Source organism: Zea mays, chromosome 2 (assembly GCF_902167145.1).
Source record: "Zea mays cultivar B73 chromosome 2, Zm-B73-REFERENCE-NAM-5.0, whole genome shotgun sequence".
In the NCBI taxonomy this organism is placed as follows: Eukaryota; Viridiplantae; Streptophyta; class Magnoliopsida; order Poales; family Poaceae; genus Zea; species Zea mays.
The window spans coordinates 7969658-8040564 of NC_050097.1; the positions used below are offsets into that span (position 1 = coordinate 7969658).

Here is a 70907-nt window from a genome sequence, read left to right on the forward strand (position 1 = left end):
TTAAATCGCCTCCAGAATTTCCTGTGTTTGAGTGGGAAATTGTGCTAATTTCCATCTCAGTCCTCAGAAATATATATAGAAAGGTTTTGTGACTTTTTTCTACCGATATTTTCCCACTCGATCGCCTCTAGAATTGTGGCTTTTTCTATGAAGCACCGTGTTTTTTGTATCCACCGATGTTTTCCTTAACTATTAGTGGCGCCATAAACACGTAAACATATATTTTACCCGTTAGGGTTTAGTTTGGAATCTTAAATTATCTCCTAGAAAAGTTTTTTACCATTTCGATCTATGTTGATGATCTAAATATCATAGTATATATGTCGGATACTGAGGAGGCATAGGCACATCTACCTTAACACAGGGAGTTTAAAATGAAAGACATAGAGAAAAACATGCTTTGCTTGGGGTCTGTAGATCGAGCATTTTCTTGAGGAAATATTTGTACATCAATCAACCTATAATAAAAAGGTCCTTAGAAGATTTATTTTAGCTAAACCTCATCCTTTAAGGCTGCTGATGGTCGTAAAATCGCTTGACAAAAAAGTCATCGACTCATTTAGACAAAAGGATGATGACGCGAAACCACTCGGGCAATGGGACCTAAAAGAAAAGAGATACTTTAGCGTCAATCTATGATGTGAGTTGTACTAAATCTAATACTCTCTCCGTTTCGTTTTAGTTGTCGCTGGATAGTAGGTATGTTTAAGAGTAGGTATGTTTGATTGGTTTGGTAACTATAATTGTGGTAAGATTTTTTTTCTTTCTCCTAATGTGGTCTCACTCAGTCACTTGTCAATAACCTATAAAAGTGTTGTCGGCGTTTCGAGACCGGGGGTCCCTAAGCCGACGAGTGAGTGTGCTGCGTGCCCCAGCCCAGATGGGTCGAGCGCGTGGGCGAGCGCGAAGGGGGGAGAGGCGAGGTGGCCGGAGACGGGCGTGAGAGAGGTGGAAGTCCCGCGGCCTTCGTGTTCGTCCCGCGCCCAGGTCGGGTGCGCTTGCAGTAGGGGGGTTACAAGCGTCCACGCGGGTGAGGGAAGCGAGCGGCCCCAAGAGAGCGCCTGTCCCGTCCTCGGTCCCGCGCGGCCAACCTTCTCTAAGAAGGCCCTGGTCCTTCCTTTTATAGTCGTAAGGAGAGGATCCAGGTGTACAATGAGGGATGTAGCAGAGTGCTACGTGTCTAGCGGAGGGAGAGCTAGCGCCCTAAGTACATGCCAATGTGGCAGCCGGAGAGATCTTGGCACCCTGCTGGCGTGATGTCGTGGCTGTTGGAGGAGCAACGGAGCTTGGCGGAAGGACAGCTGTCGGAGCGGTCGAGTCCTTGCTGACGTCCACCGGCTTCCGTAAGAGAGCTGAGAGCCGTCGTCGTCATAGAGCTTGGGAGGCGCCATCATTGTCTATCTGGCGGAGCTGGCCAGATGGGACACCGGTCTTGTTCTCTGCGGCCCGAGTCGGCTCGGGGTAGAGTGGTGATGGCGCTCCCTGTTGACGTGGCGGGCCTGCGCCCGAGGCCGGGCGACGTGGGGGCTCCTCCGAAGCTGGGGTCGAATCTGTCTTCCGTTGCCGAGGCTAAGTCCGAGCCCCTGGGTCGGGCGAGGCGGAAGTCGTTCGGCAGAGGCCAGGGCGGAGTCCGAGCCCTGGGGTCGGGCGAGGCGGAGTTCGTTGTCTTCCGGGGCCGAGCCCGAGTCCGAGCCCTGGGGTCGGGCGGAGCGGAGTTCGCCGTCTTCCGGGCCTTAGCCCGAGTCCGAGCCCTGGGGTCGGGCGGAGCGGAGTTCGCCGTCTTCCGGGTCTTAGCCCGAGTCCGAGCCCTGGGGTCGGGCGGAGCGGAGTTCGCCGTCTTCCGGGTCTTAGCCCGAGTCCGAGCCCTGGGGTCGGGCGGAGCGGAGTTCGCCGTCTTCCGGGTCTTTGCCCGAGTCCGAGCCCTGGGGTCGGGCGGAGCGGAGTTCCCTATGGCGCCCCTGGCGAGGCCTGACTGCCTGTCAGACTCACTCTGTCGAGTGGCACTGCAGTCGGAGTGGCGCAGGTGGCGCTGTCCTTCTGTCTGACCGGTCAGTGGAGCGGCGGAGTGACGGCGGTCACTTCGGCTCTGCCGGGGGGCGCGCGTCAGGATAGAGGTGTCAGGCCACCTTTGCGTTAAATGCTCCTGCAACTCGGTCAGTCGGTGCGGCGATTTAGTCAGGGTTGCTTCTTAGCGAAGCCAAGGCCTCGGGCGAGCCGGAGATGTGTCCGCCGTAAAAAGGGGGGCCTCGGGCGAGACGGAAGTCCCTCGAGGTCGGCTGCCCGAGTCCGAGGCTAGGCTTGGGTGAAGCGTGATCGAGTCACTCGTATGGACTGATCCCTGACTTAATCGCACCCATCATGCCTCTGCAGCTTTATGCTGATGGGGGTTACGAGCTGAGAATTAGGCGTCTTGAGGGTACCCCTAATTATGGTCCCCGACAGTAGCCCCCGAGCCTCAAAGGGAGTGTTAGCACTCGCTTGGAGGCTTTCGTCGCACTTTTTTGCAAGGGGACCAGCCTTCCTCGGTTGCATTTTATTCCGGTGGGTGCGCGCGAGCGCACCCGCCGGGTGTAGCCCCCGAGGCCTCGGAGGAGTGGTTTCACTCCTTCGAGGTCTTAATGCCTTGCGTAACGCTTCGGCTGGTCTGGTCGTTCCCTCATGCGAACTGGCCGTAGCCCGAGTGCACGGTCGGGGCCCAAGTTCTCGGGCTGGTATGTTGACGCTGTCAACGGTTCGGCCGGAGCCGGGTTTGCGAGAGCAGCCCCCGAGCCCCTGCACAGGGCGAGAGGACGATCAGGGACAGACTCGACTTTTTGCATACGCCCCTACGTCGCCTTTCCGCAAGGAGGAGGGGGGAGTGCGCCATGTTACCCTTGATGGGCACCGAACATGGTGTCTCCGGTGAGCTGCAAGCGGGTAATCCGAGTGGACGTCCGTGCCCCATTCGTTGGGGGTCGGCTAGGGGCCCAGAGGCACGCCCAAAAGTACCTGCGGGTGATCTGCCGGACCCGGTCCCCTGGCGACGGGGTCCGAGGGCTCGATGCCTCCCTCCGATGGGATTCCGTTACAAGATCGCTCCCGCTGGTCTCGGAAATGTCCTAGGGTACCTCGGGAGCGCAGCCCGAGCCTCGGTTATGTATCGAACGTACCCCTGGTCATCCCTCGCTCGGCGTCTGAGGCGACTGTGAACCCTTCGGGGGCCAGCCTTCGAACCTCTGATCAGTAATGGGCGCGGAGCCCGAGTAGCCTGAGGCGGCCATGGAACCCTTCGGGGGGCCGGCCTTCGAACCCCTGACCAGTAGTGGGTGTCGGGCCCACGCGATCTGAGGCGACTGTTGAACCCTTCGGAGGGCCAGCCTTCGAACCTCTGATCAGTACGGGGGCTTGGAGCCCGGTTCCTTCACAGGGAAGGATCCTTTTCGGGGTATCCCCCTTTCCCGGTCCCTGTTGCAAGAGATAGAGAAAGAGGAAAAAGGGGAAAAGGATACGAAATCGAACGACGTGGCGTACCTTTTTTGGCGCGGTTATTACGGCGAAGGCGAAGCTTCGTCCGCTTCTCCTGCCAGAAGCGCCGCCTATCCCGCCGCGGAGTTAATGCGACGGGGCGAGTGGTTGGCGGGGCGGCCGTTGCGCGTGCGCGAGCCGTTCGAGGGACGGCTATTTTGCATCGCGCCTTTTGAATCTCGCGTCCGGTCCGGGCGGAGCGCTGGAAACGGTTTCGCCCTGGTCTTTATATACTCGGGAGAGAACCCGGCGACGGTTCTTCGCTCCGCTTCCTGCCTCTTTCTTTAGGTTTTCGCAACCCGAGAGGCTTTGACCAGAGGAGAGGAAAACGCCCTTCCTGTCCCTTGCGCCGCCATCCCTCCCGCCTTGCTGATGGCTGACCGAGTGACCATCATCTCCCCGCGCGATCCGTGGCCATTTTCCACGGTGACGGCGAGCGATCTGAAAGAGCTGGTTGGCGAAGGTTTGCTTCGCCCCCTCACCGACGGGCAGCGACCTGAGTGGATTCCTCCCACGGGCGGAGTCGCTCCATCCCCACCGCCGGGGTACGTCGTGAGCTTCATCTCCTTCCACGAGCGGGGATTCGGCGTGCCGACTGGCCGCTTCATGCGGGCAATCCTGTTCCACTATGGGGTGGAGTTGCACAACCTCTCCCCCAATTCTATCTCGCATGCCGCTATCTTCGTGGCGGTGTGCGAAGGGTATTTGGGGATCGCTCCCCATTGGGATTTGTGGACCCACCTCTTCCTCGCCGAGCCATTCGCCTTGCCGACGGGGGAGAGAAGGGTTCGTGCAGCGGTGCGGGCCGGCGGCTGCACTCTCTTGCTGAGGCAGTCGCGGGCGTCGCAGTACATTCCTGCCATCCTTGCGTCCTCGAACAAGGGGTGGCAGCGCCGGTGGTTCTACCTCCGGAATGACGGTGAGTTGCTCCCACCATTCTCCCAGCGGGTAGTCACCGCCGCCACCGACGCCTGGCGCCACGGGACCCCGCACGAGAGACAGAAGAATCTTGAACCTCTTCTCCAGGCCCTGAAGGAGTTGCGGGAGGGGGGACTCACCGCTGCGGGAGTGGTCGCCGCCATCCATCGTCGGAGGGTGCTTCCTTTGTCGGAGCGGCGGCTGCCGCTCTGGGAGATGACTCCGGAGGCTGACTGGGAGGGCTCGCAAATGTCCCCTGATCCTCTTCCCTTCGACGCCCTCCAATGGCGAGTGTCGGCTGCGATGGGGAAGCCGGACCCTCATGCCTACTCCCAGCTTCGGATGCGCCCCGACCAGGGGTGCGTAACTCTGGTGAGTACTCACCCGCTCCTTCTTCATACATCGGGTTGCTCCGGGCTCTTACGATCGGGTCCCCTTCTTTTAGGAGGTGGGATGGCACAAGCCCTCCCTGCCACGGGTCCCGGAGGACGCGGTGGATCGAGCAGCGCGGCGGGTCGCCGCAGAGGAGAAAAAGAAGAAGAAGGACGCGGAGAAGGCCCGGGCCCGCGAGCGGAGGCGGGCTTGGGACGCCTTGGAGAAGCGTCGCCGCCAGCAGGAGAGGGAAGGGCTCCCGAGGGAGCCATCGCCAGAGACGCCCGACGACGACGATGACGACGATGATGAAGAGGAGGATGACATGGCCGCCCGTCTCGGCCTCAGCCCCGGCTTGGGGTGTGGCCAGGAGTCGTCGGGCCAGCCCCCGAGCGGGCAGACGCCGTCAGCCCCCGGAGTTGGGGTGTCGGGGTCCCAGCCCGAGGCGCGGGGGCGACCCGAGAAGTCACCTGACCCCTCAGCCGGAGGAGCTGAGGTGGCTCCGGAGGGCCAGATCAGGGCGTCTGCTCCCCAGGGGCCGCCGCTCGTGCCGGTGGCGCATGGGGGTGACCCTCAAGTCATCGCGGCTGTGCCCGGGCAATCTGCTCCCCGGGCGTCCAAAACGAGGGTGGCGCCAAAGGTGCCGGTGAAGCGGACCTCGGCGGCTGTTCCGGGAGCCGGGATCCAAGAAGGCTCCCCCCAGGCGCGGTGGATCATGGCCCGAAGTGGGTGAGTATCTCGGAACGTCTTCATCTTGGCTTCCCATTCGTGTGTCTCGGCTGTGATCTTCCCTTTCTTTCTCTCTCTCTTCTTTTTTTTATCCAGCAAGCGAAGCCATGGCCAGACCGACCTGGCACCCCGGAAGGTCCTCAAGACGGCACCGGACTGCGCGGTCAGCGCCGCCTCGGGTCTTGTCGTTCAGCCGACCCTTTCGCAGGGTGTTCCGCCACAGGGGGCTCGGGTGTCACCCGTCTCTGGGGAGCGGGCTCCCAAGACTGGCTCTTCTGCTGAGGTGGCCATTGTGATAGGGGAGGCGGCCGACGCTGACGTGGCCCCAAGCCTGCCCGTCGTGCCGGCCACGCCGGCGCCGGTTGCTGCCGAAATCGCCGCCGTCCCAGTCGGGGAGCGACCGGTTGCTGCCAGCGTCAGGATGGCCGACACGTCGGCGCCCAGTGCCTCAGAAGAGGTGGGTGTGGGCGCGCGATCCGTCCAGCCGAGTGGCAGCCTTATCGCTGTGCAGCGGAGCCCCGAGGCCCGGCGCCCATCGCTCCGATTCCGGACCCGCGAGGCCTCGGACCCTGTCTTCGTCCTCGACGATGAACGGGAGGACCAGTCCTGGGATGAGCTTCGTGGGTGTGCTGAAGCAACGGTGGGGTCGCTCCGGTCGTCGCTGGAGGTTCTCTGCAGGGATGTCCCCAAAATCCTCCAGGTAACGGTTTCAGGCATACCTTTTCCTTTCTGCGAGCGAGGCGTTCGTCGTGACGCCCTGTCTCCTTCCTCCAGGACCTGACGGATCGGAGCGCCGCCAAGTCATCATTCATCCGCCACGAGGCCGATGTCTGGGGCTCGCTGCGATCCCTGAGGACCTCGCTTGCCGGGGCTACTGCGCACCTTTCTCAGCAGGACGCCAAGGTTGCGGACCTCCAGTTGCTTTGCGCTGACCTGAGGGCCGAGGCGGCAGCAGCGCGCGCGAAGGCGCAACGGCAGCGGTCGGAGTTCGCCCAGGTCGTCGAGGAGCGGGACCAATCTCGGGGCCGAGCTGCCGAGGCCGAAGGCCGGGCTGAGACCCTTGCGGCCGACCTAGCCGCAGCCCAGGTCGCGGCCTCGGAGCAGCGTGCCCGAGCCGGAGGTACGCCATGGCCGTCCCTGATTCTTGTTTTTGTCGGTTTCCTCTGCTTGTGCTTGAGGTCTCTCTTCTGGTTGTTCGCAGAGCTTGAGTCCGCCCTTGACGAGTCCGCCAAGGCGCTCGCCGAGGCGCTTGCCGGAGCTGCCGAGCAGAGGGAGGCTGACCTCGCGGCCATGTCCGAGGCCGTCTCGGACGTTTATCGTAACCTCGGCTCCGGCGACGTCCCGTCAGGAAGCTCTCCTCGAAGCCGCCTTCAAGCCTTGGGTGATCACGCGCGCGGCAGAGTCCGCGAGGCGCTACACCACGGCGTCAGGCGGGCCTTCGCCGTGCTCGCTTCCCACTACGTTGTGGACCTGGAGCGGGTTAGTGAGGGGTACTGTCTTCCTGACGAAGACGAAGCTGCCCTGGCAGAAGTCCAGCGGCTCGACGCGGTCGCCGCGGGTCCGAGCGCGGCGCTGGCGACCACCTTTGAGGCGGAGATCCTTCCCCCTGTGCCGTCACCAGAGGCCAAGATGGACCTTACCGACGGCGGGGACGGTGCTGAGGGCGCGGCTCCTTCCCCAGGCGGCGCCTAATTCTTGTTGGAACAATTTCTGGTTGGATGTGCGTCTCACCGCGGCCGCTGAGGCCTGAACACTTTTTTCTTTCTTGCATGAAGTCGTACTCTCCTTTCTTCCCATTTGCGTGTCCGTCCTAGCTCGTCAATAATAGGGTGGCTTCCCGAGTTGGGTCATTCTTCGTGGCAGGTGATGAGTGAGGTATCCTTAACCCGGAGGCGCAGGAGTTTCTCGGCTCAGTCGGCCTCGCCATTTACATGTACCCACGATCGCTCCCCGAGACCCTGCTTCTGGCATAGCCGGGAGAACGCGAGAGGCCCCTTTTTTGATTGAAAATTTTTGACGCAGAGAAGTACGCCCAATCTTGACGCAGAGGGGTTCCCCCTTTTTAGCCCCCGAGGGAGGGTCGGGCTCTGCCGAGGCAAGGCCGACTCTCCCTTGATGACCGAGTGAAAGGGAATTAGGCTTACACCTAGTGCCTATATAATTTTGGTGGTTGAAGTGCCCAACACAAATCTTTGAACTAACTAGTTTGCCCAAGTGTATAGATTATACAGGTGTAAAAGGTTCACACTCAGCCAATAAAAAGACCAAGTTTTGGATTCAACAAAGGAGCAAAGGGGCAACCGAAGGCACCCCTGGTCTGGCGCACCGGACTGTCCGGTGTGCCACCGGACATGTCCGGTGCACCAGGGGGACTCAGACTCAAACTCGCTACCTTCGGGAATTTCCAGAGGCGACTCGGCTATAATTCACCGGACTGTCCGGTGTACACCGGACAGTGTCCGGTGCGCCAAGGGAGGTCGGCCTCAGGAACTCGCCAGCTTCGGGAAACTCCAACGGCTAGTCCACTATAATTCACCGGACCGTCCGGTGTACACCGGACTGTCCGGTGTGACTCCGGAGCAACGGCTATCTCGGCACCAACGGCTACCTGCTGCGCAATAAATGCGCGCACAGCGCGCGCAGATGGCAGGCGCGCCCATACTGGCACACCGGACAACAAACAGTACCTGTCCGGTGTGCACCGGACACCCAGGCGGGCCCACAAGACAGAAGCTCCAACGGTCAGAATCCAACGGCAGTGATGACGTGGCAGGGGGCACCGGACTGTCCGGTGCGCCATCGAGCAGACAGCCTCCCAACGGCCACTTTTGGTGGTTGGGGCTATAAATACTCCAACCACCCCACCATTCATTGCATCCAAGTTTCCCAGCTTCCAACCACTATACAAGAGCTAGCATTCATTGCAAAGCACACCAAAAGGAGATCAAATCCTCTCCCAACTCCACACAAAGCCCTAGTGACTAGAGAGAGTGATTTGTAGTGTTTATTTGAGCTCTTGCGCTTGGATCGCTTCTTTTCTTTCGCATTCTTTCTTGTGATCAAACATTCACTTGTAATTGAGGCAAGAGGCACCAATCGTGTGGTGGCCCTTGCGGGAAGTTTGATTCCCAAGTGAGTTGAGAAGAGAAGCTCACTCGGTCCAAGGGACTGTTTGAGAAAGAGGGAAGGGTTGAAAGAGACCCGGCCTTTGTGGCCTCCTCAACGGGGAGTAGGTTTGCAAGAACCGAACCTCGGTAAAACAAATCCGCGTGTCACACTCTTATTTGCTTGCGATTTGTTTTGCACCCTCTCTCTCGCGGACTCGTTTATATTTCTAACGCTAACCCGGCTTGTAGTTGTGTTTATATTTGTAAATTTCAGTTTTGCCCTATTCACCCTCCCTCTAGGCGACTATCAATTGGTATCAGAGCCCGGTGCTTCATTAGAGCCTAACCGCTCGAAGTGATGTCGGGAGATCACGCCAAGAAGGAGATGGAGACCGGCGAAAAACCCACTACAAGCCACGGGAGCACTTCATCGGAAGAGTCCCGCACCAAGAGGAAGAAGAAGAAGAAGAGCTCCTCCAACAAAGGGAAGGAGAAGAAATCTTCTTCGCACCACAAAGAGAAGAAGGAGAGATCTTCCTCCCACAAGCCGCATCGGAGGGGGGATAAGCACAAAAGGATGAGGAAAGTGGTCTACTACGAGACCGACACTTCATCAACATCGACCTCCGACTCTGATGCGCCCTCCGTAACTTCTAAACGCCAAGAGCGTAAGAAGTTTAGTAAGATCCCCCTACATTACCCTCGCATTTCTAAAAATGCACCTTTACTTTCCGTCCCATTAGGCAAACCACCAACTTTTGATGGTGAAGATTATGCTAGGTGGAGTGATTTAATGCGATTTCATCTAACCTCACTCCACAAAAGTATATGGGATGTCGTTGAGTTTGGTGCACAGGTACCATCCGTAGGGGATAAGGATTATGATGAGGATGAGGTGGCCCAAATCGAGCACTTCAACTCTCAAGCGACAACAATACTCCTCGCCTCTTTAAGTAGAGAGGAGTATAACAAAGTTCAAGGGTTGAAGAGCGCCAAGGAGGTTTGGGATGTGCTCAAAACCGCGCACGAAGGAGATGAGCTCACAAAGATCACCAAGCGGGAGACGATCGAGGGGGAGCTCGGTCGGTTCCGGCTTCGCAAAGGGGAAGAGCCACAACACATGTACAACCGGCTCAAGACCTTGGTGAACCGAGTGCGCAACCTCGGGAGCGTAAAGTGGGACGACCACGAAATGGTTAAGGTTATTCTAAGATCTCTCATTTTCCTTAACCCCACTCAAGTTCAATTAATTCGTGGTAATCCTAGATATACTAAAATGACCCCCGAGGAAGTTATCGGGAATTTTGTAAGTTTTGAGTGCATGATCGAAGGCTCGAGGAAGATCAACGAGCTTGATGATCCATCCACATCCGAAGCTCAACCCGTCGCATTCAAGGCGACGGAGGAGAAGAAGGAGGAGGCTACACCAAGTCGACAACCAATAGACGCCTCCAAGCTCGACAATGAGGAAATGGCGCTCGTCATCAAGAGCTTCCGCCAAATCCTCAAGCAAAGGAGAGGGAAAGACTACAAGTCCCGCTCCAAGAAGGTTTGCTACAAATGTGGTAAGCCCGGTCACTTTATTGCTACATGTCCATTATCAAGTGATAGTGACAGGGGCGACGACAAGAAGGGGAGAAGAAAGGAGAAGAAGAGGTACTACAAGAAGAAGGGCGGCGATGCCCATGTTTGTCGGGAGTGGGACTCCGACGAAAGCTCTAGCGACTCCTCCGACGACGAGGACGCCGCCAACATCGCCGTCACCAAGGGACTCCTCTTCCCCAACGTCGGCCACAAGTGCCTCATGGCAAAGGACGGCAAAAAGAAGGTAAAATCAAGATCCTCCACTAAATATGAATCCTCTAGTGATGATAATGTTAGTGATGAGGAAGATAACTTGCGTTCTCTTTTTGCCAATCTTAACATAGAACAAAAAGAAAAATTAAATGAGCTAATTAGTGCCATCCATGAAAAGGATGATCTCTTGGACTCCCAAGAGGACTTCCTAATCAAGGAAAATAAGAAACATGTTAAGGTTAAAATGCTTATGCTCTAGAGGTAGAAAAATGTGAAAAATTGTCTAGTGAGCTAAGCACTTGCCATGAGACCATTAACAACCTTAGAAATGAAAATGCTAGATTAATTGCTAAGGTTGATTCTCATGTTTGTATTGATTCAATTCCCGATCTTAGAAATGATAATGATGATTTGCTTGCTAAGATTAAGAAATTGAATGATTCTCTTGCTAGCCTTAGAGTAGAAAATGATAATTTGATTGCTAAGGCTAAAGATTTTGATGTTTGCAATGTCACTATTTCCGATCTTAGAGATAAAAATGATATATTACATGCTAAGATCGTTGAACTTAGTTCTTGCAAACCCTCTACATCTACCATTGAGCATGTTACTATTTGTACTAGATGTAGAGATATTGATGTTGATGCTATTCATGATCACATGATTTTAATTAAACAACAAAATGATCATATAGCAAAATTAGATGCTAAAATTGCCGAGCATAACTTAGAAAATGAAAAGTTTAAATTTGCTAGAAGTATGCTCTATAATGGGAGACGCCCTGGCATTAAGGATGGCATTGGCTACCAAAGGGGAGACAATGTCAAAATTAGTGCCCCTCCTAAAAGATTGTCTAATTTTGTTAAGGGCAAGGCTCCCATGCCTCAAGATAACGAGGGTTACATTTTATACCCTGCCGGTTATCCTGAGAACAAGATTAGGAAAATTCACTCTAGGAAGTCTCACTCTGGTTCTAACCATGCTTTTATGTATAAGAGTGAGACATCTAGCTCTAGGCAACCAACCCGTGCTAAGTTGCCTAAGAAGAAAATTCCTAGTGCATCAAATGATCATAATATTTCATTTAAAACTTTTGATGCATCTTATGTTTTGACTAACAAATCCGGCAAGGTAGTTGCCAAGTTTGTTGGGGGCAAACACAAGGGCTCCAAGACTTGTGTTTGGGTACCCAAAGTTCTTGTTTCTAATGCCAAAGGACCCAAAACAGTTTGGGTACCTAAAGTCAAGAACTAAATTTGTTTTGTAGGTTTATGCATCCGGGGGCTCAAGTTGGATACTCGACAGTGGGTGCACAAATCACATGACCGGGGAGAAAAGGATGTTCTCCTCATATGAGAAAAACAAAGATCCCCAACGAGCTATCACATTCGGGGATGGAAATCAAGGTTTGGTCAAAGGACTTGGTAAAATTGCTATATCTCCTGACCATTCTATTTCCAATGTTTTTCTTGTTGATTCTTTAGACTACAACTTGCTTTCTGTTTCCCAATTATGTCAAATGGGCTACAACTGTCTCTTTACTGATGTAGGTGTCACTGTCTTTAGAAGAAGTGATGATTCAATAGCATTTAAGGGTGTGTTAGAGGGTCAGCTATACTTAGTAGATTTTGATAGAGCTGAACTCGACACATGCTTAATTGCTAAGACTAACATGGGTTGGCTCTGGCACCGCCGACTAGCCCATGTTGGGATGAAGAATCTTCACAAGCTTCTAAAGGGAGAGCACATTTTAGGATTAACAAATGTTTATTTTGAGAAAGACAGGATTTGTAGTGCATGCCAGGCGGGGAAGCAAGTTGGAGCCCATCATCCACACAAGAACATCATGACGACCGTCAGGCCGCTTGAGCTACTCCACATGGATCTATTCGGCCCGATTGCTTACATAAGCATCGACGGGAGTAAGTATTGTCTTGTAATAGTGGATGATTATTCTCGCTTCACTTGGGTATTCTTTTTACAGGAAAAATCTCAAACCCAAGAGACCTTAAAAGGATTCTTGAGACGGGCTCAAAATGAGTTCGGCTTAAGGATCAAGAAAATTAGAAGCGACAATGGGACGGAGTTCAAGAACTCTCAAATAGGAGGCTTCCTTGAGGAGGAGGGCATCAAGCATGAGTTCTCTTCTCCCTACACCCCACAACAAAATGGTGTAGTGGAGAGGAAGAATCGAACTCTATTGGACATGGCAAGAACCATGCTTGATGAATACAAGACTTCGGACCGGTTTTGGGCCGAGGCGGTGAACACCGCTTGCTACGCCATCAACCGGTTGTATCTACATCGAATCCTCAAGAAGACATCCTATGAACTCCTAATCGGTAAAAAGCCCAACATTTCATATTTTAGAGTCTTTGGTAGCAAATGCTTTATTCTTATTAAAAGAGGTAGAAAATCTAAATTTGCTCCTAAAACTGTAGAAGGCTTTTTACTTGGTTATGACTCAAACACAAGGGCATATAGAGTCTTTAACAAGTCCACTGGACTAGTTGAAGTCTCTTGTGACGTTGTGTTTGATGAAACTAACGGCTCTCAAGTAGAGCAAGTTGATCTTGATGAGATAGTTGAAGAACAGGCTCCATGCATAGCGCTAAGGAACATGTCCATTGGGGATGTGTGTCCTAAGGAATCCGAAGAGCCTCCACATGCACAAGATCAACCATCCTCCTCCACGCAAGCATCTCCACCAACTCAAAATAAGGATGAGACTCAAGTTGATGAAGGGCAAGATCAAGAAGATGAACCACCTCATGATGATGGCAATGATCAAGGGGGAGATGCAAATAATCAAGAAAAGGAGGATGAGCAAGAACCAAGGCAGCCACACCCAAGAGTCCACCAAGCAATCCAACGAGATCACCCCGTCGACACCATCCTCGGCGACATTCATAAGGGGGTAACTACTCGATCTCGGGTTGCACATTTTTGTGAACATTACTCGTTTGTTTCCTCTATTGAGCCACACAGGGTAGAGGAAGCACTACACGATTCGGATTGGGTGGTGGTGATGCAAGAGGAGCTCAACAACTTCACTAGAAATGAGGTATGGCATTTAGTTCCACGTCCTAACCAAAATGTTGTAGGAACCAAATGGGTCTTCCGCAACAAGCAAGACGAGCATGGTGTGGTGACAAGGAACAAAGCTCGACTTGTGGCCAAGGGATACTCCCAAGTCGAAGGTTTGGATTTCGGTGAAACCTATGCACCCGTAGCTAGGCTTGAATCAATTCGCATATTATTGGCCTATGCTACTTACCATGGCTTTAAGCTTTATCAAATGGACGTGAAAAGTGCTTTCCTCAATGGGCCAATCAAGGAAGAGGTCTATGTTGAGCAACCTCCCGGCTTTGAAGATAGTGAGTACCCTAACCATGTCTATAGGCTCTCTAAGGCGCTTTATGGGCTCAAGCAAGCCCCAAGAGCATGGTATGAATGCCTTAGAGATTTCCTTATTGCAAATGTCTTCAAAGTCGGAAAAGCCGATCCTACACTCTTTACTAAAACTCTTGAAAATGACTTGTTTGTATGCCAAATTTATGTTGATGATATTATATTTGGGTCTACTAACGAGTCTACATGTGAAGAGTTTAGTAGGATTATGACACAGAAATTTGAGATGTCGATGATGGGGGAGTTGAAGTACTTCTTAGGATTTCAAGTGAAGCAACTCCAAGAGGGCACCTTCCTTAGCCAAACGAAGTATACTCAAGATATTCTAAGCAAGTTTGGGATGAAGGATGCCAAGCCCATCAAGACACCCATGGGAACCAATGGGCATCTCGACCTCGACACGGGAGGTAAGTCCGTGGATCAAAAGGTATACCGGTCGATGATTGGTTCATTGCTTTATTTATGTGCATCTCGACCGGACATTATGCTTTCCGTTTGCATGTGTGCAAGATTCCAAGCCGACCTTAAGGAATCACACCTTACGGCCGTAAAACGAATCTTGAGATATTTGGCTTATACACCTAAGTTTGGGCTTTGGTATCCTAGGGGATCCACATTTGATTTGATTGGTTATTCGGATGCCGATTGGGCGGGGTGCAAAATCAATAGAAAGAGCACATCGGGGACTTGCCAGTTCTTGGGAAGATCCTTGGTGTCTTGGGCTTCAAAGAAGCAAAATTCGGTCGCTCTTTCCACCGCCGAAGCCGAGTACATTGCCGCAGGGCATTGTTGCGCGCAACTACTTTGGATGAGGCAAACCCTGCGGGACTACGGTTACAAATTAACCAAAGTCCCTTTGCTATGTGATAATGAGAGTGCAATTAAAATGGCCGACAATCCTGTCGAGCATAGCCGCACTAAGCACATAGCCATTCGGTATCATTTTCTTAGGGATCACCAACAAAAGGGAGATATCGAGATTTCTTACATTAATACTAAAGATCAATTAGCCGATATCTTTACCAAGCCACTTGATGAACAATCTTTTACCAGACTTAGGCATGAGCTCAATATTCTTGATTCTAGAAATTTCTTTTGCTAGCTTGCACACATAGCTCATAAATGTACCTTCGATCATGTCTCTTTCGTATGCTATGACTAATGTGTTTTCAAGTCTATTTCAAACCAAGTCATAGGTGTATTGAAAGGGAATTGGAGTCTTCGGCGAAGACAAAAGGCTTCCACTCCGTAACTCATCCTTCGCCGTCGCTCCAAGCCACTCTCCATCTTTGGGGGAGAAAGCAAAAGAACTTCATCTTTGGTATAATCTTCACTCATTTATTTATGACCAAAGGGGAAGATAGCACTTCTAGGGCTCTAATAATTCTGTTTCTGGCGATTCATGCCAAAGGGGGAGAAAGTATGAGCCCAAAGCAAAAGGACCGCACCACCACCAATTTCAAAAATTAATGTTTTCCAAGAGTATTTTTTAATTGGTATCTTATTGTGTTCAAAAAGGGGGAGAAAGTAGTATTTCAAAATGATATATCAAAACCCTCTTGAACACTAAGAGGTGGATTTCCTCTAGGGGGAGTTTTGTTTAGTCAAAGGAAAAGCATTTGAAACAGGGGGAGAAAATTTCAAATCTTGAAATGCTTTGCAAATTCCATTCATTCACCTTTGACCATTTGCAAAAGAACTTTGAAAAGGATTTACAAAAGAGTTTTGCAAAAACAAAACATGTGGTGCAAGCGTGGTCCAAAATGTTAAATAAGAAAGAAACAATCCATGCATATCTCGTAAGTAGTTATATTGGCTCAATTCCAAGCAACCTTTACACTCATATTATGCAAACTAGTTCAATTATGCACTTCTATATTTGCTTTGGTTTGTGTTGGCATCAATCACCAAAAAGGGGGAGATTGAAAGGGAATTAGGCTTACACCTAGTTCCAATATAATTTTGGTGGTTGAAGTGCCCAACACAAATCTTTGAACTAACTAGTTTGCCCAAGTGTATAGATTATACAGGTGTAAAAGGTTCACACTCAGCCAATAAAAAGACCAAGTTTTGGATTCAACAAAGGAGCAAAGGGGCAACCGAAGGCACCCCTGGTCTGGCGCACCGGACTGTCCGGTGTGCCACCGGACATGTCCGGTGCACCAGGGGGACTCAGACTCAAACTCGCTACCTTCGGGAATTTCCAGAGGCGACTCGGCTATAATTCACCGGACTGTCCGGTGTACACCGGACAGTGTCCGGTGCGCCAAGGGAGGTCGGCCTCAGGAACTCGCCAGCTTCGGGAAACTTCAACGGCTAGTCCACTATAATTCACCGGACTGTCCGGTGTACACCGGACTGTCCGGTGTGACTCCGGAGCAACGGCTATCTCGGCACCAACGGCTACCTGCTGCGCAATAAATGCGCGCACAGCGCGCGCAGATGGCAGGCGCGCCCATACTGGCACACCGGACAGCAAACAGCCTGCCAGCCTGACTGATTGAGCAGCAGAGAAACGGCACTCCATGATTTGAATTTGAAAAAATGCCACCGATCGACGATTCACAGGCGAGCCGAACTCGCTGCCCTCCTCTCACGTTTTGGGTCTACTCTCCGGATGGGATGACTGGCAGCGAAAGAACGAGTGAGTCCAAACTCCAATACCTCTTCTTTTCCGTTTCGCCCAGGACTCGGGACTGGGCCATCGTTTCGGCTGACGTCACCGTTACGGCTCCGGAGGACGTGGGTCCCGCGCGTCAGCCAGAGGAACCGGGGAGCCCCCAAAAGTGCGCTGCGCTGGGCTGCGCCGGGCTTGCCCGCCAGATAGATACATGCCAGGTATCCGTTGGCTGGCTGTGGGCTGTGGCAGCTGGCTATTTTCTCGAGCTCTGCGCGCGCACGCAACAGAGCAGAGCAGAGGACGGAGAGGGAGAGGACTGTTGCCGTGCGCCCGCCATCCTTTCGCTTTGACGCCTCCTGCGTGATTCCCGGCTGGTCGCTATCAGTGTTTCAGGAGCACTGCACCACAAAATAAAAAAAAAACGACAGAAAAGAACGCACAATGCATGACCCATGATGTGTTTCTCACTCTCACGGTCTCACCGTGTCACATGTGGATGTGGGATTGCATTGCGTGGCGTGGCGTGGCGTGGCGTGGCGAGTTTCTGAGGGCGTGTTTGCCGCCAAGGCCCAGCAGCCTGGCTGCGCTCTCGTGCTGCAACTCCTGTGTTTGCGTCGCCTGGCTGGCTCGGGAGCCAGGCTATGCGCGTGTAAATTGAGCCTCTCAGCTGGCTCCACAGAAACGAGCTCAAGGTCCGTTTCCTGGGAGCCTGGCTGCTCGTGGCGCAAGGATTCCGCGTTTATGTAGTTTTGGTCTTCTAGCCTGGCTGCATATTGGGTGACAAACACCAGCTCGTCTGTGCCAGTCTCATATGATACAAGTGCGCAAACAAAGTGAGTTGCAGTAGCCGGGACAGGCTAGCCTCAGCCTGGACCAATTGAACGGGTCGGGCTGGCCAGGGACAGGGTCACAAACACGCCCTCAGGTCAGTAACCAGAACTGCCAGATTATAATCAGTCCTTAGATGATAATCAGTCTTTGCGTATGTTAACAGTCTTTGCTTATGCTGTACGTAGGTCAGTAACCAGAACTGCCAGATTATAATCAGTCCTTAGATGATACACCAGGCTAATTGAAAATTAATCAATGGGTTTTCGGCTTCCGAAGGTCCTCAAAAACATGATTTAACAGTGTTTCTAGAGTGTAATGTGTGAACAGGTACCTTCGGACTTATATCAAAGAGGGAGAACCTCAAAAGATACGAAGGTTGGCAGCGCCGAAGCTGTGAAGCAGGAAAGCTTCGGCATGTTCGCAGAAAAGGGAACCGACTTAAAGATGAAAAGGCCATTTAGACCTCGATAGATTGCTATGGAATTATCACCAAATGTAAAGGGCATGTATGTAATTTTGTATGGGTTGTATCCCGTGCCTATAAATAGGTGAACAGTACCCCCGTACTGTTCACGCGGACTTGGCATTCGCTTTTTGCGTCATACTTGTACTTTCATCTCCTTCCAAGCCGAAGGTACATTTATAATACAATATTGTTTCTATTTCTCTATGATAATATAACAAAGTTAAATGAATAATATTATATAAATATTCATGTTATTTTTTATGTTTTATATGCTTCGTCTTTTGTATACTGTGATGATGAAGGTTCGTCCTTCATGACCTTCGTCCGGAGATCGTTATATCCTAAGGGAAATAATGCTTCAAAGGACGAAGGACTTTATCGTTTAACATTTTCTGTGTTGCCTTGTTCTTAACTCATAGCATTTGAGAACAAGTCCCCAACATTGGCGCCCACCTCCGGTGAACTCACTTCCATTTCCTGAGCTTTTCGACACCTTCGGCAAGCATCAGCTTCGTCATGCCGCCGAAGAAGGCTTCAGCACCAGGGGCTGGCACGCTGCAGCCGCTGGACCCCAATCAAGACGTCCTTTCTCTCAGAGAGGCACGAAGCCAGAAGAGGAAGGCTACCAGTCCAACACATCCGGAGGATGATCTAGATCAGGAGATTCAGAATCTGGAAATCCTTCAGCAGCAGGTTCAACGCAGGAAGGAGAAGATGGCCAGGCTAGCTGAACTGCAGAGGCAGATAGATGAAGCCTCTGAAGAAGTTCGTCATCTTGCTCAGGATGAGCAACACCGAAGGCCTCAGCATCAAGACCTTCATCAGGAGGGCTTTCACAACGAAGACGACTGGTATGACAATTTCCATCGTGGGAATTTTGTTTTTGATGATGCTTCTCCCCTGTCCGCTGAGTTACAGGCTACACCTTGGCCTCCGTCCTACAAGCCGCCTCAGCTCCCCGTATTTGATGGCCATTCAGACCCGAAGCAGTTCTTGATGAGCTACGAAGCAACAGTGTCTTCGTACGGTGGCAATGCTTCAGTCATGGCCAAATCTTTTGTTATGGCTGTCAGAAGTGTTGCTCAAACCTGGTATTCCTCCCTTCGACCAGGAACGATCACTTCATGGCAGAAGCTGAAGGATTTGTTGTTAACCAGCTTTCAAGGATTTCAGACGAAGCCGGTCACTGCTCAGGCTCTGTTCCAGTGTACTCAGGACCACGAAGAATACCTTCAGGCATATGTCCGAAGGTTCTTGCGTTTGAGGGCACAGGCACCAACGGTGCCCAATGAAATTGTCATTGAGGCCATGATCAAGGGGCTTCGGCCAGGTCCGTCAGCTCAGTACTTCGCCAGAAAGCCTCCTCAAACTTTGGAGAAGCTTCTCCAGAAAATGGATGAATACATTCGGGCCGACAATGACTTTCGCCAAAGAAGGGAGGAGGCTTTCAGATTTTCTGAAATGACCAGGGGCTTCGGAGGGAGGTTTTACCCGAGGCATGTGAGATCAATTCACAATTCTACGCAAAATGATGACAGAGGAAGCCAACAGCAAAGGCCACAATGCTCCTCGCAGGCTTCTGGACAACAGCAAAGCTCCTTCCGGCCACCAGCTCCAAGAGGCAGAGGTGCCAGGGGCTTCGGAGGAAGATTTGGCGATCAACCAAGAAGAATCTTTTGCTTATTCTGCGGTGAGAACAAAGGCCATACTACCAGGATGTGCCATGTTACTATACAGAAGCAAAAGGAAATAGCTGAAGCAGCAGCACAACAAGCCCAGCCGAAGCAGGTCATGCATACAGCTTCGTATCATTCGCCCTACATCCCAGAATATGTGGGCAACCATCCTGCAGTCTCTGCTGCTTCGGCAAGTCAGCCTTCAGCTTCCTGGCAACAGCCTCCGCCTCCACCTCCGTTGCAACAAGGTCAGCAGCCAGAAGGGAGCCAATATGCTCCACATCAAAGGGACTTCAGAGAACAGTCCGAAGCTCGCACGGTCAACAGCACCGTGCCAGAATCAAAGCACATCTATTGACAAATATCCTACCTTAATAGCAATCTTTTTCATTCAGTTTTATTTTCTGCAATAAAGGACATTGTTCAGGTTTTCATGTAATTAGTTTCATTGATTCCTACAAGAAAAATATGTTTTCTTCACAGGTTTGTGATAATAAAAAGGACTTTCGGACTACCGAAAAACCTTCGAAGCAACAAAAAGTCGTTCTAAGGAACGCAGAGTAAGCCTGACGAAGTCACAAAAAGTCGTTCCGAAGGGAGCGCAGTGTAAGTTTTCTGCTCCAAAGTCGTTCCAAAAGGAATGCAGAGCATACCGCGAAAAGTCAACGCTGATACCGCCTAAGTAAAAGGCGAAGAAGCTCCAAAGACGTTCCTAAGGGAATGCAGAGCTTATACCGCCTAAGTAAAAGGCGAAGAAGCTCCAAAGACGTTCCTAAGGGAATGCAGAGCTTATACCGCCTAAGTAAAAGGCGAAGAAGCTCCAAAGACGTTCCTAAGGGAATGCAGAGCTTACAGCGAAGAATCAGTGCTGATACAAAAATATTGTGTGGGGATATGTGTGTATCTTTCGGAACAAATGTCATCTACGTAGCATAACATCATCACATCATTTTGCATAGCATAAGCATCATACATCATGTTGCATATGGCACAAGAAGGGGACACAATATTGATCTTCGGAAGTATGATTTGAAAGAGTGAAAATCGTGGTCACAAGAAGGGGACACAATATTGATCTTCGGAAGTATGATCTGAAAGAGTGAAAATCGTGGTCACAAGGAGACACAATCTTCATCTTCGAAGTATAGCTTCGGAGAATTTTTTTTACGAAGCTTGGATATTCTTCACGAAGCATGAAAAGAAGGGAAGGTGTTTTTTCGCCAGACTCAAAAATGGTACGTGTGTAAAGTTTCATGCATCGTAAAGAATTGAGTAGCAAAAATAGATATATTACATTCGGGGTTACAAAGTGTTACATTATATTACATTTCCGAGGTTTTTTACAAAAATGTTTAATCCTCTCTCAAAACGACTTCTGCAGCTTCATTCAGAAGCCGATTGACGACTTCGTCCATAATATCTTCGGCCATCTTTTTAATTTCGTCGTCCCCCTTCGGCTGAGGGCCCGAAGGCGCTTTAGTAGGATCTGAAGCAGGACACGACTACATTACTATTACAAATCGCAAACAGATCTTAAAAGCCTAAAGATTACAACACGGTAAAAACTATTATTTAGTACCTAATTGACCTTCGGGCTCTGTGCTCTTTTCAGCAGCCTTAGCCACTTCTCTAGCATCATGGATGCCCTTTTCACTTCTCTGAATAATTTCTCTTGCCATTTCTCGGCCACCGTTATCCCAGATATCAGTAAAAAACTTTCCACCAATTATGCTAGCTTCGGCCGTAGGATCTTTTGTATCTTCAAAGGACAAAGCAGCTTCGGACTGTGCTAAAATTTTCACATGCTCACAGCCCTTCTTCTCTAAAATGGTGGCAATCCCTCTGGCGCCAGAGAAGGCACATATATATCTCCTCGGCTATTTAAAATTTCTTCGAAGACTTCAGCTTCGTGGTCAATCCATTCAATGACACTTTCGGGATTGCCCCTCAAAAAATTTTCTTCACTTGAGAATGCGCCGACCTTGGCGAAGCTAGCCTTTAATTTTTTAACACAATCTACAGATTTATTGTAGCATTTCTTTTTGGACGAACGAAGCTCTTCAACAGTCACTTCTAGATGATCTGCCCATTGATCGCTGAGTTCACGCTTTGTTTCTTCAAGTATACGTTCTTCTTTGGCTCTGGCCAGTTGTTTCCGAAGGTCTTCAATTTCGCGTTTCTGAGCTTCAGCTTGACTTTTGAAAGCAGCTTCGTCCTCCTTTATTTTATCTATCAATGAGTATAATATTTTGTCTTTTTCGAGACCTTCGTTCCTCAGTTCAATTACTTCGGAACGAAGGTTGCTCAGGGCTATAGTACATCCTTCGTCCTCAGCATCTTTCTGTGCTCTGAGGGCATTGCTGAGTATCAGGCCCTGCAGACAGGAATATGTCTGTGTCAATAGTTTTAAACAAACGAAAAATTTTGAATTCAGCAAAAATATAAGAATTCCATTTGTCGCACCTTTAAACTGTTGTAAGCTAGGCTGTCAGCCAGATCGTTCTTTGACAGCACCGAAAGTCCGTCTTCTAAAGTTGGAAATCCGAAGCTTCTGCTCATCTCCCGACAGACAGAAATTTCCTTGCTGTCGGGGAGGCAATACAAGAAATCTTCTTCTCCACTGCCATTAAATATCAACGCCCCCTTTGGATATTTCAATTTTTGGGCATAGTGTTGGGCCTCTTGTTCTTCTTTTTCTGTTAATTTTTTCCCCGAAGCATGACGAAAAATATAATCACGAATTTTGGATGCTTCGGGGGTAACAACACCAGTTCCTTCAGCAAAAGTTGGCTTTGTTATTTTTTCTGCCTCACTTTCCAAGGTTTTTGCCTTTGAGGGCTCTGAGGGCCCAGCTTCGGCTTCAGTATCTTGCTCTGGAGCTTTAGAACCCGAAGCTTCGACTGTTGTTTCAGGAATGACGGCAGCCTTCTTCGGAGGGGTGCTTGAAGATTTGATCGTTTCCAGCACATCTAGCACATTAGCCATTCTCCTTCTTTTCGGAGTCACTGCTGGCACTTTTTGATTTCTTACTGTTTCAATGTTTGCCACAGGACTCAAAACTTCTGATGTTTTGGAGTCCTCGCTTGCTTCCTTTACCTCTTCCATTTTTTCTGTGAATGGCGCTTCGGCCTTCTCTTTCGTTTCTGGTAACAAAATTTTTGATTGCTCCAATTTTGTCTTCGTTGGTATTTCGGCTGTTTCTGTGACTTCTGGCAGCAAAGTTGGCTCGGCTGGTTTTTCAGCTTCGGTGGCCGAAGAAGTCTCTCCGGTAAACTCAGGCACCGAAGCTGGTTCAATATAACGCGGTCGATAAGAAAGAACCTTTATCTTCTTCCTTTTCGGTTCTGGCTCGCTAGGAGCAGCTGCAGTTTCTTCTTTTGCAGAGGTTGTATTTTTTCTCTTCTGCCTTCGAATGGGGTAGCAATAGTCAGGGTAGACAAACCCGATGGCATCAAATACCCGATTCAGCCTTTTCTTTTTTCGGCCTCCGAAGGCTGCTGACATTGCAGTATCTTCGGCCTTCGAGTATGTCCCAAGCAGCTCATCACTTAAATTGTCAATGCTTTTCAACCACTCATCATCTGGCTCAATAAATTTATCTCCAAATTTAAAAGTGTACTTAAACCTGACAAGTCCACCTTCGTCGGCCTCTTTAATGGTTTCTTGTGGCATTTCCCATTTCTCCGCAAGCGGCCACATCCTGAAGGCAATATGCTCTTGTACTAAGTCCCTTGTTCCTATAAAAGAGCAGACAACGCCGAAGGCTCTTTGGCACTCTTCGGCGGCTTCGTTCATTTCAACCTTCGGCCTCCGAAGGCCGAAGCTTTGCCAGATAGGACGCATAATTATACCTTTGATGTCTTCTCGTGCTGATAAGTCATTCTTCACATAAAACCATTCTGTCATCCAATCCCCGGGCCATCTCTTCCGAAAGGTTGGTACGGGACAGCTTGCCCCGGACCGAGAGACGAAGCTGTAGCAGCCAAAGTTGTTATGGTACTGTTCTTTGCCCCAAGGCTTTGTTTCATATAATAATTCATGAACATTACAGAAGCTTCTTGCGTCAGGCTTCAGACCTTGGCTTCTCACGGCCCACACGAAGATATTTAGCCTTATAATTGCCTCGGGAGTAAGTTGATGAAGATAGACTTCGAAGATTTTCAACACCTCCACGACGAAGCTGCTCAAGGGGAATCGCAATCCAGCTTTCAAAAAGCTTCGATACACCACAACTTCATTTTCTTCAGGGTGTGGACAAGTTTTTTCCCCTTCGTCCGCCCTCACAATGGACAGGTCCCGGAAATACCTTCCTCTCATATTAACAAGATGATTCTCTTTGATAGTTGATTTACCATAAACTGAATGGCTTGGTCGCCAGGGGCGATCTTCGGAGTCTTCGCCACCGCTGTCCACATCATAACTTTCACTGTCACCAGTATCTTCAGACAGCCCTTCCAGAATTTCCCTGGTGATCTTTTCTGTGTTGGTCTTCGACATTGCTATAAGAAACCCTAAGTTTTTCTCTTCATCAAGACTCAGCTTCATCTCAGCAGCAGCCTTCTTAGCAGCTTCAGACATCTTCGGAAACACTAAAAAACTGTTTTTAAAAGCCGAAGCTTCAAAGCTAAAAACTTAGCAGATCACAGTGCACAAGAGCTAAAAAATGAGTGAGCAGGAGTGGTTGGCCAGAAAGCGTGCAAAATAAGTTTGCGGTATGGCCGTATTTATACGCTTGATGCGTTGAAAGTTGAAAGACCCCACTTGTCATTGAATGTTGCTATTCTAGCAAAGGGAAGGTGTTTTTTCGGACCTTCGGCATAAAGCCTTCGTTCATATCGCAATCTGAATTTATTATTTCAAACAAATTAATATTGCGAGGGGCTACTGTTGGGGGCCTTCGGCTTCCGAAGGTCCTCAAAAACATGATTTAACAGTGTTTCTAGAGTGTAATGTGTGAACAGGTACCTTCGGACTTATATCAAAGAGGGAGAACCTCAAAAGATACGAAGGTTGGCAGCGCCGAAGCTGTGAAGCAGGAAAGCTTCGGCATGTTCGCAGAAAAGGGAACCGACTTAAAGATGAAAAGGCCATTTAGACCTCGATAGATTGCTATGGAATTATCACCAAATGTAAAGGGCATGTATGTAATTTTGTATGGGTTGTATCCCGTGCCTATAAATAGGTGAACAGTACCCCCGTACTGTTCACGCGGACTTGGCATTCGCTTTTTGCGTCATACTTGTACTTTCATCTCCTTCCAAGCCGAAGGTACATTTATAATACAATATTGTTTCTATTTCTCTATGATAATATAACAAAGTTAAATGAATAATATTATATAAATATTCATGTTATTTTTTATGTTTTATATGCTTCGTCTTTTGTATACTGTGATGATGAAGGTTCGTCCTTCATGACCTTCGTCCGGAGATCGTTATATCCTAAGGGAAATAATGCTTCAAAGGACGAAGGACTTTATCGTTTAACATTTTCTGTGTTGCCTTGTTCTTAACTCATAGTATTTGAGAACAAGTCCCCAACAGGGTTAAACGAGACGTAATTTTTTCGTTGCGGGAACTAGAAAAAAAGGTGGACGAAAAACAAACATCATTCACCTTGGTGTTAGCGCCCTGCACCCAAAGCGAAAAGACGAGAGGATGGATGACGGTCTCGGAAATGAGCTCGAGGCTGGGAGCTAGGAGCTTTTTGCAGCTCGTGCAGGATGCGTGCATGCCATTATACTCTGCACGGTTGTCGAAACCGAATTGCGGCACCAGCGCTGGACGTCACTACTCCATCCTCGGCTAGGAATTAGAAATAATCTCGTGAGATGTTTAGTGTTATTTTCGCTTATTTTTATGCGTAAACGGGATTATAAGCGGAACCCAGCATGCTAGATGTTGCATGGAAGTCAATAATGTTGCACCAGATTGGGTGGCGCGGCAAAGACTTACCACGTAAGACGAGACGACGCGTTGACACGTTTAATAAAAAAGAGTTAGATTTGTACTGTAAATAAAATTACTCTGAAACTCTTTCTTGAAAATATATTTGTTAAAATAGATAAAAATAAAATAAAAAACCGGAGTGTCCTCGTCGTCGAGAGGAGCGATACAACTTGACCGGAAGTGATCACGAACGGCAAGCTAATGTTTGTTTGTTACGATTTAGACCAACTCCAGCAGCACTCCGCATACGGCTCTGTATCCCTTTTTTGCACAGCGGAGCACACTATTCATCAGTCCAGCAGTCTCTGCATCCGTCTCCATAAAACGCACGCCCTGTACATGCACTTCCCTTTTCCACGGTTTCTCTCTCCTCTCCGCAGCTGACTTCATGCGCTCGCGGCTGCTCGCGGGCCCCAGCTGTCATAGACTGCATGCGGAGTGCAAATACGGAGTCTGCTGGAAACGGGGACGGATACGGAGAGGAGAGAGAAACTGTTGGCCGTGCTAAATACGGATACGGAGAGGGAGTCTGCTGGAGTTGGTCTTACGACTTACGGCGAGTATTAAAGTCTAGTAGTCAGAGCGTAGTAATTTTGTTGGCCCGTGCATTATATTTGAGCTCCGTGTAGTACGCGTACGCCATAGCTCGTCCCGTATGTTTTCAGCGTTTCAGCCGTGCAGTGACTGCTATACCTAGTGCAATACGTACGAGGAAGCAGTACATCTACAAGCCATTGTTGGAGCTCTCTCCCTCTCTTTCTCCGGCAGTCCTGCTGGTGGCTGTCTTCTCCTTCATGAAGCCGCGCGCCGTACCGTGCCAGCCGCACAGTATACTCTACTACGTACTTATTACTCGCGCGCCTTTACTCCATACAATTAAAGACGGTTAAGTATTGTACTACTACTGGCAGTAGATCTGTCGGTACAAGTACCGGCTCCGGTAATAAAATCCCAGCTGCTGCCTTTGTTTTGTGTACACTCTCTTTTTCACACGACCCACGCTCGCTTTGCCTGCCTGCCTGCCTTTTACCGTGTCGCGTACGCCCCCGTCCTGCCATGCCCTGGGCAGAGCTGGGCTGCAGCGCCAGCTGTATCCAGCCAGGACCGCGCCGCACTCATGCGACTGGTACACTACCCGTAGCTTGTTGTCGCAGTGGACGAGCAGCAAGCTCCGGCCGGGTCGCTGTACCGAGAAAAGTGGCCCGTGCCATGCCCGGCCCTACCAGGTACCCGCTTTACCCAACGGCTACCTGGCATCCGACGTGGCGCCACCCTTCCTTGGCAAGCCAAAGCCCTCCCCTCCCCTCCCCTCCCCCCTGCTTATTATATAAAGCCCCGTCTTGGCCTCGCCATTGGCTCACCAGCTCGATCGCACGGGAGAAGAGGATAAGAGGAAGCGAGTGGGACTGTGAGTGAGTTGGAAGGAGGGGGGTGGCAATGGCGTTGCGGAATGGTGGTGGTGGTGGTGGAGCCTGTCCCGCGGCGGTTGTGCTGGTGGCTGCGGCCGTCGCGGCGCTGCTGGGCGCCGGGGTGGCGGCGGCGACCAAGTTCGACGACGTGGTGCAGCCCAGCTGGGCCAACGACCACGTGGTGTACGACGGCGACCTCCTCAAGCTCCGCCTCGACTCCAGCTCCGGCGGAGGGTTCGTGTCAAGGACCAAGTTCCTGTACGGCAAGGCCAGCGCCGACCTCAAGCTCGTGCCGGGGGACTCCGCCGGCGTCGTCACGGCTTTCTATGTGAGTGAGTGCAGGCATTGCTTGTCGCTTCCATTTCCAGATTTGGCTTCTATTTCTATTTTACTTGTTTGTAAAAGACCCAAAACGACACGCATTTATAAAAAGACTGAAAAGTCTAAAACAGGGAGGGTAAAAAAAATGTCTTGCTCTGAGTCTGGCTGGCCCCATCATTAGATAAATCTACTATCTGTCGAGCGCCCATGCATGCATGCCCTGTCTGGCAGAGAGGATGCTGCCAAGAACCAATTTACAAAGAACACGAGCACGTGAACAAGTGCAGAGGATGCTGGCAAGAGGGAGAGGAGTACATATAATTGCACCAGTACCCTTTCTTTACTAGCTTTCTTAAAGCAAAGATGCCACTTTTTTTATTTTTTACATATCAACCAGACCAATGCAGTAGTCCATGTTAAAAGTGTAGTACCGAGTACTGTCTGCAGTAGTACATTTGCACGTTCAACCCATGCGGTGTGGAAGTGAAGCTACTAACAACACTTGCAACGTCTTGGCTGCAGCTGTCGTCGGCCGGGGACAAGCACAACGAGTTCGACTTCGAGTTCCTGGGCAACGTGACCGGCGAGCCGTACCTGGTGCAGACCAACCTGTACATCGACGGCGTGGGCAACCGGGAGCAGCGCATCGACCTGTGGTTCGACCCCACGGCCGACTTCCACACGTACGCCGTGCTGTGGAACCCCAGCCAGGTGGTGTTCATGGTGGACGACACGCCCATCCGGGTGTACGAGAACGCCACGCTGCACCAAGGCCACGGCCACGGCCACCACCGGCACGGCGGCGCGGCGGCGGAGGCCAACGGCACCAACACCACCACCACCACGCTGGCTGCTGCCCCGGCGCCGTTCCCCGGGCCGCAGCCGATGGCCGTGTACAGCTCCATCTGGAACGCGGACGACTGGGCGACGCAGGGCGGGCGCGTGAAGACGGACTGGTCGCACGCGCCGTTCGAGGCCACGTTCCGGGAGGTGCGCGTGGACGGGTGCGCCTGGGCGGGCAACGCCACGGACGGCGACGCCGCGGAGGCGCGCCGGTGCAGCGAGTCCTCGTGGGGCAAGGAGGGCCGCTACTGGTGGAAGGAGAAGGAGATGTCGGAGCTGAGCGTGCACCAGAGCCACCAGCTCGTGTGGGCGCGCGCGCACCACCTCGTCTACGACTACTGCGTCGACACCGACCGCTTCCCCGTGCAGCCGCCCGAGTGCGCCGGCCGCTGAGCTCCTGACCGACCTACGTCGATCCGTGCATGGCATGGCAATGGATCTCGTCGGGCGGGGTGGAAATGGAACTGCTTGTTTCTCTCGCTGGACCGTGGGGGTTTGTGTTCGTGCGTCTGCAGCAATGGTGTCTGTCTGTCTGTAGCTCTGTTTCCGCTTATTGAAGGTCGCATTGTTGGCGACCCATGCGTGGGTGAACCGGCGGTGGTGTCTCTTGTAGAAACAAGTGAATGGGAGGGATTATGGGAACGAAGAACGATGCTGCGCTCCGTTTCAGAGATTTGCTACTCCACTGTGTTCAGTGCTTATGATTTGATTCCTCTGTACAAAGGCATGATTTCTGTTCCCTCGAGGCTTGCATTGCAGCTGTGCCTGTGCGGTGGGTGTACTTGAAGCTACTTTCTCCCTGTCTTTTTTTTACTGCGGATGCTTTTAACCGAGCCACTTACTTTGCAACCGCATGGGCAGGGGATACATGCGAAATGATGGTTTCAGAAATCTGGTATCAGTCGTTGCCATTTCTCCGGTGTTTCAAAGGACACACAACTAGAGATGGCAACGGGCGCGTACCCCGTACCCGCGAAATTAAAATATACCCGCTAAGAAACCCATGCCCGCAGCCGGGTATAAGTTTTTGCCCGTACCCGGGTACCCGCCCGGGTACCCGCGGGCTACCCGTGCCCGACAAGAAAGCTAATGGGCTGGGCTGCCAACCATGTTTACTAGGCTGGGCTCATTCGGATGCTAGCCAATCGTTCCTGCACTGAGGCTCTAGATTTCATAGATAGCTAATGGGCTAGGCTGCCAACCATGTTTACTAGGCCATAAAATGAACTTTTGGTTTGTTTAATAATATTATGCCGGGTTTTAGAAACCCATGGGTTTGCGGGTATGGGTACTAGAACCCCATACCCGTACCCGCGTACCCGCTGGGTTTAGCTTATCACCCATTAAGAAACCCGTGGGTTTGGATATTAGCCCGTACCCGTCCCCTAATAGGGTAAAAACCCACCGGATTTCGGGTACCCATTGCCATCTCTGCACACAACCCTCCTTGAATCCGCCTCGTCGTCGACGAAACTAGTGGGATACGTACCTGCCTTGCATTGCATGATGTCGTCGAAACTGTATAATAACACTGTACAACACCACGTCCTTTCTGTTGCTGCACGACGAGGTGCCAATGCCATGGACCATACATAGTGCTCTCTCAGCCTCTAACAGAAACATTTACTGGTGGTAACGGTAACGGTGACGGTATCCAGCTGGTCCTCCACCCGTACGCCAATGCCGTGGATCGACCAGCGCACAGGACAATAGACGGGACGCGGCTGCTTGCGAGCACAGGCTGCCAAAGAGTCCAGGCCTCCCTTGGACGTGTGTCAGTGCGGGCCGCGGACGCAGCTGGCTCGTCTCGTCTCGTCTTGTCCTCCGGCTCCCACCAGCTTGCCGGCGACGTACAGGGGCTGCGCCTTCGCAACGGGCCGCGAGACCGTGGGAGAGCGTCGGGAATCTTCCGGTCCCAGCGCTCGGAGCGGAGCGAGCCTTGCGCCGACTTGGGGGTGAAAACGAAAACGTTAAATTCCAGATACTGGGAATCGTTTTCAAAGTTTTACCGAAATTTAGTTTTAAATAAAAACAGAAACAGTTATCGAAAATACGGAAACGGAATCGATAGAAAAAATCGGAATCGGAAATGGAATGGTTTAGCACGACCGTTCCAGAAATTATCGTTTTTATTTGATATTTGACCATCGATAATAAATTTGGTATTTTCAGAAAAATACAAAAATCTGAACTGATCTTTATAAATTTCTAATAAATTCATCTTATCTTAGAAAAATATGAAACAAATTCTATTATTTTTTTTCTAAAATCAAGATCTATCTAATGGTATATGGTATATAGTTTAGAATCATTTAAAACTTTTATAAATCTTATTTATGTTTTCTTACCTATTATTACTCTTGATACATATATTTACAATATTCCACGAGAACTTAAGAAGGATCAAGAGGACACTAATTATATTGACTATACCAAGTAGTAAGAGTACAATTAGAATGTAAGTGTGTCATATCATTATACACATCTTGATTCTACTTTATTTAAATACATAATAATGGTTTAATTTTTGTATGACTTCTTACCTTATATATTTACTGTGACCTTCCTACCTTATATATTATTACTAATTTTATATGAGTGTATGACTTGCGTGAATTTTTTAAGTCAATTGAGGGTACATGTTACAGTTTTTACCGATCGTATTTTAGATTTCGATAGTAACTGGTGTGATTTTCGTACCGAACTTTCGTTTCTGATGTTTCTGAATTACCGATGTCGTCTTCGTTTCCGGAGTCACCGTTTTCGATCTCGTTTCAGAGAAAAAAAATATGAAAACGAAAATGATTTTAGTGTTTACCGATTGTTTCCGACGGTTTTCATCTCTAGCGCCGACGGTTAGCCTCCGTATACACGTAACTGCTTAGAGCATCTCCAAGAGACATAGCTAAATAGCTTGTCAAGCTAAATTTTAGCTACTTAATAGTATAATAGCTCTCCAACAGACTAGTCATATAACTTGCTAAGCTATCTGGTTCTCTAAATTAACTCACTCACTAGTCAAATTTGGCTAGCCGCTAGCAAAGCTAACTTGCATGTTGGAGAGTCTGTTGGAATGAGATGTTATATATAGAGTTTAATATTTATGAAGAGACAAATAAAGAGTCAAATAGAGAGTAAAAAAAAAGAGTCTCTTGGAGATGCTCTAATCTAGACGGTACATGTGCCTATTCCCTATTTTTATTTGTACGAACGAGCTGCTCAAGTCCTTCGTGGCCCGCCCAACACAGATCTCCCTCAAAGAAAGTTAAATACCTGGTCATTTCGTTTTTTTATATATCTAAACCAGCACTAAATATTACTTGTCACATAGGAACAACAAAATGCCACTGACGTGCAAACTTTTGTTCCGCAAACATAATTTAATGCTTTAATTTAAAAAAATAAAAATTGTCGGGGACCATAATTAGGGGTACCCTCAAGACGCCTAATTCTTAGCTGGTAACCCCCATCAGCATAAAGCTGCAAAGGCCTGATGGGTACGATTAAGTTAGGGATCAGTCCACACGAGTGACTTGATCACGCTTCACCCGAGCCTAGCCTCGGCCAAAGGCAGCCGACCTCGAGAGACTTCCGTCTCGCCCGAGGCCCCCCTTTTATGGCGGACACATCACCGGCTCGCCCGAGGCCTTGGCTTCGCTCAGAAGCAACCTTGACTAAATCGCCACACCGACTGACCAAATTGCAGGGGCATTTAACGCAAAGGGGGCCTGACACCTCTATCCTGACACGCGCCCCCGGCAGAGCCGAAGTGACCGCCGTCACTCCACCGCTCCACTGGCTAGTCTGACAGAAGGACAGCGCCGCCTGCGCCACTCCGACTGCAGTGCCACTCGACAGAGTGAGTCTGACAGGCAGTCAGACCTTGCCGAAGGCGCCACGGCGAACTCCGCTCCGCCCGACCCCAGGGCTCGGACTCGGGCTTAGACCCGGAAGACGGCGAACTCCGCTCCGCCCGACCCCAGGGCTCGGACTCGGGCTAAGACCCGGAAGACGGCGAACTCCGCTCCGCCCGACCCCAGGGCTCGGACTCGGGCTTAGACCCGGAAGACGGCGAACTCCGCTCCGCCCGACTCCAGGGCTCGGACTCGGGCTTAGACCCGGAAGACGGCGAACTCCGCTCCGCCCGACCCCAGGGCTCGGACTCGGGCTTAGACCCGGAAGACGGCGAACCCCGCTCCGCCCGACCCCAGGGCTCGGACTCGGGCTAAGACCCGGAAGACGACGAAACTCCGCCTCGCCCGACCCCAGGGCTCGGACTCCGCCCTGGCCTCGGCCGAACGACTTCCGCCTCGCCCGACCCCTTGGCTCGGGCTCGGCCACAACAACAAAAGGCAGACTCAACCCCGGCTTCGGAGGAACCCCCACGTCGCCCTGTCTAGGGCACAGACCGCCACGTCGACAGGAGGCACCATCATCATCCCACCCCGAATCGACTCGGGTCACGGAGAACAAGACCGGCGTCTCATCCGGCCAGCTCCGCCAGAGGGGCAATGATGGCGCTCCACAAGCTCTATGACGACGGCGGCCCCCAGCTCTCTTACGGAAGCAGGACAACGTCAGCAGGGACTCGACCGCCCCAACAGCTGTCCCTCCATCAGGCTCCGCCGCACCTCCGACAGCCACGACATCACGCCAGCAGGGTGCCCAGATCTCTCCGGCTGCCACATTGGCATGTACCTAGGGCGCTAGCTCTCCCTCCGCTAGACACGTAGCACTCTGCTACATCCCCATTGTACACCTGGATCCTCTCCTTACGACTATAAAAGGGAGGACCAGAGCCTTCTCAGAGAAGGTTGGCCGCGCGGGACCGAGGACGGGACAGGCGCTCTCTTGGGGCCGCTCGCTTCCCTCACCCGCGTGGACGCTTGTAACCCCCCTACTGCAAGCGCACCCGACCTGGGCGCGGGACGAACACGAAGGCCGCGGGACTTCCACCTCTCTCACGCTCGACTCCGGCCACCTCGCCTCTCCCCCCTTCGCGCTCGCCCACGCGCTCGACCCATCTGGGCTGGGGCACGCAGCACACTCACTCGTCGGCTTAGGGACCCCCCTGTCTCGAAACGCCGACAGTTGGCGCGCCAGGTAGGGGCCTGCTGCGTGCTGACGAACAGCTCCCCGTCAAGCTCCAGATGGGCAGTCTCCAGCAACCTCTCCGGCCCGGGACGGTGCTTCGTTTCGGGACTCTCGAGTTCATGTCCTTCGACGGCGGCTACGACATGACACTTCTTCCACCGCCGCGCGACTACGACAATGGCGGCCGACAACCCGCCCGCCGGCGGCGGAATCGACGACATCTTCCCCGCATGGTGGAAGAGCAACATTCGGGCTCGCTCCGTTCTCTCCCCCGCCAACGGAGGAGGAGGCGGAGCCGTCAAGGCCAGACGGGCGGCCGCGCTTTGTCGGCCGTCGAGCGAATCGACGCCCCCGACGCCCCGACGGAAGGCACGCCGGACGTCGACCTCGCGCTCGAGACGGAGGCAAGCGCCGTCCCCCCGCGGCACGCTAACCTTGAGCAAGAAGACGACGCCGGCGCGCTCGCGGAAAGCCTGCAGGACGTCGCCCTCGAACCAGAGATGACGGCGCAACCAGTCCCCGATGTGACTACGTCGCTTCTCGTCGACCAAAAGGGAGAACTCAAGAATCTCCTGGAAGGCGCTGCGGCCCGGCGGGCCGAGAGCACTGCATCCCGGAGGCAAGGATATCCCTCGGAACCTCATGCCGCGACTTCCCGATTCATGCGGGAAGCCTCGGTCTACACCGGGCGCACGCGCAACACCGCGCCTGCGGCCCCGGGCCACCTCGGCAACGAGCACCATCGACGCGACCGTCGGGCACACCTCGACGAAAGGGTGCGCCGAGGCTACCACCCCAGGCGTGGGGGGCGCTACGACAGCGGGGAGGATCGGAGTCCCTCGCCCGAACCACCCGGTCCGCAGGCCTTCAGTCGGGCCATCCGACGGGCGCCATTCCCGACCCGGTTCCGACCCCCGACTACTATCACGAAGTACTCAGGGGAAACGAGACCGGAACTGTGGCTCGCGGACTACCGCCTTGCCTGCCAACTGGGTGGAACGGACGACGACAACCTCATCATCCGCAACCTCCCCCTGTTCCTCTCCGACACTGCTCGCGCCTGGTTGGAGCACCTGCCTCCGGGGCAGATTTCCAACTGGGACGACTTGGTCCAAGCCTTCGCTGGCAATTTCCAGGGCACATACGTGCGCCCCGGGAATTCCTGGGACCTTCGAAGCTGCCGGCAACAGCCGGGGGAGTCGCTCCGGGACTACATCCGGCGATTCTCGAAGCAGCGCACCGAGCTGCCCAACATCACTGACTCGGATGTCATCGGCGCGTTCCTCGCCGGCACCACTTGCCGCGACCTGGTGAGCAAGCTGGGTCGCAAAACCCCCACCAGGGCAAGCGAGCTGATGGACATCGCCACCAAGTTCGCCTCTGGCCAGGAGGCGGTCGAGGCTATCTTCCGAAAGGACAAGCAGCCCCAGGGCCGCCCATCGGAAGAAGCTCCCGAGGCGTCTGCTCCGCGCGGCGCCAAGAAGAAAGGCAAGAAGAAGTCGCAATCGAAACGCGACGCCGCCGACGCGGACCTTGTCGCCGCCGCCGAGTATAAGAACCCTCGGAAGCCCCCCGGAGGTGCAAACCTCTTCGACAAGATGCTCAAGGAGCCGTGCCCCTACCATCAGGGGCCCGTCAAGCACACCCTCGAGGAGTGCGTTATGCTTCGGCGTCATTTCCACAGGGCCGGGCCACCCGCCGAGGGTGGCAGGGCCCGCGACGACGACAAGAACGAAGATCACCCAGCAGGGGAGTTCCCCGAGGTCCGCGACTGCTTCATGATCTATGGAGGGCATGCGGCGAATACCTCGGCTCGGCACCGCAAGCAAGAGCGCCGGGAGGTCTGCTCAGTGGAGGTGGCGGCGCCAGTCTACCTGGACTGGTCCGACAAGCCCATCACTTTCGACCGGGCCGACCACCCCAACCGTGTGCCGAGCCCGGGGAAATACCCGCTCGTCGTCGACCCCGTTGTCGGCGATGTCAGGCTCACCAAGGTCCTGATGGACGGGGGCAGCTGCCTCAACATCATCTACGCCGAGACCCTCAAGCTCCTGCGCGTCGGTCCGTCCTCCGTCCGAGCAGGCGCTGCGCCCTTCCATGGGATCATCCCTGGGAAGCGCGTCCAGCCCCTCGGGCGACTCGACCTCCCAGTCTGCTTCGGGATGCCCTCCAACTTCCGAAGGGAGACCCTGACGTTCGAAGTGGTTGGGTTCCGAGGAACCTACCACGCCGTGCTAGGGAGGCCATGCTACGCGAAGTTCATGGCCGTCCCCAACTACACCTACCTGAAGCTCAAGATGCCGGGCCCCAACGGGGTCATCACCGTCGGCCCCACGTACAAACACGCGTTCGAATGCGACGTGGAGTGCGTGGAGTACGCCGAGGCCCTCGCCGAGTCCGAGGCCCTCATCGCCGACCTGGAGAACCTCTCCAAGGAGGTTCCAGACGTGAAGCGCCATGCCGGCAACTTCGAGCCAGCGGAGACGGTCAAGGCCGTCCCCCTCGACCCCAGTGGCGACACCACCAAGCAGATCCGGATCGGTTCCGGGCTCGACCCCAAATAGGAAGCAGTGCTCGTCGACTTTCTCCACGCAAACGCCGACGTCTTTGCGTGGAGTCCCTCGGACATGCCCGGCATACCGAGGGATGTCGCCGAGCACTCGCTGGATATTCGGGCCGGAGCCCGACCCGTCAGGCAGCCTCTGCGCCGATTTGACGAGGAGAAGCGCAGAGCGATTGGCGAAGAGATCCACAAGCTAATGGCGGCAGGGTTCATCAAAGAGGTATTCCATCCCGAATGGCTTGCCAACCCTGTGCTTGTGAGGAAGAAAGGGGGGAAATGGCGGATGTGTGTAGACTACACTGGTCTCAACAAAGCATGTCCGAAGGTTCCCTACCCTCTGCCTCGCATCGACCAAATCGTGGATTCCACTGCTGGGTGCGAAACCCTGTCCTTCCTCGATGCCTACTCAGGGTATCACCAGATCCGGATGAAAGAGTCCGACCAGCTCGCGACTTCTTTCATCACGCCGTACGGCATGTACTGCTATGTCACCATGCCGTTCGGCTTGAGGAATGCAGGCGCGACGTACCAGCGGTGCATGAACCATGTGTTCGGCGAACACATCGGTCGCACAGTCGAGGCCTACGTCGATGACATCGTAGTCAAGACACGGAAGGCTTCCGACCTCCTCTCCGACCTTGAAGTGACATTCCGGTGTCTCAAGGCGAAAGGAGTCAAGCTTAATCCTGAGAAGTGTGTCTTCGGGGTGCCCCGAGGCATGCTCCTAGGGTTCATCGTCTCCGAGCGAGGCATCGAAGCCAACCCGGAGAAGATTGCGGCCATCACCAGCATGGGACCCATCAAGGACTTAAAAGGGGTACAGAGGGTCATGGGATGCCTCGCGGCCCTGAGCCGCTTCATCTCACGCCTCAGCAAAAAGAGGTCTGCATCTGTACCGCCTCTTAAGGAAGGCCGAATGTTTCGCTTGGACCCCTGAGGCCGAAGAAGCCCTCGGCAACCTGAAGGCGCTCCTTACAAAGGCGCCTGTCTTGGTGCCGCCGGCGGACGGGGAAGCCCTCTTGGTCTACGTCGCCGCGACCACTCAGGTGGTCAGCGCCGCGATTGTGGTCGAAAGGCAGGAGGAAGGGCATACATTGTCCGTTCAGAGGCCGGTCTACTTCATCAGCGAAGTGCTGTCCGAGACTAAGATCCGCTACCCACAAGTTCAAAAGCTGCTGTATGCTGTGATCCTGACAAGGCGGAAGCTGCGACACTACTTCGAGTCCCATCCGGTAACTGTGGTGTCATCCTTCCCCCTGGGGGAGATCATCCAGTGCCGAGAGGCCTCGGGCAGGATCGCGAAGTGGGCGGTGGAAATCATGGGCGAAACGATCTCGTTCGCCCCTCGGAAGGCCATCAAGTCCCAAGTGTTGGCGGATTTCGTGGCCGAATGGGTCGACACCCAACTGCCAACGACTCCGATCCAACCGGAGCTCTAGACCATGTTTTTCAACGGGTCGCTGATGAAGACGGGGGCCGGCGCGGGCCTGCTCTTCATCTCGCCCCTCGGGAAGCACATGCGCTACGTGCTGCGCCTCCACTTCCCGGCGTCCAACAATGTGGCCGAGTACGAAGCTCTGGTCAACGGATTGCGGATCGCCATCGAGCTAGGGGTCAGACGCCTCGACGCTCGCGGTGATTCGCAGCTCGTCATCGACCAAGTCATGAAGAACTCCCACTGCCGCGACCCGAAGATGGAGGCCTACTGCGACGAGGTTCGGCGCCTGGAAGACAAGTTCTTCGGGCTCGAGCTCAACCACATCGCTCGGCGCTACAACGAAACCGCAGACGAGCTGGCTAAGATAGCCTCGGGGCGAACGACAGTCCCCCCGGACGTCTTCTCCCGGGATCTGCATCAACCCTCCATCAAGCTCGGCGACGCGCCCGAGCCCGAGGTACCCTCGGCTCAGCCCGAGGTACCCTCGGCTCAGCCCGAGGCACCCTCGGCCCAACCCGAGGTACCCTCGGCCCCCGAGGGCGGGGCACTGAACGTCGAAGAAGGGCAGAGCGGGGCCACGCCAGATCAAGATTGGCAGGCCCCGTACCTGCAATATCTCCGTCGAGGAGAGCTACCCCTCGACCAGGTCGAGGCTCGGCGGGTAGCGCGACGCGCCAAGTCATTCGTCTTGCTGGGCGACGAAGAGGAGCTCTACCATCGCAGCCCCTCGGGCATCCTCCAGCGATGCATCTCCATCACCGAAGGTCAGGAACTGCTGCAAGAAGTACACTCGGGGGCTTGCGGCCACCACACGGCGCCCCGAGCCCTTGTCGGAAATGCTTTCCGGCAAGGCTTCTACTGGCCAACGGCGGTGGCTGACGCCACTAGAATTGTCCGCACCTGCGAAGGGTGCCAATTCTATGCGAAGCGGACACACCTGCCCGCTCAGGCTCTGCAGACAATACCCATCACCTGGCCCTTCGCTGTATGGGGTCTGGACCTCGTCGGTCCCTTGCAGAAGGCGCCCGGGGGCTACACGCACCTGCTGGTCGCCATCGACAAATTCTCCAAGTGGATCGAGGTCCGACCTCTGAACAGCATCAGGTCCGAACAGGCGGTGGCATTCTTCACCAACATCATCCATCGCTTCGGGGTCCCGAACTCCATCATCACCGACAACGGCACCCAGTTCACCGGCAAAAAATTCTTGGATTTTTGCGAGGATCACCATATCCGGGTGGACTGGGCCGCCGTGGCTCATCCCATGTCGAATGGGCAAGTAGAGCGTGCCAATGGCATGATTCTACAAGGGCTCAAGCCACGGATCTACAACGACCTCAACAAGTTCGGCAAGCGATGGATGAAGGAACTCCCCTCGGTGGTCTGGAGCCTAAGGACGACGCCGAGTCGTGCCACGGGCTTCACGCCGTTTTTCCTGGTCTACGGGGCTGAAGCTATCTTGCCCACTGACCTAGAATACGGCTCCCCGAGGGCGAGGGCCTACACCGAACAAAGCAACCAAGCTAGCCGAGAGGAATCGCTGGACCAGCTGGAGGAAGCTCGGGACAGGGCCTTGCTACACTCGGTGCGGTACCAACAGTCCCTGCGACGCTACCACGCCCGAGGGGTCCGGTCCTGAGAACTCCAGGTGGGCGACCTGGTGCTTCGGCTGCAACAAGACGCTCGAGGGAGGCACAAGCTCACGCCCCCCTGGGAAGGGCCATTCGTCATCGCCAAAGTTCTGAAGCCCGGAACATACAAGCTGGCCAACAATCAAGGCGAGATCTACGGCAACGCTTGGAACATCAAACAGCTACGTCGCTTCTACCCTTAAGATGTTTTCAAGTTGTTCATATACCTCGCACCTACGCAAAGTTTAGTCGTCAAGGAAGGGTCGGCCTAGCCTCGGCAAAGCCCGACCCTCCCTCGGGGGCTAAAAGGGGGGAGACCCCCTCTGCGTCGAATTTTTCCTCAAAAAAGGATCTCTTTTTAGCAGGATTTCTTTCGTGCCTCTTGACTACTTCGGAAAGCGGATCCTGGAAACGACGAGGTACACGTAAGCAGCCAAGGCTGACCGAGCCGAGGGACTCCTACGCCTCCGGGATACGGATACCTCACTCGTCCCTTTCTGCGATAAGTAACTTGCGCTCGGATAAAGTGACTCCGTGGACCGAACGAGTCATCACGTTCGGAAGCTCTCCTGCCGAAGCAGTCCTTCAAGCTTTCTCGACTAAGTCGGGGATAGGGCCTCATGGACGGGTGAAAGTACGCATAAGCGGCAAGGCCGACCGAGCCGAGGGACTCCCACGCCTCTGGGATACGGATACCTCACTCGTCCCTTCCGCGAAAAGCAACTCTCGCTCACACAAACATCCCTGTTACCGACAGAGTCCAGATGCTCGAGACAGGAGGAAAAAAGACGCAGCTTCGCAAGCGCAGCGAGGGTATGTTCTTCTGGCCTCGGCGGCCGCAGAAAGCACACGCTACAAGATGATCGGATCCTGCAGGCTCGGGTCTTCACGCCGAAGGGAGCCGTAGCACCCTCGGCATCGACGACGTCTTCAGCAAAGCCCGACCCAGCCTCGGACGGCGCCGCGGTCCAGGGACTACTCCGGGAATCCGGCCCGAGCAGGCGGCTCAACCGGTTACCCCTGGGGCCTCGGACAACCGGCTTCCAAGGGCGCCAGCCCGACCCGAGGCCTCGGCTGATCGACTTTGGCGTCGGCTCCGCTGACGGACAACGTGGCTAGGCTCCGGCCAACCAGGTTCCCATTCTCGAGCCGACTCCGCCTCTGTTCATACTGATATCGCTACCCCTGGCCTCGGTCCACCGAAGGGCAGCCGAGGGGTCTCTTTAACTAAGCTAGAGGAGCCCCAGACAACAAGGCCGAACGGGCCGAGGGATTCCTACGCCTCCGGGATACGGATACCTCACCCGTCACCTTGACACGGAGCAACTCATGCTTGGTAAAGCGGTTCAGATAATCAACAGGCGAGACTTAGTGCTCGAAAATGAGGAAAAAACACGGCTCCGTGCCAAAATTACACACACGTTTAGGCCTCGACAGCCACAATGAACGGAGAACACTGGCATTCGAAGTGCCATTACAGACGGAACTCCGGTTCCCTCCTCCGCAGGTGCGAACAACCCTCCGAAGGGAAAGGCCTGCGGAGTAACGGAAGAACGATGGGCGGCTCGCTGCCGCCCGTTCCAACCGTGACGGCAACCGCCCCTGCCCTAGACAGCGAAAGGACAAGGCAACAGCTTTGGGGGAGGTGTCACGGCAGAAGGGCTCCCCCCCGCTGAGGACGAGAACCAGCCATTCAGGCAGGAGGACGGGGACCCAAGGCCCCTAGCGCCCTGCACATCCTGGCATGGCTGGAGGAAGTCTCCGTGGGGCTCAAGGACGCCCTTCACCCCCGGGCGCAGGGGGAAGAAAGGGGCAGCCGACCCACGCGGGGGCGGCCCCCCGACTCGCCTCATCTTCCATCTTGGCCTGGATGACGAAAATCCTTGAGGCCGAGGGAGGAGTAGAGGCCGCGACCTGGCCCGTTTTCCCCACCGTCGAACTAGAGGTCACCATCTTGGGTGACCGCCGGTGGCGGGGTGTGGCCAGGCTGCGTGATGAAAATCCTTGAAGCCGAACGATGGATGAGAGGTACCAACTCCCATGGAGTTGCATTCCTCCAACGAGGAGGCGGAAAGGCGGCGGATACCCCCCATCCGGGGGCTTGGAAGATGGGAAGACACGACGCTTAAGGGAGGAAGAAGACATGGTTGCCTTACGAAAGGAGTCTCCCTCCTTTTAAAGGCAACTCTCCCTACGTGCGCCCCCAGGCGCCGCAGGCTGAGTCTTCTCCAGCACGCTCCAAGGCCCTCCCCTGCGACTCGGGGGCTGGGTCCCGCATGTCATGCAAACCGGCTCAGGGCAGAAGAAGCCAAACCGCCGCGCGTGGTGCGCACGACCGTCCAGCGGTTACAGGCGACCCCCCATTTTCGCCCAGGCCAACAGGCAGAAGGGGCGGGCAGCCATGCAGGCGGCATGCAACCGCGCCAGATGGACGCGCTTCTCCGACTTCTGACACGCCAGCTTGGGTACCCAGGCCCACGCGTCGAGCAACCGGCGCGCCAGTTGCTGCATGCAAGCAACCGCACCGCCACTTGTGCCACCATCGCGCCTCTTCGGTTGCGAAGCCTATGCCACGACTCGAGGCGACCTAACAGCGCTAGACTGGCGCGTCGGTCAAAGCGACCGAAAGTGGGCCGGCAGTAATGGCGGTGGCAGGCGGGCGGGCGCAGCGGTCACGTCGTCAGCCAGGCTCACGTCCCATCCTGAGACAGCAAGAGAGCCTCCTCTCGCGGCGTGAAGACGGTGCACCCGTGACCCGTTCCTCGAACGGATCGCACGCGCGCAACGGCCGCCCCGCCAACCACTCGCCCCGTCGCATTAACTCCGCGGCGGAACACGCGGCGCCCCTGGCAGGAGGAGCGCGCGACGCTTCACCTTCGTCGTAATAACCGCGTCAGAAAAGGTACGCCACGTCGTCCGATTTCGTATCCTTTTCCGTTTTCCTCTTTCTCTATCTCTTGCAACAGGGACCGGGAAAGGGGGATACCCCGAAAGGGATCCTTCTCCGCGAAGGAACCGGGCTCCGAGCCCCCCATTACTGATCAGGGGTTCGAAGGCTGGCCCCCCAAGGGTTCAACAGTCGCCTCAGGTCGCGTGGGCCCGACACCCACTACTGGTCAGGGGTTCGAAGGCCAGCCCCCCGAAGGGCTCCATGGCCGCCTCAGGCTACTCGGGCTCCGCGCCCATTACTGATCAGGGGTTCGAAGGCTGGCCCCCGAAGGGTTCACAGTCGCCTCAGACACCGAGCGAGGGATGACCAGGGGTACGTTCGATACATAACCAAGGCTCGGGCTGCGCTCCCGAGGTACCCTAGGACATTTCCGAGACCAGCGGGAACGATCTTGTAACGGAATCCCATCGGAGGGAGGCATCGAGCCCTCGGACCCCGTCGCCAGGGGACCGGGTCCGGCAAATCACCCGCAGGTACTTTTGGGCGTGCCTCTGGGCCCCTAGCCGACCCCCAACGAACGGGGCACGGACGTCCACTCGGATTACCCGCTTGCAGCTCACCGGAGACACCATGTTCGGTGCCCATCGAGGGTAACATGGCGCACTCCCCCCCTCCTCCTTGCGGAAAGGCGACGTAGGGGCGTATGTAAAAAGTCGAGTCTGTCCCTGATCGTCCTCTCGCCCTGTGCAGAGGCTCGGGGGCTGCTCTCGCAAAAACCGGCTCCGGCCAAATCGTTGACAGCGTCAACATACCAGCCCGAGAGCTTGGGCCCCGACCGTGCACCCGGGCTACGGCCAGTTCGCATGAGGGAACGACCAGACCAGCCGAAGCGTTAAGCGAAGTATTAAGACCTCGAAGGAGTGTAACCACTCCTCCGAGGCCTCGGGGGCTACACCCGGTGGGTGCGCTCGCGCGCACCCACCGGAACGAAATGCAACCGAGAAAGGCTGGTCCCCTTGCAAAAAAGTGCGACGAAAGCCTCCAAGCGAGTGCTAACACTCCCTTCGAGGCTCGGGGGCTACTGTCGGGGACCATAATTAGGGGTACCCTCAAGACGCCTAATTCTCAGCTGGTAACCCCCATCAGCATAAAGCTGCAAAGGCCTGATGGGTACGATTAAGTCAGGGATCAGTCCACACGAGTGACTTGATCACGCTTCACCCGAGCCTAGCCTCGGCCAAAGGCAGCCGACCTCGAGAGACTTCCGTCTCGCCCGAGGCCCCCCTTTTATGGCGGACACATCACCGGCTCGCCCGAGGCCTTGGCTTCGCTCAGAAGCAACCTTGACTAAATCGCCACACCGACTGACCAAATTGCAGGGGCATTTAACGCAAAGGGGGCCTGACACCTCTATCCTGACACGCGCCCCCGGCAGAGCCGAAGTGACCGCCGTCACTCCACCGCTCCACTGGCTAGTCTGACAGAAGGACAGCGCCGCCTGCGCCACTCCGACTGCAGTGCCACTCGACAGAGTGAGTCTGACAGGCAGTCAGACCTTACCGAAGGCGCCACGGCGAACTCCGCTCCGCCCGACCCCAGGGCTCGGACTCGGGCTTAGACCCGGAAGACGGCGAACTCCGCTCCGCCCGACCCCAGGGCTCGGACTCGGGCTAAGACCCGGAAGACGACGAACTCCGCTCCGCCCGACCCCAGGGCTCGGACTCGGGCTTAGACCCGGAAGACGGCGAACTCCGCTCCGCCCGACTCCAGGGCTCGGACTCGGGCTTAGACCCGGAAGACGGCGAACTCCGCTCCGCCCGACCCCAGGGCTCGGACTCGGGCTTAGACCCGGAAGACGGCGAACCCCGCTCCGCCCGACCCCAGGGCTCGGACTCGGGCTAAGACCCGGAAGACGACGAAACTCCGCCTCGCCCGACCCCAGGGCTCGGACTCCGCCCTGGCCTCGGCCGAACGACTTCCGCCTCGCCCGACCCCTTGGCTCGGGCTCGGCCACAACAACAAAAGGCAGACTCAACCCCGGCTTCGGAGGAACCCCCACGTCGCCCTGTCTAGGGCACAGACCGCCACGTCGACAGGAGGCACCACCATCATCCCACCCCGAATCGACTCGGGTCACGGAGAACAAGACCGGCGTCTCATCCGGCCAGCTCCGCCAGAGGGGCAATGATGGCGCTCCACAAGCTCTATGACGACGACGGCCCCCAGCTCTCTTACGGAAGCAGGACAACGTCAGCAGGGACTCGACCGCCCCAACAGCTGTCCCTCCATCAGGCTCCGCCGCACCTCCGACAGCCACGACATCACGCCAGCAGGGTGCCCAGATCTCTCCGGCTGCCACATTGGCATGTACCTAGGGCGCTAGCTCTCCCTCCGCTAGACACGTAGCACTCTGCTACATCCCCATTGTACACCTGGATCCTCTCCTTACGACTATAAAAGGGAGGACCAGGGCCTTCTCAGAGAAGGTTGGCCGCGCGGGACCGAGGACGGGACAGACGCTCTCTTGGGGCCGCTCGCTTCCCTCACCCGCGTGGACGCTTGTAACCCCCCTACTGCAAACGCACCCGACCTGGGCGCGGGACGAACACGAAGGCCGCGGGACTTACACCTCTCTCACGCTCGACTCCGGCCACCTCGCCTCTCCCCCCTTCGCGCTCGCCCACGCGCTCGACCCATCTGGGCTGGGGCACGCAGCACACTCACTCGTCGGCTTAGGGACCCCCTGTCTCGAAACGCCGACAAAAATAAAGTCCAATTTTAATCTGATTCAATCGTTAAATTTTATAGTTTAAAATCTACAGCCTATTAGTATTCTTACCTCCGAATCAATATATTCCGAGGCAAAGATCGGGTGAAAGCACACGCACATTGACAAACAGTGAGCAGAACAGACTTTGTCGACCGAGTTTCACTATCTTAATTGCCTCCGAAACAAGTTAATAATCAAAGCCGGCCGGAGCGCTCTCATCCTATATCCACCTCATCTTCTCACGGTCCAGTCATCGTTGTGTGCAAGCAGTTTTCAGTTTTCCTTTCACCTTGCCATGCAGGCTCGAACTGCTCGGAATTTTCCTGAAAGACCTGCTGATATTTATTTCTTTTTTTCCCCAGCGACGGCGAATTCTTCAACTGTTATGGTGCTGCAACCACTCCACCGGCACTTTTAACATTAGCTCGGGCCAATGACACGTGGGACCGGGGTCCATATGTCAGTGGCTGTGAACGTTGATCATCTTCTGGACTGTGACGTTCATTGATTTTCTAGACTAAGACGAGAAGTGTCAGCATTTTCTGAAATAAAAAATAACAAGGTCAATCAAACGGGGCCATTCTCCACCCTGAAAAAAAGATATTTACGTCTCTTTCGCGGAGTATTCGATTCATTCTTTATTTTGTATACATCAACCTATTTAATACCATCACCGTATGAGGTCGGACGTGTAGTCTAAAGTCTTGCTATGACTCTGGGCGTGCCCCCCAATAATTTCCACTTGACCCCGTCCAAATGGAACGGGTTCTTAATTGGTGCTTCCCTTGAGAACTTTCTTCTTGAAGAATATGGTCTGGGTCTCATGCAGAATGTGCGAGGGAGTGACGGAATAAAAATTTCTTCCCAAAGTATGGTTGCCCAAAAATTCTAAACGAGTAGTCGCTATCGAGTCGATCAATAACTGAATCTCTTCCGACAAGACCGGAGAATATAGTGGAACATCAAATTAGCCACACAAAAAAAAAACTATCGCTTACGGCTTATGGAACAACTAGGAATATGCCCATGCGTTGCTACGGAATCAATATGTTAAAATACATTTATATGCAAAAAACAAATAGTAGTAAAGATGTTGCGATAGTGAAAATGTCAGCTAGAGTAATATATGAACAAATCTGCCATCATATGCAGTGTAGTTGTAACTGAAAATGCAGAGAGTGAAATGAGAAACATAAAAACCCACTGTGGACGCCTACACTCTATTCTTAAGAAGTAAGTAGTAGAGATTGTGCACGGAGCTGACGATTGTACGGCTAGGGCAACAAAGTAACAGAGACACTGATTGTCCAGTATCCAGCCACCATGAGAAGACCGTCCTAAAATCATCCTTTCGCTCGCCTCCAAAATCAGGAAACTATTATGCATCTCCATTGCGTCGGTACGACATGAACTGAGTCGAGGTTGAGTCCGAGCCCTAGGGTCGGGCGAGGCGGAGCTTCCTATGGCGCCCGAGGCTGGACTTAGCTGCTGTTGGCCTCACTCTGGCGAGTGGCACAACAGTCAGAGCAGCGCAGGCGGCGCTGTTTTCCTGTCAGGTCTGCCAGTGGAGGGGCGAAGTGACTGCGGTCACTTCGGCTTTGTCGACTGAGGAGCGTGCGTCAGGATAAGGTGTCAGGCGATCCTTGCATTAAATGCTCCTGCGATACGGTCGGTTGGTGTGGCGATTCGGCCAAGGTTGCTTCTCCGTGAAGCCTGCCCGAGCTGGGCCTCGGGCGAGTCGAAGGTGTGCCCGTCACTTGAGGGGACCCTCGGGCGAGGCGTGAATCTGCCTGGGTCGGCTGTTCCTGCCCGAGGCTGGGCTCGGGCGAGGCGAGATCGTGTCCCTTGAGTGGACGAAGCCTTGACCGGAATCGTGCCCATCAGGCCTTTGTAGCTTTGTGCTGATGGGGGTTACCAGCTGAGATTAGGAGTTTTGGGGGTACCCCTAATTATGGTCCACGACAAGCCCCCTCAATCCTCACCATTACCCTTTGTCCCAAACAAGCCCTAAGTCGGCCCGTCAGTCCGTGTGCCCACAGCCGCACTCCCGAGTATAGGTGTACATTTGGGTCGGGTTTAATGGGCTGACACGAAGCACGAAAAAAAGCACGGCACGACACGAAATTATTTTGGGCCGGGCCGGCCCGGCCCGATGCATCGGGCCGTGTTTGGGCCGACGCCGAGGCCCACGGGCGGGCACGAGCCCGACCCGTTTAAACAGACCCGAAATGTCCCGTTAATAGGCACGAAAAGGCCCGAAATGGCTGCCTCCACGGCCTCGGCAACGGCAGGCCGGCAGCGCACTTGTCCATGGCGGATGGGCCTAAGGCGCGGCCCATTTCCATTTAGCTTTAGGTCTTGCCATTGCCGACTTGCCCTGTTGCCTAGAAACCCTAAAACGCCGAGTCCTCTTGCTCCCGTCCCGTGTGGCCGTGTCCCGTCCCCGTCCGTCTGCCGTCTCAGCCTCCCAGGCGGCCAGGAGGCCCCCAGCTCCAGCGTGACCGCGACCGGAGCAGCCCCTGCGGCCTGCGCGGCTGCGCCCCTGCGGCCTTGCGCGAGCGCGACGGTCACCAGAGCCGCCCCTGCGCCCCTGCTCGGCGGAGTCGCCCCTGCGCTCCTGCTCGACGGAGCCGCCTCTGCTCCCCTGCTCGACGAGCGCGACCGGAGCCGCCCCTGCTCGGCGGCGCGCCTGCGCCCTGCCGGCCTGCCCTCACGAGCTCCAGCGCGACCCAGCTATTGGTCTACCAAATGTGTATTTCGGGCCCAAATGTGTATTTCGGGCCAAATTTGTATTTCAGGCCTTTACTATTTTCGGGCCGCCCGTTTAAAGGCCAGCACGTTTAGCTATATACGGGTCGGCCCGTGGGCTGGCACGGCACGGCCCAAATTTAATATTGGGTCGGGCCGGCCAGAAATTAAACGTGCCGGCCCTTTTCGGACTTGGGCCGGGCTGGACGACCCGAATGTACACCTATACTCCTGAGTCCTTAGCGGGTGAGACCAAAGATACGATGAATATCCGATATTTACTTGGTTATGATATATTTATAGGCTAAATATTCTAGATATGTAAATTTTATTAGTCAAAAACCTCTATTTTTCTTATTTTTAGGGAAAAATGTCTTTGGAGAAAATAAAGTTTTCAAACTAACTTTAAAAGAACAAAAAGTCCTGTAAGAAGGAAAAGTTTTACTAATCGGTCGACCGTCTACGTGTGTTTTATGGCAATTATAACCACGGACAGCGTGTTTGACGACTGTATTATTGTCAGAAGTCACGCGCTCGGTTAACCGAATGTGAATGAAGTGATCCGACAAACCCCACGTGTGCCAATCACGCACAAAAGAAACAACGTCATCCTAACTCCCCGGTCTTCACGCTTCACTTGGACTTCTTGTCACGAATCCCAACTACACACCTCAAACAATCAACATCGCGAGTTACAGCAACACACCTACGTACAGAGAGATCAACGGGTGCAAACAATTGCATGCAATGCACCGACCCTGGATGATCAGAGGAGCTCATAGCAAAAGGCAGCTGCACAGCGCAACCGCGGCGGGCCTGAGCAGCCCGGCCGGCCAGCGACCCGTCGTCACCTCTCCCCTGACCACTCTCCCGACGACCGAGCTCTCCGCGGCGGCGGACCGTTCGCAGTCGACGACGTCGTCGCCGCAGACTCCGACGCCCACGCCCGGCATGACGGCCCGGTCGGTGACGCACAGCCCCGGGTTGCCGCTCAGGTCCAGGTTCCGGCCGAGCCGCCTGAGGAACGCGGCGTCGAAAGGGACGACGCCGTCCAGCCCGTTCTTGCTCAGGTTGAGGTGGTACATGCGCTTGAGACGGCTGAGCCCCGGCGGGATCCGCCCGGTGAGGTTGTTGTTCTCCAGCGACAGCGTGGTGAGGCTGGACAGGAGGCCGAACGTGTCCGGTATGGGGCCCGAGTAGCCGGAGTTGGCCAGCCGGAGCTCCTGGAGCCTGGGGATGTTGCCCAGCTCGGGCGGCAGCGGGACGCCGCCCATGGGGTTGTTCTCCAAGATCAGGTACTGCAGGTCGCGGAGGCCGGAGAGGCCGGCGGGGAGGCGGCCGCGCAGCTCGTTGTTGCCGAGCGTCGGTACAGCATGAACCGATGATCTTTGGAGGCATTCTTCCTCCGCCGCTTTTCCATGAATGCATCAAGCTTTCCTGCCTCCTGTGAGCAATGAACACAAATTTTATGAACTGAGACAAATACCCCGGCTTTCAAAAAAAACTCCCAGTAAACCTTGTAGACTTTACCTTGAGCTCATTGTACTTGTTCATCAGCTTCCTTTCGCGAAGTTCAGCTGGTGAACAAAAAATCAACCATCAGGTTGAGGAACAGATAGTAACCATTTGATTAGAAGATAGACAGACAGTGAGGAGAGGAAGGAGGTATTGGGATTGAGGAACTCACGTTTCCTCAGATAGTATGGTCGTTTTCCAGCCTTTGCTGCCTCCCTCTCTTTCTTGATATGCTCACGCAAGATTTCCGATTCAACGTTCTTTGGAGGATGAGACTTCAACTGCTTATCCTGTAGGTAGTTACATTCCAGGAATCAACTAAACCAATCAATCATATTGCTCCCAGAAGCATACAAAGGTCAGCTTTTAAAAGTTCTCTCATAGATGTCAGCTTGTTTCTGGCAAGGCGTAACAGCTAACATCATCTTTAACTCCATTCAGATAAAAAATCAACTGTTGTCTAGTTTGTGATGCAATAACAAATAATTATATCCACAATATACTTTTAACGGATAAACATAGATATCCAAGAGTTTCACCGATGATGGATACTCTTTCTAGTTTCTAGTGATGCAGTATGGCCAACATTGCCTTTTTGCCTACTGGGACTGAACAGTTGAAGTGAACATAGTCAACATACTTCAATCAACTATCATATATCCAGTGGACAAAAAGTTAACCAAATATGCTATCAGTAAATTAAAATTCAGGAAGTTTAGCTCACCGATTATCACAAGATAAGCATCAACCTTTTATGAAAAAAAGATAATTTTCATGGTAACAGCCAACATGTTAAGTATACGTACAATCCATGTGACACGACTCTTCATTTCTCCAATGGCATCTTGGTCCTTAGATTTCTTAATCATTTTTTGGAGTCTCTACAAAAAAATGTGGATAGAATTATTTTCGTCGAATAGAAACATCTTCTAATCAATGCATTTGAATATGAACACTGAGCTCACTTATTTTTCAGCAGGAAAGTCTTCATCAAATAAGAAATTGTATCTTTTCCTAAACCTGCATACCAACCAAATCGATAAGTGTCAAGAATTCATCAAGCTTACAGCTAGTACCAGAATGAACAACCAAATAACACTTGAGGAGTAATGCTTTCAAAAGAAAAATGAATGGAAATACCAACAGGGTGAAATAAGTTAGGGGTCTGAATTCACCCATTCTAATAGGAAGCAGATAAATACATGTTTAGGTGAGTGCCCGTGCGTTGCAACGGAAACATATAATACCACAATAACTTATGTATAAATGTGTTATACTGTTAAGAAACATTTTTATGTAGCCTTGTTGAGTTCACAATCAGCACATGGATTGGATCCAATAGAGAGTTCTCTCAACCAACCAAACAATTAGTGGAACAAAGACTTCCAGTCGAGGAATGACCGAATGAGAAAATTTCAGTGTCTACCAAATGGAGAGGTTTAATTGCATGAATAGCTTGAGCAGCACAAACTGCTTGACTAAGTACTTTGAATGAACCAAATAACTCACCAATATACAACTACTAAAAACATGTAAAGATCATCTTTATTTTTCAAAGCATAATAACCAACACCACTCTTGAAGATGATACATTATTTGAAAATGCAGTGGACTTCACAAAATCGAAAAATCAATGCATAATATATATGCAACATTTCTGTCCACTAAGCACAAAAAAGGAAAAAATTGTCATTATAGATAGATAAATAAGAAATTTCAACCATGAAGTGTGGCACAATAGATGTCCGGAGGTAACTTACCTCAGCTTCATTATAAAGCCCACAAGCTTGATTTGTTGTATTCAACAAAGATGCTTCCTGCATTTAAAACATTCAAAAGTTATTTACATCCAACTCTGGAGCCTAGCAGGTAGGTATCTTCTGAAACATATGGCATAAATCATCAGCTCCCTTGTCCATGTTTCATTCTTTACCTGCTTACAAATAAATCAAAGGGAAGAAACACATCGCGAGTTGTAAATTTTAGGTGATAATGACTGGCAAGTAACACTGTGACATGCTCTAGAATTGGTTCCTTTTGCTTCTCTACATCAGGCTCCTTCCTTTTCCTGTATGCCTGGAAAAGGTCCCAAAGTTAATGTTCTTTAATACCCATCATTCGAAAATCAAGAAACAAAGGTATTGTTTCTTGATATTGTATCTTACTGTCAGTTATTAATTAAGACCAACAACTTATCAATCACCGATTCATCAAAGTATCCAAGGAAAGAAGATTTGGGAGGAATAAGTCATGACAGTACCTAGTTCCCAGCACAACTTGGAAGACTCCAAAAGTACACCTGTAAGAAAACTATTATAGGCTAGGAGCTAGAGAGGAAAAGGTTATGAACAACAAAATATATTTGTTTGCCGCACGGACAATATGTAAAGGTGTAGTTATATGCAAGAGCAAGATGTTGGATAATACATGAAATTATTTTTGTATCCCTTCAAATGTACACCATTGACTTTCATATCCACATATAGCATTACCTGGCACAACAACAAAAAATGTCAATGATCAATAAGTACTACAAATAGTAAAACATTTGTGTAGGAGAATACTCCTTCAGTAGAATTGGCAAAATAAGAGGAAGAACCTAAGGGTAAAGCACACCACTTGGGTCTCTCCAACAAACAAAATTCTAACTATAAATTAGATAGCTTGCAAAGGAGAGGATGGGCCACTGTTTTAATTCACAAACTTTGCTCCCATCAACCTGAGAACACAAAGGTTATTGCTTTATATTGTTCCTTTGCACAGGATGTTTGAAAAAAATCAAACTGAATTTACATGGTTGTTCTGGTGGTAATGAGAAAGGAAGCAAGTGACATCGTTGTCTACATCTTGTGAAACCGTTGCAATACACCAAACCAGTGTGTTCAAAAATCAAATATAACAACCAAATAGCATATACTACGTCATTAGGGGGATATCGCTCAAACAAAGCTAGCATTAGGGAGTTAAACCTTTTGTATAGATTTATATCTGCTAGCACATGACCCTCGCGGCGGCGACATACGTGCATGGTAGAATCTTTGGCTCGCATAGCTGCAAGAAGTTGATCCACATAAGAACATACCTGTAGGTTCATGTATACAAAAAATAAAGATCAGAACCCAAATCTGTAAAAAAGAGAAATAAATCTCTCATCATATTTACTCTCGCGCATCATGAAGCTGACAAGATAGTAAGAACAACACAAAGGTTTAAAATACTCAAATATGCAAAAAATAATCTTGTACAGATTTCTGATATTAGCCCAAGATATGAAAATACCAACAATGGATCTGTCAAAAGATAATCATATTAAGCATTCATTTCGCTAAAGCGGTGTTGTCAACAAAAGTTAGACATTGCTTCACAAAAATGTTGGCAATCAAATGGTGCTACCAGGAAAGAAATGGTATAGCTATCGTTAGTAGCTATGGCAGCATAACAGTGTGCATTTCCATTTACCTTATCTTCGACTTTCTCATCAACATCGGTCTCGACAGTAGCAAGATCAAGCTGCTCAAGTTCAGAAAAGACTGCAGTTAATACAGAGGTCATCCTTAGCTCCAACTAAAATTGTCAAAAGAGTTTGTGGCTATACTAAATTCTCAAACAACAAAACGATCATTACTGAAATGTGCGGAGGTATGAAACAGAAAGCTCAAATCATCACAAAAACATTTCCAATTATATGTATTCTACACCCAATCAGCCAGTTACACCCAATCAGCCAGCAAGGGGTCTTTTGCATGCAAGCCAGGGCTTGAACCCTGAGCAGCAGCCTCCCAACTGGAGGTCCTACCATTGTGTTATTATTGTGTTTAAAATTTTGTTTTCAAGATCAGTAAACAAAAGTAAATCGTACCTTCGTATTGTTGCATAACATTTCACAATTTTTTGGGGTGAACTCTTCCACACATGGAGTACCCTACAAAGAAATGAGTGGATAACACCATAAACAAAGTTACACCTTCCAAAAATCATTGATGTAAGTGTCGTCATTTCAGAAAGTCCCATGTGATGAGATAATTTCTCTACAAACTTACTACTACCTCCGCTCTCAAATATTTGTCGTCCGCTAGTTCATTTTTGAACTAAATCGCCATAAATAAAAAAGAACAGAGTGAGTATTATGTTGCACAAATGACCACTTTAATACCTTTTTAAGCTCAAGAGATAAATCATCATCTTCCATGATGACCCATGGCAAGTTATCACAGACATATTGAGCAGCATCTTTGCCATTATGGCCGTCAAAAATCTGTGAATAAGAATCAAAGGCCTATGAGAGAGCACCTGCAACTTGGCGGACAGTTTTTAGGACAAAGCAAGATGCAAAGCAATCAACGTTATTATTTGCTTTCTAGAATCGTTCGATGCAGATTATGAGACTAATGGATGGATGTAGGCATTACCGGCAAGCGCGCTACCGAGAAGTGAGTTCTTTCTGACGTTGAGCACCAAGGCTGGGCAACTGCACGAGCCTGACAGGGATAGAGCCGAAAAGGCAGAGATAAATTTTATAGTTAATTAGGTATACTGGATAAGCTTGCTTGCCAAATCACCGGCATATCAACAAAACTTCTATGGAAAAGTAAGTGCATACCTTTGATGATTCAGAAATCAATACTAAACTTCATTGTCGACCATATGTATTCAAATGACGTTGTACCATGAGTCATCCCGTAAGGAGGCAAGCAATAACAGTTTTCTCCCTATAATCCAGTGGTTTCTACATGGCACCATAATGGTAAAATACAAAAGAATTTATATCAGCCAGCTTTACCAATACATAAGTACCAACCACAGATCCAAGTATATGTTGTAGAATGTGTATGTTGGGTGGGAGACAATGTCTTTTTACCAAATAATTGTGATAGTAAAGAAACATATCTATAAGCAGGTTCCTCCCTTGCATGTGCAGCAAGATGGCTGCCATGAAGAGGAAGATAGAACACATCCCAAACATGACAGTGATAGGGAATGCATTCACCTGCAAAGACCATGTCCACAAGCAAATCGTTACTTGTGTGCTGATATTTCTATATAATTCTTGCCAGCACAACTAAAGAGAACATAGTAGTTGGGAGAGGGAATGGCTCCTTACGATGTAAAGCACCACACAAACAAATAAGTTGAGTGGTATGCGGAAGAAGTTCATGATTGTGCTTCTCGCTTCCTCAGGAATGTACTGAGATCTCATCTTCATGATTGACGGCCAATATGCCAACACAAGCCTCAAAGGTGCAGAAACCAAGAAGCTGAAGAGAACCTCCAATTGATATGCTGCCTCCTTTCACAGAAGACGTTGGCACTAAGATCTGTTTGGACATTATAACAGCAAATAGACATTAGCAATGTTTCAATGGCAGGGACTACTATGTTCTCTTTAGTTGTGCTGCAAATACAGTGTTGCAGATACAGTGCGGCATCAAAGTAAGGATTAGCCTCTGATACTTCACTTTGCTGCAGATACAGTGGAAGGCATAAAAACTATCTACGCCATCCTTCCCTTGTTCCTTCCCCACGACAACCGCCCAGATCTTCCAATAGCCTTCGCTGATTGATTGGCGTGCGACCAGAATCTAAGGCGGATCCCGTCGGAGAAAGATCCGGTGCGGTGCGTGTAGAAACACCAAGATGGAAGGGTGGGAGGGAAGTCGCCGGAGTCGAACGATTCCTTGGCCCGAGGAGATCTTGGAGGCCCCTGTCCGGCCTATGCATGCAAAGGCAGGCGAAGACCCTGAAGACGGCGGTGGACAGGCGCGACCTGCACAAAGTCGACCAACGCGAGCCAGTAGCGCCTGATGGCTCCCTCGGTCAGCGATGATCCGGATCTGGCGGCGGACGGGTGTGGGGGCGCTGCGGATCGGGCGGTCGGGCGACATCGGTGGCATGGCGTGCGACTGATTAAAGGGCGCAGATGGAGGGGGTTGCGGGCTCGGCGACGAGGATGGCGGGGCGCGGTCCCTCGGGGGCGAGGATTGTGGGCTCGGCGGCGAGGATGGCGGGCGCGAGCGTCGATGGATGACTGGTCGGGGGAGACGCGAATCATGGAGGGGAGCGCGGGATCCGCGAGGATGGAAGGTGCGCGAGGATGGAAGGTGAGTGTTGGCGGAGCGCGGCTGCGGGATGCGGGCCTGCGCGGGCGATGGAAGTAGGGCGGCTGCGGGATGCAGGGCTGCCGGCGGACGTGAGCGGGACGGCAGAACGTGCACCGGTGTGGACGCCTACAATACTCACATAATTAGTAGTAGAGATACAAACATTCAAACCAAATGAACAGGCGAATCTTGTGCAAAAATCAATGGTGAATTCCTTATAAAAGGAGCACGAACTTAGACATGAATTACTACCAACAACCAACAAGTTTCATGGTTAAAAACTTGGCATTGCACGTTGATGTTACTATTAAATAAAATCCTCAAACTTAGGCATGAAAAAGTACCATTTAATCAAGTGGATCAAGATTAATAAACCCAAAGAGAAAGGGGGTTTAGGGGTCAAAGATTTGAGAAGAATGAATATTAGTCTCCTTTGCAAGTGGTGATGGAAAATGGGAAGGGAATATGGCAGGAAACTGTACACAATTAAAGAAGCGAGTTGTTTCTCATCTTAAGCAGAATAATAAAAAAACTCTCCTGTGTGGAATGATCTACTGAAGATTAGGCATATATATCTAAAAGGCAGAGCTACTGCAGTAGGTATTAGGTAATGGCAGAGCTACCAGTTTTTGGAAGAATAAGTGCCACCTATCAGATCATGGAGAGAGAACATGTGGCTTTATTTTTTGTCTAAGAAAATAATAAATGTATTTGGCTAAGACATTACTATAGGTGGCACTTATATTATAGAGTAGCAGCTTAAGAAAGAAGGTTCATGAGCATAAAACTAAGGTTTATAGAGTAGCAGCACAAGAGAGAAGATTCATGAGCACAAAACTAAGGTATCTAGAACTTACTGTCAAGAGAGTTTTTAGCTCTATCCCTCCTTACTTCAGTCTCGACAAGGTCACACCAGTAACTTCATTCAATCCTAAATGAACTATCAAGAACACAAACTCTGTTAGTAGACATATTGTATCGCTACACCTCATATCCTAACAAAAAAGTAAAGAACTAAATAAAGGAGCATTGCAGAAATATGTTACAGAACCATATCAAGGAGCATGACAGAATTAACCAAACCTTTTTTTCTTTTTTCCTTTTCACAGCAAAATTGGTTGGTTGAAAGAAAAGGTAACATTTAATCAAGTGGATCAAGATTACTAAACCCAAAGAGAAAGGGGGTTTATGGGTCAAAGATTTGAGAAGAATGAATATTAGTCTCCTTTGCAAGTGGTGATGGAAAATGGGAAGGGAATTTGATAGGAAACTGTACACAATTAAAGAAGCGAGTTGTTTCTCATCTTAAGCAGAATAATAAAAAAAGCTCTCCTGTGTGGAATGATCTACTGAAGATTAGGCATATATATCTAAAAGGCAGAGCTACCAGTTTTTGGAAGAATAAGTGCCACCTATCAGATCATGGAGAGAGAACATGTGGCTTTATTTTTTGTCTAACAAAATTCCCATGGAACTGTGATCTCTGAATATTGGCAGAATCGTTAGCTCTTTTAATTGTTGAGATCAGAGTTCAGAATATTTGAAAACCTCACAAGCTTTGTAGCTACATCACCATCAACTTGTGTAGAAATAGCAGAATATACTCATGATCGAAGAAGTAGATAAGCATGATGACATACTCATGATCGACGTAGCTGCATCACCATCACCTTGTGTCATGTCCATGCTCTGGACTTTTATCTTAACGAACCATAAAAGATGGTTCGTTACACTTGTTATCATCCTCTAGATGTTCAACTTCAACATATTTATCAAACGATGAATAAATGTCATGACAACCTTTGACGTGAAATGAAACTAAAACCAAACCGATTTTGAGGCGGCAAGGAAGCATTGTGGCTCTGGCATCGGTGAGCGCTCTGCCACAGATTTTGGAGAAGGCTCTGAAGCCGTCGCGCCGATGGAGAAAGGTGTGGGTGGTTGAGGCGGCGAGGAACCCCTGCAGCTCTGGTGATGGCGAGCGCTCGGCCACAAATTTTGGAGATGGTGAGAGGCAATGGAGTCGATCTGGGCGACGTCGATAAACTGCAGCATGGTCACTATTTATCTCCATTATTGCGCCCTCAACCGAGAGAAGTGGAGGTTGTGGAGCGTGCCAGAGGAATAGCAGTGCCAGAGGATAACTATGCATCAGGGCCCATGTTGAAATATTCCATACCTCAGATCGATGAATTGGCAAGGAGCAATGATCACAAGAAGAATTGTTGCAGCGACAGTTTCAGTTTACCTACAAATGAAAGATTTTAGTAAGTAATAAACAACTGAAAAAGAACAAAAGTATGCAATCGAGATTTTGTCAAAGAGCCCAACTAAGTTTCTGAAGATTAATGAGATGGTCATGACACTCATCTAAACCAATTGACTCAAACTGATTCTGCTCATCACCCAACTAAGAATATAATCAATGAGCCCACACCACAGTTAATAACAGTACGAAAGAACATAGAGAAATAAGAAAAAAAATAGACAGCTTACTAAATAGCTTCGATCTCGCTGTGCAAGATTATTGGATGATATCCAACAGCTCCTAATTAGAGACACCAGATATCTAAATCCACAACAAAAAACTAATGTAGCAGCATCGGGAGATCAGATGAAGATGTACACTCATCAGGATATCAGATGAAAGAGAACACGCCATTAATGAATTGAAGGTAAAGGTGGTTATGCTTAAAGATTATCCCAGTATATGCTGTTTAAAAATATGCAGGCATGGCACAAAAGTGTAACTAAATCATTTGTTGCAGAAGAAATTATTAGATGCAGTTACTATGGCACACTATTAGACAATAAAAAGAAGCAACATAATTGAAACATGACTATATAAGTACTGAGATTTGCTCAAACAAAATTGTGATTTTGTCAAAGAGCTCAACTAAGTTTCTCAAGGTAACTGAGATGGTCTAAATCGGATAATTTCTTTGGCTACTAAATCATTTTGTGAACCTGAAGTGAACGAAGCAAGTTAAAATAGAATCGGTCAGCACAACAGATCACATAGCTTCCAAGGTCAAACTCGATCAGCTAATTCAAAACTATTGCTAAGCAGCTATAAGCCAACACAAACGTTTTGTGCACTGACCCTACTTGAGATGCAAATCTTGAATCAACACACGGAAAGCTACACACATGAGGGAGGGAGGGAAAGGAAAGGACACTTCACCTCGTGGTCGCAGTTGACGAACTCCTGCTCCGAAAGCACCTCCAACTTGCCAGTTGTGAGGTAGTGCGCACCCTCCAGCACTCCCAACGCGCTGAACGACCAGCAGGATCCACACGAACCCTAAACAGCAGCCCTAGAAAAGAATTTCAGGAGAAAAGAGCAAATAGATCGATGTGAAAGGAACGACTCCGATCTTTGGATCCATGGTCACCAGATTTGGCAGAAAACGACCTAGTTCTTGATGGGCCCGACGACGATGTGGTCCCTCCAGTCAAAGTCGTCTGGGAGGCCATCAGTGGGGAGCACGGGCGCTTCATGCGCCAATTCCGCGAGCTCTCTGAGAAGCGCGCGCTAGAACTTACGAATGCCAAGGTAGGGTGTGGGATCTGGGCGCCGAGGGAGGGGGACGGGGCTGGGGCCCAATGCAGGATTGAACTCCACCTCCCGCTACCGGGACAAACACGAGCACGGACCACATCGTGTTGGCCACAGCGAGGGGATCTGGCGGCGCCGCCGACGCAACACGGTGGAGCACGGACCGAGCCATCCCTGCGCATGCATTGAGACGCGAAGGGGGGCGTTACCATTGGCTGGACGGGGAAGAAGAGAGGAGCCAGGGGGCGCCACAACCGCCGGCTGGACAGGGAAGAAGAACGTGGATCCAGGGCGGTGCAGGCGTCAGTTTCTTCTCCCAAGGACTGCTGCGACGACGGCAACTTCTCCGATACCGGCGATGACGCGTGCTAAACACACAAGACTCATGCGGAAGGTGGGGCAAGATCTCGAGGAGGAAGAGGGCGAGAGAGAGGAGTGGGGACTGGGGAGCGAGTGGAGAGAATGGAGGCGAGAGAGAGGTGTGGGGAGCGAGTGGAGAGAATGGAGACCGAGGCAGATGCCTAGGAAGGGGCGGTCCCTTTGGATGTACTCACGGAGTGCGTCGGCCATGCCCGTCCTGTTGAGGACGTCCATGGCGGAGCCGAAGGCGCCGACACCGGGAAAAAACGAGCCGTTCCGCGGCGACGATGTCCTCCGGGCTCTGCACGTCGCCGATGTCGAAGCCAAGGTAGCGAATTGCGTAGTGGAGCTCTCCTCCGGGCTCTCCACGAGCTGACCGAGCGGTTGGGCGCGACGTCGTGCGGAAGAAGACTGCTGCGGTGGAGTATGGGCCGCCCCAAACGTATGGGCCGCACCAAAATTTCAGCCCAGAGCGCCGGTACTGCTGTGGTGTTGTGTCTTGCAAAAAAAAATTAGTACCATACTGGCTAGTAAAGGAGACATAGAGCGGCTTATAAGCGTTGGCTCGGACGCAACAATAAGAACTCTGTTGTTATGTGTTTAGTGGCTGAACTATCTAGATTCAACTCGTGAGTACGTGTAAATTTTTGCTGGCCCTGGGGGCGCACGTAGATGGCAGAACACGTAGATGGCAGAACGGCAGAACACGTCAGAGGCAGACTACTATTGCTTACTTAATAAGTAGTAGAGATTTCAAACCCGAAAATGTTGCTCTCATCTTGAACAAAGGTGAAGAAGGAACCTAACATATACCTTCGATTAATTAAGAACTTGACGTTCATGATCCAGGCTTCAAATCTATACTATACTTAAAGCATCAATTTTAATGATCGTCTCGCGTCATTTTTTTACAAATAACCCCTCACAGCTATTTTAAATTAATCCGTTGTACGTCTATAGTTGACCAAACGGCGGACTGGGACGTGTCAGACGCCCGCGGGCCATAACTCTGGACCAGGCACGTCATGTCGGTCTGCTGACCGTGCAATATCAATTTATGATTATTCTGTTCAGTGCTCACTGCTTATATGTTGCATATATTCAGACATCTTTTTGGGAGCAACAACATGGTCATACAAGATTCATTTTGGGACCAACAAAATTTAGACAAATCTGAACAACCAATATTTTGGAGCCATAAAATTCATACTCTGAAGACCTGTGAATGATTTATAAGAATCATGGTTCATTTCAAGAGGTTGGTGTCTGGGCAATCTAGTGGGACTCCTTGTTGTTTGACTAGTAAAGAGGAGAAATTCTAAAGGTCTGTCTTCTAGAGTATGCGCAATTATATACTCTAGAATGATTTATATACTCTATGTTAGGGATGACAACGGGTATATATCCATCGGGTAGTACCATTCCATACCCGTACCCACCAAAAAAAAATTCTACCCATCGGGTTACCCATATATGCTCGCGGGTATAAAATCTTACCCATACCCGTACCCGCGCGGATATTTTTACCCGTCGGGTAGCCCGTACCCGTTAGGAAAGTCTTAAATTCCAATATACCAATCACTCAAAATATTAAATAAACATACAAAAATAACTTCAACTTCACATATCACAAATCATATGATTACATAACTTGGTATCTAGACAAATGATAGCTAGAGAAGGGTTTTATTTTAACTAAGATGGGCTCTATTAGATGGTTATAGTGGTATTGATGCGGGTATATTTTACCCATGGGTAGACGGGTATGGGTAGTTCCAACCCGTACCCGTACCCGTCTACCCAACGGGTAGAGGTTTTTACCAGTGGCGGACGCAGGACGAAAGTCCAGGTGGGGCCAATCCGTAATGGAGAAATCACAAGAAAAAATGCTAAACTATAAGTGGTTTCATGGTAATATTATGAAATTAAGTTGTAATATCATGACTATTATAGAATAATGTGGATATCGAAAATCCTTTTAGCGACACCAAATCATCGATAGAAAATTCAATCTACAATTAGAAGAAAAAAGTATTAGGTAAGCATCAATGTAAGTAAAAGAACAAAACTATATAGAAAAAACATCGAAAACACTATTAAACCATCAATTTTGTGGTTGTGGCAGCTTGCACTCTAGTGGGGGGCTGTGGCCGAGTGGAGGCAGGCTGGTCATGACGGGCTATCGGCTAGACGATAGGCTGGCGGCAATGGCAGGCGAGCAGCAAGCTAGCGACGGTGTCCTGACAGCTGACGATGACGGTTGGGTGGGCGGCCAACGATGATGAACTGACTGTTGGATGCCGATTGGGCAGCGGGCACAACGCTAGGACGAGCGCTAAGCGGGGGTTGGATGCTACAAACGTGTGGTTGATGCATTTCTCATTCTGTGTTTTAGTCGATATAGGTCGTGACCTAAGATGATGAGCTAGATCTTGTGGGTTAGTCGATGGTATGATGTGGTGGACCCGATGTTTATCTAATTTAGTCTCATATACCTTATATTTTTTATTTTATAGTATATACAAAAGGTAGGTATAAATAGTTTCAAAAATTGAGGTGGGGCCATAGCCCACTTTGCCCACATTGTGGATCCGCCCCTGGTTTTTACCCATTAACATACCCGCGGGTAGAAAAATCATCCCGTACCCGTCTTTATATCGGGTAAGACCCGTCGGGTATTCGGGTTTAGGGTATCTTTACTCTATGTAGAGTCTCATTTTGATTCATATAAAGTGCGCCCATCCCAAAATAATATAGAAAAGTGAGTATAATGCTTAAACTGTAAGCGCAAAGATGCCTTAAAAAGGATCGAAGTTAATATATTAGCAAAAGCACCTGCAACCATTGTGTACCATTATTTATTTTGTCATATCTAATGCCCCAGCAATGATCTCATGCAGTTAAATATTAATGATTCACCCCTAGAAGTATTCACAAACATGAAATGCAGTACTCTTCTTCAAGTTTGATGATGAAGATGTTCAGTACTACATCCTGATGAAGATGTTCTGCATGCACATGTAGTATATTGGGCCCCTTTCAGATAGCAGCATTAACCAGGAAACAAAATAAAGTAGTACATATGTAGTGAAAGGAATCAATAACTCATCACAGATAAAGTGGACGCTAGGCATATCAGCACACAAAAGGTCGATTCCAAGAGCACGCACAGTAGAGGCGCCTCTAGCTTTAGTACCTATGTCAAAGAACTCCCTGCCGCCGAACAAGGATGAATCTAACGGATCTGCGACGACTCTCGCCCGTCCAGGCACACACGGGCGGAAAGCTATTCCACTTGCACGCAAGGTACCCCCGCCGTCGAGGTCGAGTTCATCGCTGCCAGTCACATGCATTTGGGGGAATCTGCCGCCTATGGAGTTCGCCGGCTCATTCGGATGAGCAGATCCAGCAGGCTGCATATCCAACTGCCAATACTCGCCGCCGCCTCGGCCTCCTCCTCCACCGCCACTCAATCCTCCCCCACTAGTATCACCTCCGCCACTCAAGCCGGACGACATGGACGCTTCCTGCACCCACGTGCAGCTCCAACACAACCATGCGCGGGCAACTTTTCGCGGGACTATGATTTCGTGCGCGCACGGTCGATAGGGGAGGAATCGCCGAGGCGAAAAAAATACGGGGAGGAGGAGCTCATATTTGGGATGAGATGGTTTTGGGGGGAAAATGAAGAGACTATTGGAGGGCAGAAAATGTGAAGTTTTGCCAAAAAATATTTTTCGGGGTGTTTTAAGTGATATGTAGGAGTTGCTCTTACGAAACAATTTCAAACCCGAAAATGTTGCTCTCATTTTCAACAAAGGTGAGGAAGGTCCGATCTTCTGTTAAGTACAATACCTTTGATTAATCTATACTATACTTAAAGCATGAGTTTCAACGGTTGTCGCGCGTCATCTTTTTACAAATAAATCATCACAACTATTTTAAATTAACCCGCTGCACGCCTATAGATAGCCAAACGGTGGCCCGGCACAGGCCAGACGCCCCGTGGGCCACAACTCTGGGCACGTCATACCGGCTTGCTGACTGTGCCAGGCCAGCCCTTTAGCCCGTCCGCCCATTTGATTAAATCAGCGTAAAATGTTAAAAAACAGTGGAGGAAGTGGGGTTCGAACCCATGCCCTGATGGAAGAAGGGCGGGAGATACTAGATAAAGTTGTCTAACCATTAGAACATAATGCTCAGATATTTTTTAATATTGAAATATAAATTATATATATGTATATACATTTTTTTGTAAAATAAAAAATATATAATCGTGTTGGGCCAGACCAGCACTACGGGCCGAGGCTACAACCCAAGCACGACACGACGTTCTTGGCTCTTGCAAGCATTATATCGTTTCTGAGACCACATTGGCGCAATGGACTCCATGATGTTTAAGGTTACTAAATTGGATGGAACAACAATGATTTGTCACACTAACAGTAAAATAAAAGGTTATTTGTTGGTTTTAAACGTTAGTAATTGCTACGAAGTAGCATAATTTATATGGAGCGCATCCAGTTTTTATTGATGCCTGACTTTAGCAATCACTCCATATTTTGATCTATCTTTTTTATAAGTTTGAGTTCATGTGACTTATTTTAGAAACTTGCTCCCACAAACTCTCTTATTTGGTCTCTGTATGGTGGAATTATGTAATTTTATAATCTCTGTTTGTTCAGTCAGTCGTTGTGAACTCTCTTCTAATCGTTCACTTCATTGGCCATGTTGTACCAAGGCATATTGAATGGAGTAAATAATAACATCAGTTAGCCAAATCAAAAAAATATTATACGGAGAGCGGAGACAATCAATAAAAAATCTTGAAATCTTTTGGTGGATAGTTTACATGGTATTGTTGTAAGTCGTCGCAACGCACGGGCAACCGACTAGCTAAGAACTTTATGTTCATGATCTATGCTTCAAATAAAGTTTAATTTGACCCCCTCCCACAACCGTTACACCACTGCTGTATTGGTTATCAACTACGCACGAGGGGTTTCATCTCGACAGGGAGACTTTTTATGCAAGTAAATTGAGAACATAAGTAAGAACGAGATAAACACATTCTAAAACTAAAAGTATGCAAGGAATATACAAGTTTGATAAGATGTTCAAGTCTTTATTCGAAACGATTAGTCGACACAAACGAACAAGATCAAGAACAGAGACCCTGGTTGGTGATACAAGTGCAACAGACAATGTATGTTTCAGGAAGGCAATAAAACCTGGATCCTAACGAGAGTGATATCGACTAATTATAGATTCTTGAGCGTCACCCCCGAGATGCACCCTCTAATAGGCACTAATACGATACATGACCCAACAGACCAAACATGGTGTTTGAGTGTTTCCATACTGTAGGAAATTCTACACGTTGTCGATCTAGGACAAATTTTAACGTTAAACCAAACCCACTACTCAGCTTATCAAACTATCTTTCTATGTATATATGGATCATAAATAATAGAGTCTGTATGTGTCATGGTTTTGGAAACCGTGGGAAAATAAAATTTGTGTTCAGTGGGGATGCTAGCGTGGACTCACTATAAATGATGAATCACTAGGACTCGAGCTATGGTTTTGAGCCATGGGGTTTATACTGGTTCAGGCTTTCGCTCCAGTCCAATGTAGTGCTAATCATAGTATCGCTGTGGAGCGTGTTACTATAGCTGTGCTTGTGTGAAGAAGGGAAGGGAACCTGCCCGTTTATAGCTCAAGGGTGGGATGTTACAATAGAAACTTATATTCTACTCGCTAGAGTGTTGCCCCTGGTGGCGTAATCCTTCTGATTTTGAGCATGGAGTCGTGCGTAGTGTAGTACTGGAGCACATAATAACTAGCCTCTCTCGCTAACAATTTTTTGTCCTTCAAGTATGCGTGACATTTATACCTTTCTGAGCAAATACGACCACGCTGATACCGCTCTTTTCTCTTTGTTGTCTGCCCGACTCATGCAGGGTCTCGAGAAATCCGAAGGGAGCAAGAACCGACCAAGCCACCCCTCGAGAATGCCCTGGCCTAAGGAACTCGACAAATGTTAGGGATCACTTTCAGGTAAAGACACGAACCGATTCACGAACGTCAGGGGATCACTTTTCGATAAGGACCCGAACCCGTTCAAATTCCTTTTAGCACAGACCAAAGAGCAAAAAACTCATGGCAAGACAACCATGAATTCTGGAGTTCAAAGGTCGGCCCATTGAGGTCTCGCGGCGACGCGGCCCCTCCAGCAAAAATTGAGTGAGGGGCAACCGGAGACGGGTACACTAGAGGCTAGGACCCTGACGTACAGAAACGTTGAGGGCATTCACTAGCTCATGTTTGAGTCCTAGGAGAGTCCGACTCATGGTTTATCGTGAATAGAGGCAGCAAGCTATCAAGCCCGAAAGTATGAGGACGTTCCGCAGCGGATCCCGCACCTGGATCATGTGAAAGGAACCAGAGCCTCACTCGAATTACCCGTTTGTAGCTAACTGAGCACCATAGCTAGTCCACCGATGAAATTGTGGTATGGCTCACCTCCCCCATTCTTGCAAAGGGGATGCACGGGGGAAGTAAAACAAAAAACTATGTGACAAGTCCCCTAGACAGACCTCTGCATCGAGCAAGGGCTTGCCCTGCACGAGTATGGCGAATGGACAAAAGTTGCACAGATAGCGCCCCTAGACCCAAAGAGGGCTCGAAACTAGGCATGGTCAGGGGCCCCAGAACCCATATAGATCATCAAAACAACCGAGCCGTGGGCAAAGTAACAGAAGACTACGACTCATGGGACTACGAACCATTGTGCAATTATTCCCTTCACAAACATCACCCCCAGCATGACATTCACAGCAACATCAAAATCACCCCACAGTGGGTCTGGGACCGCAGCTGAGGAATTCTAAAATGAACCGATGACATTCTGGAGGTTAGCACCTGTCGGCGTTTCGACCCCGGGGGGGGGGGTCCCTGGACCGACGAGTAAATTGTCGCCGCGTGCCCCAGCCCAGATGGGTCGGCGCGAGACGGAGCGCGAAGGGGGAAGAAGCCGGAGGGAGACAGGCATAAAAGGGGAAACCCGCGGCCTTCGTGTTTGTCCCGCGCTCAGGTCGGGTGCGCTTGCAGTAGGGGGTTACAAGCGTCCACGCGGGAGGGAGCGAGAGGCTTACGCGAGCGCCGTCCCGTCCTTCCCCGCGTGGCCCACCCTCTGTAAGAGGGCCCTGGACCTTCCTTTTATAGGCGTAAGGAGAGGATCCAGGTGTACAATGGGAGGTGTAGCAGTGTGCTAACGTGTCTAGCGGAGAAGAGCTAGTGCCCTAAGTACATGCCGTCGTGGCAGCCAGAGAGGTTTTAGCACCCGGTTCGTGTGGTGTCGTGGCCGTCGGAGGAGCGCTGGAGCCTGACGAAAGGACAGCTGTCGGGGCTGTCGAGTCCTTGCTGACGTCTCCTTGCTTCCGTAAGGGGGCTGAGAGCCGTCGTCGTCATGGAGCATGCGGGGCGCCATCATTACTTGTTTATCGGGGCAAGCCAGATGGGACGCCGGTCTTGTTCCCCGTAGCCTGAGTTTGCTTGGGGTAGGGTAATGATGGCGCCTCCTGTGATGTGGTTGGTCCGAGCCCTGGGTTGGGCGAGGCGGAGGCTCCTCCGAGGTCGAGGTCGAGTTTGTCTTCCGAGGCCGAGGTCGAGTCCGAGCCCCTGGGTCGGGCGAGGCGGAGACCGTCGGCTGAGGCCAGGGCTGAGTCCGAGCCCTGGGGTCGGGCGAGGCGGAGTTCGTCGTCTTCCGGGGCTGAGCCCGAGTCCGAGCCCTGGGGTCGGGCGAGGCGGAGTTCGTCGTCTTCCGGGGCCGAGCCCGAGTCCAAGCCCTGGGTCGGGCGAGGCGGAGTTCGTCGTCTACAGGGCTCGAGTCCGAGCCCTGGGTCGGGCGAGGCGGAGTTCGTCGTCTTCCGGGGCCGAGCCCGAGTCCGAGCCCTGGGTCGGGCGAAGCGGAGTTCGTCGTCTTCCAGGGCCGAGTCCGAGTCCGAGCCCTGGGTCGAGCGATGCGGAGTTCGTCGTCTTCCGGGGCCGAGCCCGAGTCCGAGCCCTGGGTCGGGCGATGCGGAGTTTCCTATGGCGCTCGAGGCAGGACTTGGCTGCTGTCAGCCTCACTCTGTCGAGTGGCACAGCAGTCGGAGTGGCGCAGGCGCGCTGTCCTCTTGTCACGCCGGTCAGTGGAGCGGCGAAGTGACTGCGGTCACTTCGGCTCTGTCAACTGAAGGGCGCGCGTCAGGATAAGGTGTCAGTCCACCTTTGCATTAAATGCTTCTGCAAAACGGTCGGTCGGCGTGGCGACTTGGCCAAGGTTGCTTCTTGGCGAAGACTGGGCCTCGGGCGAACCAAAGGTGTGTCCTTTGCTGGAGGGGGTCCTCGGGCGAGAAGTAAATCCTCCGGGGTCGGCTGCCCTTGCCCGAGGCTGGGCTCGGGCGAGGCGAGATCGTGTCCCTTGAGTGGACCGAGCCTTGACTTAATCGCACCCATCAGGCCTTTGCAGCTTTGTGCAGATGGGGGTTACCAGCTAAGATTAGGAGTCTTGGGGGTACCCCTAATTATGGTCCTCGATAGTAGCCCCCGAGCCTCGAAGGGAGTGTTAATACTCGCTTGGAGGCTTTTGTCGCACTTTTTTGCAAGGGGACCGACCTTTCTCGGTTGCGTTTCGTTCCGGTGGGTGCGCGCGAGCGCACCCGCCGGGTGTAGCCCCCGAGGCCTCGGAGGAGTGGTTTGACTCCTTCGAGGTCTTAATGCGTTTCGCGATGCTTCGGCCGGTCTGGTTGTTCCCTCATGCGAGCTGGCCGTAGCCCGGGTGCACGGTCGGGTCCCAAGTTCTCGGGCTGGTATGTTGACGCTGTCAACGGTTTGGCCGGAGCCGGGTTTGCGAGAGCAGCCCCCGAGCCTCCACACAGAGCGAGAGGACGGTCAAGGACAGACTCGACTTTTTTACATACGCCCCTGCGTCGCCTTTCCGCAAGGAGGAGGGGGCGAGAAGCGCCATGTTGCCCTTGGAGGGCGCCGAACATGGTGTCTCCAGTGAGCTGCTAACGGGTAATCCGAGTGGACGCCCATGCCCCATTTGTTAGGGGTCGGCTAGAGGCCCGGAGGCGCGCTCCAAAAGTACCTGCGGGGGATTTGCCAGACCCGGTCCCCTTTTGACGGGGTCCGAAGGCTCGATGCCTCCCTCTGATTGGATTCCATTACAAGATCGTTCCCGCTGGTCTCGGAAATGTCCTAGGGTACCTCGGGAGCGTAGCCCGAGCCTTGGTTGTGTATCAAACGTACCCCGGGTCATCCCTCGCTCTGCGTCTGAGGCGGCTGTGAACCCTTCGAGGGCCAGCCTACGAACCCCTGATCAGTAGTGGGCACAGAGCCCGAGTGGCCTGAGGCGGCCGTTGAACCCTTCCGAGGGGCTGGCCTTCGAACCTCTCACCAGTAGCGGGCGAGGAGCCCGAGCGCTCTGAGGCGGCTGTTGAACCCCTCCGAGGGGCCAGACTTCGAACCTCTGATCAGTAGGGGGGCTCGGGGCCCGTTTCCTTCGTGGAGAAGGATCCCTTTCAGGGTATCCCCTTTCCCGGTCCCTGTTGCAAGAGAGAGAAAGAGGAAAAGGAAAAGGATACGAAATCGAATGACGTGGCGCACCTTTTTGACGCGGTCATTATGGCGGAGGCGAAGTGTCGCCCGCTTCTCCTGCCAAAGGTGCCGCCTGTCCTGCCGCAGAGTTAATGCGACAGGACGAGTGGTTCGCGGGGCAGCCGTTGCACGTGCGCGAGCCGTTGGAGGAACGGAACACGGGCGCGCCGTCTTTACACCGTGAGAGAGGGTTCTCTCGCTGTCCCAGGAGTGGACGTTAGCTTGGCTGACGACTTGACCGTTGCTTCCGTTCGCCTGCCACCGCCATTACTGCTGGCCCATTTTTGGCCGTATCGACCGTCGCGCCTTTTCCCGCGGCTGACTGACCCGTGACCGATGTGTCTGGCTGGCACTGTTGGGTCATACACAGGGTTGCCTCGAGTCGCGGTACTGGTTCCGCAGTCGAGGAGGCGCGCGAGTGGCGCGAGTGGCGGTGCAGTTTCTTGCACGTAGCAACCGACGCGCCGGTTGCATGACGTGTGGGCCTGGGCCCCCATGCTGGATGCGTTGGAGTCGAAAGGGCGCGCTCACTTGGTGCGGTTGCATGCCGCCTGCATGGCGGTCCGCCGTTTCACCCGCTGGTCTGGGCAAAAGTGGAGGAATGCTTGTAACCGCTGGGCAGTTGCGCGCACCGCGCGCGGCGGTTTGGCTTCTTCTGCCCTGGGCCAGCTGAGAGCACCTAGAGGGGGGGGGGTGAATAGGTGATCCTGTGAAACTTAAAAACTTAAGCCACAAAACTTTGATTAAGTGTTAGCACAGTTAATGCCAAGTGGCTAGAGCGAAGATCTTGCACAATACGATAACCACAAAGAGTTCAACACAGAGAAGACACAGTGATTTATCCCGTGGTTCGGCCAAGTACAAAACTTGCCTACTCCACGTTGTGGCGTCCCAACGGACGAGAGTTGCACTCAACTCCTCTCAAGTGATCCAATGATCAACTTGAATACCACAGTGTTATGCTTTTCTTTTCTTTTCGCGTTTGCGAGGAATCTCCACAACTTGGAGTCTCTCACCCTTACACTTGAAGTTCACAAAGAAGCACGGAGTAAGGGAGAGAAGCAACACACACAAATCCACAGCAAAATGCGCACACACACGGCCAAGAAACGAGCTCAAGAGACTATCTCAAAGTTCACACTAGAACGGAGCTCGAATCACTGAGAATGACAAACGAATGCGCAAAGACTGAGTGTGGATGATCAAGAATGCTCTAAGGTTGCTTGTATATTTCCTCCATGCGCCTAGGGGTCCCTTTTATAGCCCCAAGGCAGCTAGGAGCCGTTGAGAGCAAATCTGGAAGGCCATCTTTGCCTTCTGTCGTCGGGTGCACCGGACAGTCCGGTGCCCGATTTCTTTCCTTAAACAGCGCTGCCGACCGTTGCAGATCTGGGAGCCGTTGGCGCACCGGACATGTCCGGTGCACACCGGACAGTCCGGTGCACACCGGACAGTCCGGTGCCCCCTTCCGACCGTTGGCTCGGCCACGTGTCTCGCGCAGATCGCGCGGCCGACCGTTGGCCCGGCCGACCGTTGGCTCACCGGACAGTCCGGTGCACACCGGACAGTCCGGTGAATTTTAGCCGTACGCCGTCGGCGAATTCCCGAGAGCGGCCTCTTCACGTCGAGTCAGTCTGGCGCACCGGACACTGTCCGGTGCACCACCGGACAGTCCGGTGCTCCAGACCGAACTGAGTCTTGGCTGTACACAGCCAAGCTTTTTGCACCTCTTTTCTTTTCTACTCCTTTCTGTTTCTAACACTTAGACAAGTATGTTAGTACTCAAAACCAATGTACTAGGGCTTAGAAACATACCTTTACTTGTGATTTGCACTTTGTTCATTCATGGGCATAGATTCACATTTAAGCACTTGTGTTTGCACTCAATCACCAAAATACTTAGAAATGGCCCAAGGGCACATTTCCCTTTCAATCTCCCACTTTTTGGTGATTTATGCCAACACAACATAAAGCAACTAGAACAAGTGCAAAATCACTTCAAATAAAACTCAAATTCATTTTGATTCAATTTTGGTATATATGGATCATCCTTTGCCACCACTTGGTTTGTTTTTGCAAATCAAACTCAAATCTCTATCTCTAAGTCAAACACACATGTTGAAGCATAAAGAGAGTCATTCCAAAAGAGATTGGTCAAAGATTTCAAAAACTCCCCCTTTTTCCCGTAATCACTGCTTCTCCCAACAAGAAGCCAACTTTTGACAAAAGAGACAATGAAAGAGTTTTGACAAACCAAAAGGCTCTATTTTACTATTTTCAACATTTCAACATTTCTCAAGTGATAGCTGATCCATTTATTGCTTTGGCCTTTATTTTCTCCCCCTTTGGCATCAAGCACCAAAACGGGATCAATCTTGGCCCTTTAACCCCATTGCCTCACCAAAATCTTCAATTAAGAGCAAATGGCAATAAGAGTTCATGAGATGGACTTGGAATAAGTTACCCTCTCATCGGAGTGCAGTGGAAGTCTTTCATGGTCCAAGTCCACCTTTTCCTTTCAATTCTCCTTCGAGACTAAATCAAGCAAACTCAAGCATATGGTTAGTCTCAAAGGTTCAAGTTGTAACACAACTCCCCCTAAATATGTGCATCACTGACACAAGGACTTGTGAGGTCCAGGGAG

The 70907-nt window shown here is 51.5% G+C and overlaps 2 protein-coding genes and 1 long non-coding RNA gene across 7 annotated transcripts; 1 reads left to right on the forward strand and 2 right to left on the reverse strand.

The window, feature by feature from the left end:
* The first annotated feature begins 26753 nt into the window (after positions 1-26753).
* On the forward strand, positions 26754-28658 carry LOC100283533 (glycosyl hydrolases family 16 protein). Its single transcript, NM_001156433.2, has 2 exons — positions 26754-27116; positions 27632-28658. Exons 1-2 carry the CDS (start codon positions 26817-26819, stop codon positions 28343-28345), a joined length of 1014 nt encoding a protein of 337 aa, NP_001149905.1. The 5' UTR covers positions 26754-26816; the 3' UTR covers positions 28346-28658.
* Positions 28659-47510: 18852 nt separating this feature from the next.
* On the reverse strand, positions 47511-48640 carry LOC103648376 (receptor like protein 29). Its single transcript, XM_020548032.2, has 2 exons — positions 48592-48640; positions 47511-48497 (listed from the first exon to the last, which is right to left on the reverse strand). The coding sequence occupies exons 1-2, from the start codon at positions 48638-48640 to the stop codon at positions 47863-47865; spliced, it is 684 nt and encodes a 227-aa protein (XP_020403621.1). The 3' UTR covers positions 47511-47862.
* A 162-nt stretch (positions 48641-48802) lies between these two features.
* On the reverse strand, positions 48803-57652 carry LOC103645895 (uncharacterized). 5 transcript variants are annotated; one of them, XR_004856100.1, is made up of 16 exons: positions 56340-56869; positions 55557-55639; positions 53703-53916; positions 53202-53588; positions 53011-53079; positions 52755-52856; positions 52461-52523; positions 52061-52111; positions 51571-51683; positions 51029-51093; positions 50862-50900; positions 50535-50677; positions 50362-50418; positions 49567-49621; positions 49408-49482; positions 48803-48891 (listed from the first exon to the last, which is right to left on the reverse strand). It is a non-coding gene; the product is annotated as an uncharacterized lncRNA (long non-coding RNA). The 5 variants fall into 5 exon arrangements; XR_004856097.1 differs by adding an exon at positions 57196-57652 and having other exon boundaries at positions 50862-51683; positions 56340-56947; XR_004856099.1 differs by having other exon boundaries at positions 50862-51683; positions 53202-53327; positions 53460-53588; positions 56340-56877.
* Positions 57653-70907: the final 13255 nt, after the last annotated feature.

What these genes read in the sequence shown, in the direction of transcription:
- LOC103648376 (XM_020548032.2), bottom strand. Translation starts at nt 48,640, where the DNA reads ATGAACAAGTACAATGAGCTCAAGGTAAAGTCTACAAGGTTTACTGGG. An exon ending in GTCTACAAGGTTTACTGGGA is followed by an intron (nt 48,498 to 48,591) that starts GTTTTTTTTGAA and finishes TTCATGGAAAAG; the next exon opens with CGGCGGAGGAAGAATGCCTC.
- LOC100283533 (NM_001156433.2), top strand. Translation starts at nt 26,817, where the DNA reads ATGGCGTTGCGGAATGGTGGTGGTGGTGGTGGAGCCTGTCCCGCGGCG. An exon ending in GCGTCGTCACGGCTTTCTAT is followed by an intron (nt 27,117 to 27,631) that starts GTGAGTGAGTGC and finishes TCTTGGCTGCAG; the next exon opens with CTGTCGTCGGCCGGGGACAA.